This window comes from Schistocerca nitens, chromosome 5 (assembly GCF_023898315.1).
Source record: "Schistocerca nitens isolate TAMUIC-IGC-003100 chromosome 5, iqSchNite1.1, whole genome shotgun sequence".
NCBI classification, from domain to species: Eukaryota; Metazoa; Arthropoda; class Insecta; order Orthoptera; family Acrididae; genus Schistocerca; species Schistocerca nitens.
The window spans coordinates 701,416,765-701,488,853 of record NC_064618.1 but is presented as its reverse complement, the minus strand read 5'-3'; positions in this window follow the sequence as shown (position 1 = coordinate 701,488,853).

The following is a 72,089-nucleotide window of genomic DNA, read 5'->3' as shown; positions in this document are numbered from 1 at the left end:
GCGTTTTATTCTACTCATAAGTTTGGTGCAAATGTTTCAAATGGACGCCACTTCGGCGACTAGCCTTAGCAATCAATCGTTGTGAAGATGCTTCTTAAGCAAGGTTTCACTTTCTTTTGATTATGTTGTAAAATACGTACAGAATGTGCAGTGACATACTTTTCTGTCGGTGAAATTCGCCAGAATAAAATACGCCAGAATTTCGGTCAGGTACGTCCACCAATAAAAATTATATAATTAAATAAAAATCGTAGTTCGTTTCAGTGCTAGCTACTTCCACGCCCTTAGATTTTTGCGATTTCATCTTTCCTTTAGCCTTACATTACGGTGATCATGGAGTGCTAGGGTGCTTTAATCCCACTAGCTAGATCTTGGCCCTTATGACTTCGTGGAGGAGTCAATGTGGCCCGCGGACTAAAAAGTTTGGAGACTCCTGCTCTAGAGTGATGTACGGTATCTTTCGTAACGGCTGCGGTTTCCCACCGACTGGTCCAGATTAGCACGCTCCCCACATGCCTCCGCGAAGCGTTTCGTCAGAACCAGAATGAGAGGCCTGAACGTCTCCTTCCGGGTGACTGGTCCGTAGTGGGTGCGGGGGCAACGCCCGCAGCCGTGCAACCAGCAGCTCTCGTCTCGCCCACTGGCGCCTCGCTGACAAAAGCCAGCCGCCGTAACAGCTGCCTGCGCCGCCGCGTGGGCAACGGGAGGGGTGGGGGCGGCCAGTGGTGGGGAGTGGACCCTCCCCCCACAAGGGCCGCTTCGCTCCAGACCTCAGAGGACGTGCGACGGCGCCTGTCCTCTCTCTTATCGTACGCGGCGTCCGCCTTACGCAAGCGACACGCATCTGTATGCAGTCTTATCTGTCGCACTAGACGCTGCTCTACTTATGTCGTGACGGAAGCGGACTCTGTAATGCTCTCGAAGCGCTTTGCAATCTGTTGACAGAAAACGCTGCATTACAGATTTTTCGGGCTTTGAAGGATCTTCATCTTTGGTACGCGTCTCAAGAAAAGTTCATAGAATTTGTCGACCTGGATGAAGCGATCGACAATGTAAAATGGTGAAAGATGTTCGAAATTCTGAGAAAAATAGGGTTAAGCTACAGGGAAAAATGGGTAATACACAAACTGCAGAGGAAGAAAGGGATTTGAATATATCCAGTAAATAATTCAGTACGTAGCTTGCATTTCCTACTCTAAGACGAAGAGGTTGGCACTACTACTACTACTACTACGTGATCAAGCCCAGTGGACCGCACGCATCTACAAGTTTCCTCCTCCACTGTATTCTGTCCATTGCTGCTATCCGCCATTCGTCCACATCGATTGACACTTGGTTTAAATCTTCATGGAGTCCATCCCTCCAAAGCTTCTTGGGTCTCTCTGGCGGTCTCTTTCCTGTAGGTGTGAAATCCAGGAGTTTCCGAGGCCATCTGTGATCCTCCATCCAGGCCACATGGCCGGCCCACTGCATTCGTTCGGCTTTGACAGTTGCTGCTATGTTGGGCTGCTGGTATAGTTCCTCAAGCTCTTGGTTGTATCTGATCCTCCATTCCCATGTATCTGCACCCAGAACCGGACCGAAGATCTTCCGAAGCACTTTTCTCTCAAAAACAAGGAGCTTATGGAAGTCGTGTTTCCGGATACTCCATGTCTCACAGCCATATAGAACAACAGGCTAGATCAGGGTTTTGTACAGTCGAATCTTGAACTATTTGCAGAGATTTGGACCGAAGAGGTTGGCACGGGAGAGGAATTCGTGGCGCGTCGCATCAAACCAGTCAAAAGATCGACGACTCAAAAAATAAAAAAAGTCCCACCACATGTATCGACTGAATGCACTCCACTTTTCCCTGATCTGCTGAAAACCTAGTTCACTTTTTATGTCATCACCATTCCAAATCCTCTCCTTCCTCTCACCATCGTTGCAGAAAATTTCTTTGGAATATATAGGATGAACCCGAGCTCCTTTTATATAATTTCGGAGTATCGCCTCAGTTGCGCGACTGGATTCGTAATTTCCTGTCAGAAAGGTCACAGTTCATAGTAGTAGACGGAAAGTCATCGAATAAAACAGAAGTAATATCCGGCGTTCCCCAAGGAAGGGTTATAGGCCCTCTATTATTCCTGATCTGTATTAACGACGTAGAAGACAATCTGAGTAGCCGTATTAGATTGTTTGCAGATGATGCTGCCATTTACCGTCTTGTAAAGTCGCCAGATGATCAAAACACGACTTGCAAAATGATTTAGATAAGATATCTGTATGGTGCGAAAAGTGGCAATTGACCCTGAATAAGGAAAAGTGTGAAGTTATTCACATGAGCACTAAAAGAAATCAGCTAAATTTCCATTACGCGATAAGTCACACAAATCTGAAGGCTGTAAATTATACTAAATACTTAGGGATTGCATTTATAAATAACCTAAATTGGAACGATCACATAGATAATATTGTGGGTAGAGCAAACGGAAGACTGCGATGCATTGGCAGAACACTTAGAAGGTGCAACAGGTCTACTAAAGAGACTGCTTACTCCACGCTTGTCCGCCCTATTCTGGAGTATTGCTGTGCGGTGTGGGCTCCGCATCAGGTGGGACTGACGGATGACATCGAAAAAGTACAAAGAAGGGCAGCTCGTTTTGTATTATCGCGAAATAGGGGAAATAGTGTCACAGACATGATACGTGAATTGGAGTGGCAGTCGTTAAAACAAAGGCGTTTTTCTTTGGGACGGGATCTTCTCATGAAATTTCAATCACCAGTTTTCTCCTCCGATTGCGAAAACATTCTGTTGGCACCCACCTACATAGGGAGAAATGATCATCACGCTAAAATAAGAGAAATCAGGGCTCGCACAGAACAATTTTAGTGCTCGTTTTTCCCACGTGCCGTTCGAGAGTGGAACGGTAGAGAGACAGTTTGAAGGTGGTTCATTGAACCCTCTGCCAGGCACTTTATTGTGAATAGCAGAGTAATCAAGTAGATGTAGACATAGTTCCGACTCGAATGATACCAGCGTGTTGATTTTTGAAGGTTTCTAGATGACACATGTTAAGCACTTGTGTCTGTGTAGACTTATTTCGATGAACATGAATTGGGCTTGCCAGCTTTAACTCTGTCTGAACGTAATTAATACTTCGGGTCTGAGGTCGTATAAACGCGCCGTCATCCACACCATCCCTGTTCGCCCTAAGAAATGATAGTCATGTTGATGGTCTCGGTTCCTCCTAATCGACGGCTCGGGCTTTCTAATCTACATGACTTTCGCTAGAAATGAATTAAACTGAATCATTTGACGTGCCAAACGTACATCTTCCCAATACGCCGACTAGCGCTGGTACACAAATGTACGCCCGTCTGCTACCACAACCAGAATGCTGGAGCGCGAGCGTTTTGTAATAATCTTCAATTTTTTTTTTTTTGGTAAAACAAGTGGTATATTCTTTAACATACAACACTGATATCGCAGCTGAAAGCTGCTCCACTCACGTCTGTCCATCACTGCATAATTACAGAATTTTGTTGCCTGAGGACGTTTCAATGGGAAGATGCAAAGGATGTGTGTGATTTTAGCCATGTTTCAGAAAGGAAGTTCGTCAAAGTTTAGTTGTTGAAAGAGAAGGTTCAGTTCCCCGTAATTTGTGGATACGAAGTGGACATTACAAAGTGCAATATTTTGTCGTTAAACTCTTAATAAATCAATAAATATGTACTTGAAAAAAATCAAAAATGTTTCACTACTGTATACGTGTTGTGTTCAGTTTTTCCTATTATTGTCATGAGAACTGTAGGGTTTCCTAAGTTCTGTGCCAATTCAAGATGAGTCTCATAGACTATTATCTTTAGGTACTGTTTTTTCGAATATAGCATCTTAATTTCATTTAGTAGCCAATATCGTTCTGCAATAGATTTCGACTTTTGTGGCATTGTAGGGCTGTTTTTAACCTCTCAATTAATATAAATTGGAATTACATCGTTTTTTGTGGGTTTTGTTGAATTTTATATGTTGTACCGTCTTATGGAGTATCAGACTTATTTTCTTGAACCTGTTGTACATGTTGACAGGGAATGCTTGACACAGCTGTATTAACATAACACAGAAAAACCCGCAAGCGCCAAGACTCTGCAGCCAACCAAAGATACATAAAGATGGTAGGCCAATGAGAGTCGTTATTAACTTCATGAAAGTCCCAAATACCACACTGCCAAACATCTCCAAAAATTAATTACAAAACACTATAAAACTGAAAACAACAGAACAGCGATAAACACGTGAAACCTAATAGAACACATCCAGAACGTACAGGTACCACACACAGCATCACTGATTTCATTCGATATAGAAAATATGTATGCCTCCTTCCCTATCACAGAAGCAACAGAAATCATAGGACAAAATCTCACCTCCTACAGCAACCTTACCACAGAAGCAATACAAGAAATAACAAATATGCTCATACTGACAACCGAACAAAACTACTTTCAGTTGGAGAATGAATATTACCCACTAAGTGATGGACTGTCCATGGGATCCCCAATATCAGGAACATTAGCAAACATTTTCATCAGTCATCTAGAAAATGTGGTATTTGGAAAGATAACCACTAATTAAAGTTTTAAAATTGTATGTTGGTACAAATACGTGGATGACATTAATTGTCTGGTAGATGAGCCAAAATGAAACAATATATCAACTCCACTTGAAAATGAACAAAGCACATCAAAACTTAAAATCCAGACTTGAAAAATAAAAAGAAAATCAAATAAATTTCTTTGAGATAACAATAACAAAAGAAAATGGCAGACGCTTATTTAACATCTTTAGAAAACCACCAGGCACAAACACAATAATTCATTCCACATCTAATCATCCCCACAACCAGAAGCTTGAAGCATTAAGACATATGTTACATTGATTAATCAAGATCCCAGTAGCAGGAGGAACTATGAAAAAGAAACGAGTACAATCATAAGAATAGCTAGGAATAATGAATTTGACAAACTCAATCAAAAAATAAAAACACAAATACAAAACAAAACAACTCTTCGAGAACACAGGATAACTCACAAACTGCAAACTTACAAACACGCTCAACAAAGGCACACAATGACAATATCACACAGAAAAGAAGTAAATCGTACACTATGACTTACACACATAAATTAACACACAGAATGGTAAACATACTAGAGAGGCAGGGCTTCCAAATAACATATAAGTCTGGGCAAACCCTCCAGTCACATCTAAGCCAACCAACTACCAAAGGAATAAATACCAGGGATCAGGAATATATAAAATTGAATGTCAAAGTTGTGATGCAGTATACATAGGCATGATATGCAGCAATTTTAAAACACAGTACAAACAGCGTATCAGGTGTTGGAAGTACGAAACAAACTATTCCACATCTGCAGAACATTTCAAACACCATAACCACTGGTGTGGCGGTTGCACACTATAACCTCGTATACCAGTAACACAACCAGTTTGTAGTTGCAGCACTTCTTTATTGATTACACATGCACATGAATTCATCAGCAGTAATAATCAATTAATAACATTTGCATATCAAGGCCCCATCCACAATTAGTATTTACAATATTAACCGTCACTCTTGTGACAACGGCCCCTTTACCTGCCGGTAATAGATGAAATAGATAACCAAATGTTTACAATGTCGGCTATCGCCTTTCTCACTCAGTTTTACACTTACTGAAAAGGTAAAATTAATTTGATGCTATCTGACCTGAAGGGTACTGTTAATTGTTCTGTTTACACTTAGCATTCTACTACACTCAACGTCTGGAAGATTCTAGACTTTATGCAAGCTTAAGGCAAAACGTCAATCTGATAAACATGTGACAGACGCGAGCAAACGTTGCATGGGGGCTTAATTATTTAGAATGAAAATATTTTCAATTTTAGTAGCTGACTGTCCGATTACGAAGTCTCGTAACCGGTTCGCCCTGACTAGTATTACTCCGCAATCTGACTGCATAGAATAACAACAAAGAATGGAAGGAAATTTGCGTTAACACAATTAATTAATTAAGTCCCCAGCAACTATAAAAGCTACGAAACAAAAACTACGGAACAACAAAGCACAAGTGTAACTGTTCTGTGTGTGGAAGTGTGATTCAACGTACACATCTGGCACGGTTCTTCCTCAATAAGACAATGTATTTTAAATACCATTTACACTGAATTAATTAATTAAAAAAACTGAAATACTATAATTGCACATAGAAACCCGAATTACAGTCTAATACATGAACACAAGCCAGATGCTTTGTTGACTGAACCTGTGACCAAGAGGCATTGTTAGTTAGGAAATTTAAAAAAAATTTAAAAAAATGCTTTTTTCCTTCATATATATATTGACTAAAAATACACTCTGATCATTGCAACATCTCCATTCGAACAACATCTGCTGTCTAGCCCATCAAAACAACTGCACACGACATGGCCTCAAATAATGCAGCTATCAACATCCTCTCAGCAAAGCACTAACTACCACAACTTCTGAACAAGCACTGCCAGTGGAGGCGGCGGAATAAAACTCTTTGGCGCAGTCTCTGGCGCTGTGACTCAGTGTAGCCACCTTTCATATGCCCCTCCTCCACGGCTAGAATTTGATGGTATTTTTGCCAGCATTGGTGGTGAAAATACCACCAAATTCGTCCAAAAAAATACAGACAAAAATAAAAGATAATATTAATAAGTAAATATCACATAACTAGATAAATTTTGGCTTTGCACTGACCCTTCAATAACCTAATATATAAAATACAGTAAGGAATACAAATGCTTTCATACATGTGATGTTCCGTAATAGTTTACACAAGTGTCATTCAATGAATGGCACCAGCAATGACGAATAGGTGTAGGTAAGAGTCTCATAACATTTCATAAACAGTAAATACACAAAAAAATCAGTTTATACAAATATTCACATAAAATCCTTTCAATAGTGCAATAAACAAGTAGCACTCCTCAGAGTATTTCCTTTTTCCAACAGTAGCACCCAGCAATGGTCAACAGGTGCAAATAGCAGTCTCATAACATTTCATCATCAGTATTTAACAGCTCCAACAGTGGCACCCAGCAATGTTGAACAGGTGCAGACACCAACAAGTGACATTATTTCAATATAAGCAATTACATCAGTGGCACCCAGCAATGTTGAGCAGGTGCAGACACCAACAAGTGACATTATGTCAGTAGAAGCAGTTCCATCAGTGGCACCCAGCAATGTTAAACAGGTGCAGACAGCAACAGGTGACATTATTTCAGTAGAAGCAGTTCCATCAGTGGCACCCAGTAATGTTGACAGGTGCAGACACCAGCAAGTGACATTATTTCAATATAAGCAGTTCCATCAGTGGCACCCAGCAATGTTGAGCGGGTGCAGACACCAACAAGTGACATTATGTCAGTAGAAGCAGTTCCATCAGTGGCACCCAGCAATGTTAAACAGGTGCAGATAGCAACAAGTCACATTATTTCAGTAGAAGCAGTTCCATCAGTGGCACCCAGTAATGTTGACAGGTGCAGACACCAGCAAGTGACATTATTTCAATATAAGCAGTTCCATCAGTGGCACCCAGCAATGTTGAGCGGGTGCAGACACCAACAAGTGACATTATGTCAGTAGAAGCAGTTCCATCAGTGGCACCCAGCAATGTTAAACAGGTGCAGATAGCAACAAGTCACATTATTTCAGTAGAAGCAGTTCCATTAGTGGCACCCAGCAATGATGAACAAGTGCAAGTAACAGTCCATAATAATCACTATCACTAATTAGACAGCTCATCAGAGTTCATCAGCAGAAATTAAACATTTCCAAGTGGCACCCACCAATGTTGAACACGTCCAGTACACAGTCCATAATATTCACTATCACTAATTAGACAGTTCATCAGAGTTCATTAGCACAAATTAAACATTTCCAAGTGGCACCCACCAATGTTGAACAAGTGCACGTAAAAGTCCATAATATTCACTATCACTAATTAGACTGTTCATCAGAGTTCATCAGCAGAAATTAAACATCTCCTAGTGGCACCCATGATGTTGAACAAGTGCAGGTAACAGTCCATAATATTCACTATCACTAATCAGACAGTTCATCAGAGTTTATCAGCAGAAATTAAACATTTCTAAGTGGCACCCTGTGCCATCAGTGAAAAAGCAGTGCAGCCAAGCGATACATAATATACACAAGCAACAACCCTGTTCATTAATCAATCATTGTCAAAATCAGTTAATGTATGCAAGCACGTCGCTTAACAATTAAATTCATAGAACATGAAATTTAGCACAAAGTATGAATCACGTAATCGCGAGCAGCAAATTACGTCTAAAGTACGTACCTAAGTGGAAATATGTTACCTGAAAAATAAACTCAATTAATAGTTACCTGTTTAGTTTATTAGTTTCTTCTTCGAAATTACGTTCTTCCTGAAATTTTCTCCATAGCAATTCCTCTTAACGTCGCACACACACACAGAATTTACCTGAAGTTCTTAAATATTTTATACAACCGTATCCTGAAAAATACTGAACGTTAATAACATAATTTACCAAGTCATTATTGCTTTTTACTGAATTTCATCAGAGAAATTAGACTGTGTATTTGTTTACGGCTGTCAGTGCATTCGCACTGAGCGCTCGATCACCTGTAGGTACGCGTGACTTTGGGAGTAATTGTTGGCGGTCAATGACTGCCTTGTGCGCCGCGCAGACTTGACTGTTGCTTTGAGTATGTGCCGCCGCCGGAACACGGCGCGGTATCCTTGTACTCTCTGCGTGTTTACATGTAACTGTTAGTCTCTCAAAAGTATGTCATTCCACAAAAATTTTAACGTTCGATATGTGATGTATTCCCTTAGAGCGTCGAGATCTAAGAGTTTCTACTTCGACAATGTTGTCATGAATAATTTTGCGAACTCTATATGGACCGTTGTAAAGCAGAAAAAATTTGCGACACAAGCCTTTTCCTTTGTGAGACAAACGATGAGACTTAATTAACACCTTTTGACCAACTGACAATGTTTTTAAACGACCAGGACGTTTAGCTGATTTCTCTTTTCTAGCAGCCGCAGATGCAATATTTTGCAGAGCCAGGTTCCAAACTTCAGAATGCCGCAGTTTCCGTGTAGGCGGAAAAGCAACGATTTCAGATATGCGATTTGTCGGTGCTTTATTTTTTAATATCAATAGAGGCGGTAAAGAAGTTGAGTCATTAGGAAGTTCATTCAGAATGTTTTGAAAAATATGAAGATACTGATCCCAAGTTCTGTGATTCTGATGACAATAAAGACAGCACAATTTATTGATTTCCTTCATCCATCTCTCTGAAGCATTAGATTGAGGGTGAAAAAGTGAAATAAAAATTGGTTTCATCTTACGACGCCGTAGAGTACGAAGCCAAATTTTAGAGTGAAACTGTGATCCATTATCTGATATAACCTTATCAACATGACCCACTTCTTGAAGAAAATGGTTGATGAAAGCATTAGATACTGAACGAGCTGTTGCTTTGCGTAACGGTGTAAAACACACATATTTTGATGTCAATTCCACTGCTACAAAAATGTAATCAAAACCTTTAGTAGATCGAACCACTGGACCGAACAAATCAACTGCAACCATCTCCTTTAATTTCGCTGGAATGATAGGAAACAACGGTGCTCTGTGAGAAATAGTTGGCGGCTTAGCCTTTTGACATAATTTGCATTTGGCAAGAACAGATCGAATACGTTTTTCCATATTACTGAAGTAGAAATTTTCTCGTAATTTATGAAAGCATTTTCTGGGACCAAAGTGTGCATAACTGAAATGTGTATATCAAATTAATTTATTAACCCACTCATCAGGAATACAAACTAACCAAACAGAGTTACCGACCGATTTTCGTTTAAAAAGAATATCATTGCGAACTAAATAATACTGTCTAATCGCTACGCTTTTCTTTCTCCTCCACTTCTCCTTAATGTCCTTCCAGATTGGATCCTTATTTTGCTCCTTAGCGATGTCCTGGAGCGAAGAAGAAATAAAATTTTCAAACGCAACACCTTGAATATACATCAAACAATAATTGTTTTCCTTGCTTTCCTCCTCAGCACTTTGTTTCAAACCCATAGGTGCACGTGATAAAGCATCAGCAATAATATTTGAAGTACCCTGTATGTAAACAATACTAAAATCAAATTCCTGTAGATACAGCGCCCATCGTGACAATCTTCCATGTGTTAATTTTGTTGACATAAGAAATTCCAGAGCTCGACGAGCGGTGTAAACCTTAGTATGTCTGCCAAACAAAAATGCCCGAAATTTTATGAAAGCCCAAATAACAGCCAAGGCTTCAAGTTCCGTAATCGAATAATTCTTTTCTTATTTAGAGAGAACACGACTTCCAAATGCAATAGTTTTCTGTACTACAACGCCGTTTTCTTCTATCTCTTGAAATAAATGTGCACCTAGGCCTTTGTATGATGAGTCCGTCGCCAAACAAAAATCTTTAGATAAGTCCAGATTTGAAAGAAGTGGAGCAGCAACTAAAGCATCACGAAGTTGTTCAAATTCTGATTGAGCTTCCTCATCCCAACACCAATTAGAATTCTTTCCAGATAGTTCACATAAACGAGGTGTGGTCAAATCGTCCAATTTAACAAAGCGTCTAAGAAAATTACAGACACCAAGGAAACTACGAACATCACGTTTTGTAGTAGGAACAGCATAATTACGAATAGCGTCTAGTTTCTCTGGATCAGGAAGAATACCTTCTGTAGAAATAATATGACCAAGAAATTTCACCTGAGAACGACCAAATTCAGATTTTTCCAAGTTCACTGTAATGCCAACTGTTGCAAAAATACGTAATAATGAATCCAAAATTTTGTTATGCTCACTCCAAGAACGTTTAGCAATAAGAATATCGTCAACATATGAAGTAATATTGCCACGAAGATAAACAGGTAAAATTTCGTTTAAACTAGGAATGAATGCTGCTGAAGATACAGTAAGTCCAAACGGTAATTTCCGAAATTGCTTTTGGGTAAAATAGTCATATCCGGTGATTCTTTACTGACTCCTTTTCTTGATAGATTGATAGTTGAAGAGTTGTTTTTGTAGATACAAAGAATAGTAAATGTGTAGGCAGCGGTGCAGAAAACTAAAAGGGAAATAGCACCACCACAGCTCGGGGCCCTGTGCACGCTACGGCACATATTCACTTAGTGTAGCGAATCCCCTGAGGACATTTACATCTTCCGGCTAAAGCAATTTGTCTTATGGATTGTGGCAGCTTAATTAAACAAATGCGAATTAAATCAGTCGGGCTATAAGGGCTGGAAAGGAACTGATTCTTTCGAATCATGTCTTCAAAGTATTCTGCTGGCATGCGGAACTTAGACTGTTTAAAATTACACTGCATAATAAGACTGTGTTTGACTCTGTCTTGCGTATTTTCGGACCAATATGCTGATAGAAATGCATGATAAAAATCATTTAAATTATTACAATCTCTAATAAGTGCGCGCATCCGCGTCGCCGGTTCGTTTTCTAAATATCCACACATAAATTCCAGTTTGTGACTTAGTGGCCAATTTGGTGGAAGTGCGTACATAAATTGATCTAACCATGAACATGGATGTATGTCATTCTTAGAATTACGAAAGATCTTAAATTTCCGAACAGTTAAAAAGTGTTTATAGTTAAAGTTTTCGCCTCGTGGCGACAAAGACCTACCGCGTCTGTCCCAGTCCCAATGTCGATTATTCTCAAGTTCGCGCGCCTGGCGCTCTCTTGTTGCATCCCGTAAATAAAACAAATTATTTTCTTCAAAGCCTTCTGCTATCGGTGATTCCAAATTTCTTCCACCTTCTTTTCCTACGATTTCGCTTTCAATTTGTTTGACTTGCTTTCGTAACGCCTCAAATTCCCTTTTAACGCGTTCGTTAAATTTTCCCTGATTTTCAACATGTTTATTTATGTTCTGGTACTCTTCGGTTTCTACAAATGGCAATGGAGCTGTATCATCTGAATCTCTGTCCCCATGCAAACTAAGATTTGTCAATTTATCTGAAATCTCCTCAACTCTTTCCGATAAGTCACCTATTTTTTCTTTCTGTTTATTTACGTCTTCCGTAAGTGTCGCGACTCGGGTTTCAGTATTGACACAGTTAGTAGTTAACTGTTCATATTGTTGTGTTAGGTTATTTATTTTGTCATTTGGTACGGATTCCTCGATTCTCTAAAAATATTTCTTCCTTATCGTGTGCACGTTGTAAATTTAACTGTGAAAATGTTTGTACCATCACGCGATCTCTTTCTTCCTGTTCTCTATCCTGTTCCTTTTGTCTAATTTCTATTGAAATTAATCTATTATTGTGAGCATTCAAAATCGGTTGTACTTCTCTAATTTCTTTCTTTAATTCATCTTTCATATTTTTGAAACATGTCCCTATTCGTGAGTCTAACCGTGTTTCCATTGTTTCCATCTCAGTTTTAATTGTTCCTATTTGCGAGTCTAACCATGTTTCCATTCTTCCCATTTCAGTTTTAATTGTTCCTATTTGTGAGTCTAACCGTGTTGCCAAAGTTCCCATCTCTGTTTTAAATTCAGATCGTAACTGTGATCCCACTGTTTTTAATTCAGATCCCAAATTAAATATTGCACTCATCAACTGCTCCATATTAACTGGTTCGAAATTCTTTTCGCCCCTAACATTTCCCGCAAAACCAACTTCTTCCATCAAAGCTGTAAAGCTATCTGTGTCGTTAATCTCGTATTCTGAAAATATTTTGATTGTAAAAAGTTTTGAACTGGTTCCAGACATTTTCCCTGCTTATTAAATTATTTTCTACTTCATTATTCATCATCCTGTTCTCCTCTGTTGGCGAGTTCGCCATGTTAACATTTTCTTCATTCTCCCTATCCATCATTTTTGCCTTTTTCATCGATCGCGTAATCATTTACAAAACATACAAAACTCGTCACTACACGAAAATTACACACAATGACACTTTATCTCCAACAATATCATTCACACGAAATGCTTCCCGACAAACACGATTAACGAATAATTGAAATCTTCATAATTGCACAAAATTGTCAAACCCGTATACAAGACATCAAAAATTAAATTCTGCAAAACTACCATTAGAAGAATGACAAGACAACTACAAATGTTCAATTACCAAATCTACACATGCATTATAGACTACAATTACTAAACTACAAATCACTACAACAATACTACTGTCTGCTATTTTTACTATCAAAAGAATTCCAAGGGACGATCCGAAGCAGCGGTCGCCACGTGCATGGGGGCTTAATTATTTAGAATGAAAATATTTTTAATTTTAGTAGCTGACTGTCCGATTGACTAAAAATACACTCTGATCATTACAACATCTCCATTCGAACAACATCTGCTATCTAGCCCATCAAAACAACTGCACACGACATGGCCTACAAATAATACAGCTATCAACATCCTCTCAGCAAAGCACTAACTACCACAACTTCTGAACAAGTACTGCCAGTGGAGGCGGCGGAATAAAACTCTTTGGCGCAATCTCTGGCGCTGTGACTCAGTGTAGCCACCTTTCAACGTTAATCTATTACGATTTCACAAACACACGATCCAAAGGATGAACTTATACTCAGCTTCGGGCAGTAGGAAATCTTCTCCCTAAAAGAAGGCTCTCGTTGAATGGAATAGAGAAATCGCGTGTTAACGGGGTCCGGACGGCCCTGAGTTCAAATCCTGAGATTTCCGTCACACTGCAAGCTCGCGGGGCGAAGTTTGCTCGGGTCGACCACTACACACGTTTCTGAAAACAGGAAAACATGAGCGGCAAACACACAGTAGTATATACAAACACACACACACACATATATATATATATATATATATATATATATATATATATATATATATAGTGTGTGTGTGAGAGAGAGAGAGAGAGAGAGAGAGAGAAAAGCAATACCTTAATATAAACATATTACAAGTTAACCAATGAACAGAATGAAGGAGCTTAGTTTCCTTTGATCCAAAAAATACTAACATCTAGATACTACGTGAAAAGATATGTCAGTCAATACCCGATGACTTAAGGTCCACCTTGCAAGATAATCTGTCTTTGCTGAATGCCTGACACCACATAAATCAAAAGTGCAGTACCTAACGTGACAATGAACCTTCAGATAGGTATTTGAAACTGCAATAGAAAACTAATGTCCCTCCAATAGGTCTCTAATGCAATAAGACGGCCCCTTTGGCCACAGACCAAAATACACACGCCCTCTATCCGACCATAATACCATAATACACAATGTGACCTATATTTATCATGGCCACTTGCCTTCCATATAGACAAGAAATTATTAAGGAACAACAACTACCACTAATTCGTAAAACCAGAAAATTCTAAGTCTATAACTAAACTAAGAAATTACGTTCAAGTGAACCAGCTACCTTCAGCGTGACACTAAGCACCAAATCCAAACTTACAAATACGAGGCACTGTTTCAGCCACTTTGGTAACCTAATTTTTTGGCCGTTCCAGAACATAACTCGCCACGCTACCACTGCAGTGAATGTTTTGCTGGCCACTAGCACGAGCAACTGCAACAGTCAACAGTCCTTAAGTACACAATAATATTCACTATATATAGAAGGAGGAACTCACTACGAAAGCTTGGCGATTATTTTTTTCTTCTTCATGTGAAATTCGCACGCCATCCATCCACATAGCTCTCGAGGTATTAGCAAATCCTGGTCGCCACTGGCCAGCCGCGTCAATACAACTTCGACACTTTCCGGCAACGGCCCATGCTTCTTCGTTGCTCCAACACAACTGGTCCTCACGGCATACGGCCGTGCCACGTGACATGGTGTCGCCAACTCACAACTGTAAGACGTGTATATTTCTATTGTCAAACCACAATTTATGAAACATGTTTATATTTTATTAATAGGATTAAGTAGGAATAATTAATATTTGTCATGTTGGAAATAATTATGGTAGCAGGGAATGTCTGCACCAAAGTATTGTTGGCGGGAGAGACGCACATTGATATAATTTTAAAAAGGGCGGGAGGGACCGCTTGTGGTTACATTTTAAGAAAAGAGCGGGAAAGACCACGCATTGATACATTTTGTAATGGTAGCAGGGATTGTCTGCACCAGAAAGCATTCTTGGCAGGAGAGACCGCACTTTAGCGTTCGTAGAAGTCAGTAGTAAGCGAGATGTGAAGCGGGTTGGTAGTAGGTCTGAAGCGAGAGGTTGAGAGGAGCAGTGTGCCTGCCAGCCACCAGCTATGATTTACAAGAGATTATAAACGGATGTACAGAGACATCAACTAATTATTATCATAAGAGGAACTAATATTATTGATTTATTTTCTTTGCGAAACTCAAGAGTACTGAAGGTATGTTTATGCAATGCTAGTTGTAAGATTACTGTAAAAAGTAAGTCCCATTTGAACGTTTGTAAAAATATTTGATTACCAACAGTAAGTATTTGAAGCGTTTCCAGAATATAATTAATTTTTGCCAGCAATGTTGCATTACTGATTGTAATCCATCGCAAAAACCATCAATGTAAAACTTTGCAAAAATTTTATTGTTGTCAAGAATAAGTGTAACTATGAATTACGTAACTTCAGTCAAATTAATTAAAGAATAACGTCACCTTTGCTATTGAAGAATAACGTCAGCTTTCGTAATAAATACAGCCACTTAGTATGACAGCCCACCAGCAGTTAATAGAGTATAGCAAACCAGAGTAAGTATATTCATGTCGCAGATCGATGTAGCAGTCAGATGGCGATCCAGTAACAGTAAAAAACGTGTAAGTAGGCTGTTTAGGTTTTCTTATTGGTAACCCCACGTAGCGCTCTGTATGAAAATCACTGGCTGTGCTGTGTGCAGTCTGTGGCTAGTTTGCATTGTTGTCTGCCACTGTAGTGTTGGGCAGCTAGATGTTAACAGTGCGTAGCGATCCACAGTTGGAGGTGAGCCGCCAGCAGTGGTGGATGTGGAAAGTGAGAAGGCGGATTTTTGAGAGCGGATGATCTGGATGTGTGTCCATCAGAAACAGTACATTTGTAAGAATGGATGTCACGAACTGCTATATATATTATGACTTTTGAACACTATTAAGGTGAATACATTGTTTTTCTTCTATCAAAATCTTTCATTTGCTAACTATGCCTATCAGTAGTTAGTGCCTTCAGTAGTTTGAATCTTTTATTTAGCTGGCAGTAGTGCTGCTCGCTGTATAGCAGTAGCTTGAGTAACAAAGATTTTTTGTGAGGTAAGTGATTTGTGAAACATATAGGTTAATGTTAGTCAGGGCCATTCTTTTGTAGGGATTTTTGAAAGTCAGAATGCATTGCGCCAAAAATATTGTGTGTCAGTTTAACCACAATCATGTATAATTTTTCTAAGGGGACGTTTCATATGGCGACCCTGCCAGGATACCTCACTGGAATCTTCTGATTTTTTTCTTGTAGTTTGCGTAATTAGTGTAGCTTTCGTTTATTGCTAGTGTGTAATTGTAGAGAGAATCTCCTTTGTAGTTGCAGTCTTTCATTGTTGTACAGTAAAACAGTTCTGTAATGCATGTAGATTTGCACCAAGTATTTCGCAGCTGCGCTTCCAATTAACTAGATATTTTCAGTGCTAAGTTAATATGTTCTCTTATTTTTGCTCTTCAAATTGTGCTTTTCTGTGTTATCGTGTGAAAAACTGTGACAATAATGGCGTGTGAAAAACGTAACACTAGGTTCCAAAGTAAACTGAGAAATAATAGTGACGACGAGCGTAACTTATCAGCACCACCGTGTAATGAATTAACAGACATTCAAAGTAGTAATTTGGTAATTGTGCATAGGGAAATGGAGCGGGCGGCAAATAATGATGTAGACAAAGTAGTGAACAGGGAAGCATTATCGATCGATCAGTCAGCAACAGCTCGCCCCAGGAATCCGAAATGACAGAACATAATTTTGCAAATAATGTAGACTCAGGTTTCGCGTCCTCACCGTTTTCTCAAATGAGTCAAGGCACATTTTCTGCTTGTGAAAATGTGAATGTTGCCGGTGAAAATGCACTGCCAAAAAGCATAGAGAAGCAGATTCCAGACACTAATACATTATTATTGCAATTAATGCAACAAATGGAACAAAATCAGAGACAAACACAGCAAAAGCTTCAAAAGTTAGACACAATGAAACAAAATCAGAGACAAACACAGCAAAAGCTTCAAATGGAACAAAATCTTCGGAAGTTAGACACCACGCTTGAACAAACACGTGAAGATTTAACTACTGAGTTACATAACATTGAATGAAATTTCAAAAAGTCAGTAATGACGTAAAAACACAAATTTGTTAGCATTTTCAACCTATTTTTTCGCGGCATGAAAATGCATTACAGAATCACGAAGCAGCCATAAAAGAACTGCAAACTATTCTTCATGAAAATCATGGGACCTTGCAAGCTAAAATTGACTCAGTTGCATCTACCGATTCGGTTACGCAACTTGCAAAAACTCAGGAAAACTTAAAGGACACAGTAGATACTCTGAAAATTGGTTCAGAAAGACACATGGAGGAAATTAGTTCATTATCAGAGAAAGTAGTTGAACTTTTGGATCAGCTAAATAATTTATCTACGAAGGTAGATGATAATCTGAATGACAGAAAACCGGTAGTCTTTAATGACACAGAAGAGTGCGAACAAATTAGGAAATTCGAACAAAATCAGAATCAAATTAATACGCAACACCAAAGAGAAATCCGGGAAGTACAAGATCAGCTGACACAGGTAATACAAGAATTACGTATTTTAGAGGACACTCGCGCATTTACGCATTTCAGAGGACACTCGCCCTCCAACATGGGAAGAGGGGCATAGAAATACGGAACAGCCACAAAATAATAACACGGGGTACTTCGGAAATTATAAAAGAAATTGGCAAGGTACACCGAATTTTGAGATGGGACCGCCGAAACGAAGTAACAATGACCGATATGCGACTCGCCGACATGATGACTTTGACTATAAGCTGTTTATTACTACACGTAAATTCAAAACATTTAAGAATTCCGGCAACGACATTGATCCACAAGCGTGGCTTCATCAATTCTCTCATTGTTTTCCTCCCAACTGGTCATTAAAGCGCAGATTAGAATTTATGTGTGGCTATTTAGAGAATGAACCAGCTGTAAGAATGCGATCGGTCATTCACGATTGCCACAGTGAAGGAGAATTTTATCATGCCTTCCTCTCAACATATTGGTCTCAAGCCACACAAGACCGAGTAAAACATAGCATCATAATGATGAAACATTTCGAACAATCTGAATTCTCCAGTCTTGTGAAATATTTTGAAGACATGTTGCACAAGAATCAGTACCTGTCAAACCCATACAGCCCCTCAGAACTCATCCGCATTTGCTTAATCAAATTACCTGAACATTTACGACATATTATTTTGGCAGGACGTTGCAAAGACGACATTGAAGTTTTTCAGGGACTCTTACAAGAATTAGAAATTTATACTGACAATCGCGGAACGCGAAAACAGGAACACAACAATTACAAGTCACATCCGTCGCAATTCCGTGATGAAAGAAATAATAACTGGACACGACAAGGCTATTCTCACAACACAAATCGTGACCAAAACAGACACCACCCATATGACAACCGTTGGCAGAGTAGTAATAATTACAGGGAAAGATCACCTCTCCGTGGTAGTGACTATCACAGAGACAATCAGAGAAACAGACAATATGGGAACCAAAATAATTATTATCAAGGGAGACAGAATAACTTTAGACGCAACGGTCCAGCGTGCAGTTACGATTGAGGGAGAAATTGTCCACCACGTGACCGACAAGAAAGAAACTATGGAATCTACCGACATGACGACAGACGATATGATCGTAACGACAGACCTGAATTGCATCAGAACTGGCGGGATTCAAACAGGGCAGGACCCTCTCGACAAGGTGAATTTGTAGAAGTTAGGTCTCCAAATCCCAATAATGACGCGCGCCAACAAAGAGACAATAGGCAATGACTCATACCGCTGGCAGCCACAAAACATACTTATGAAACTGGCGACGCAGCTGCCGTAGCTAGTAATTACGTAAAATGGAAGACATTAGGGACATCTTACTCCAGGAACATGACGTAAAACATAACAACATTGCATATCCTGTGATTCACATTACAGTAAATGACGTAAAATTTACGGCAGTACTTGACTCTGGCAGTCCCATTTCAGAAATTAGTGAAACAGCCTTTAGCAAATGCAACAAATTGAACGATTGCCCCAAACTTCCGTTACGTAAGATTAAATTACAAGGTGCAATCTTTGGAAAAAGTGTAGATGTACGCCAACAAATCAACTTAGAATTCTTTTGTCAAAGCCACAGCTTCTCTATGAACTTTCTTATTGTTCCATTATTGTCGACGGAAATTATATTGGGAGTAAACGTTTTGAATGAATACAAAGCAATCTTAAACTTTCATGATGCTTAAATAAGTTTAGAGAAAGAAGGAAAGTCAATAGCTTTGAAATTTGAAGATTGGCTCTCAAACTATGACGAAGAAATTAATCGGCCTTACCTCCTGTTAGACAACAGTTCGGAATTTTCGACGGAACTTGACACTAACAATCACTCTGCAAGTACTGACAGGGATGATATCGACGGCGCATTTGATACTAATGAGTTAATTCATAATAAAATTCAAACAATTGAGAATTGTAATGACACTGATAGGCAAGACGTTTTTGAGATTTTACAAGCACATTCCACAGTTTTTACTCACGAAACAGGAACAATCAAGGGATTTCAATACCAATTTCGTGTTCGTGAGCATACTAAATTTTGTGTTAGACCATACGTAATTCCGGCACATTATAGGGATCGTGTTAGAATAGAAATACAACCTATGCTTGACGAGGGCATTATTGAGCCTGCAGTAAGCTCATACAACAATCCATTACATGTTGTTGAGAAGAAAAATGGATCGATCAGGCTTGTCTTAGATTCGAGACAAATCAATACTATCATCATTCCTGAAACAGACAGGCCGCAAACGATGGAAGAACTTCTTCAAAATTTTAATGGTGTAAAAGTGTTGTCTTCTATTGATCTCAGATCCAGCTTTTATCAGATCGAACTTCATCCAGAATGTAGAAAATACACAGCTTTCCTTTGTTACGGCGTTTGTTATCAATTTCGGAAACTTCCTTTTGGTTTGAACATTTCTTTGGCAGCGTTCATTCGCGTGCTAAATTCCATATTACCTGAGTTCTTAAAACGTCACATCACCTTATATGTGGACAATATCTGATAGCAGAAGCCACATTGGAACAACATAATCGCATCCTCAACAGCGTGTTACATATTTTTGCAGAATCTGGAATTACAGTTAACTTGGAAAAGTCTGAATTCGGTAGGACAAAGGTGAAGTTTTTGGGACATATTATTGCTTCTGAAGGCATTCAGCCGGATCCTGAAAAGTTAGAAGCAATCAAAGCCATTCCAGTTCCATCCACAAAAAAACAAGTCCGCAGTTTTCTAGGTCTCGTAAATTTTTACCGTCGTTTTCTGAATATGCAAATTCTAGTTACACGAAAACTTTGTTCTCTCACTGGAAGAAATACTATTTGGAACTGGGACGAACAAGCACAGTTGGAATTCAATTCTTTGAAAGAATCGCTACTTAACGCGACAATACTAGCTCATCCAGATCTGTCACAAGATTTCTGCCTTAGCACGGATTCTTCTACAGTCGGTCTTGGTGCCCATTTATTTCAAGAAGCCACAGAAAATGACACTACTGTTCAGAAAACCATTGCTTTTGCTAGCCGAGTGCTAACAAAAACTGAAAAAAATTATTCCGTTACTGAATTAGAAGCTTTAGCTATCGTTTGGGCATTTAACAAATTCCGTTTCTTTCTTTCTGGTAAGCACGTAAAAGTATACAGTGATCATCGTGCATTACAATTTCTTATGTCTTCAAAATTAAATAATGACAGGTTAAAACTTTGGGCATTGTTTCTGCAAGAATTCCACTTCACAATAGTCTACATTTCCGGCAAGGAGAATATTGTTGCGGACGCACTGTCACGCGCACCGGCTGGGCTAGAGAAAAGTAACACAGAAGGCAACCTCGAGAAAAATTTCAGTATTCATTACATTCAGAAAGTCGCCTTTGTAAAATTCATCACCACAGCTTTAAAGGACATTGCTCATGAACAAGATAAAGATCCGATTTGGAAAGACATCAAAAGTAAATGGCATGAAAGGACACACACTCAGATTCGGCATTATTATCTGGTTAGAAACAAAATACTCTTCAAACGCCGCACGGTTGATGACAAGCTATGGGTACTTTGGATTCCAGACGATTTTGTTAATAAGCTCATTTGGTACATTCATTTCAGCTACGCACATTTTGGTCCACCAAAGTGTTATCATATTCTTCGAACGACTTGTTATTTTAACAATATGGAAAAGAGAATTCGAAGTCTTGTCTATCTGTAAACTTTGTCAAAAGGCGAAACCATCTATTATCTCTCATCATGCTCCATTATTTCCTATCATTCGTACTAAATTAAAATAATTTGCTGCTGTTGATCTCTTGGGACCCCTTGTCAGAACATCGAATGGATTTTTGTACGTTCTAGTCGCTGTTGAACTTACTTCAAAATTTGTTTCTTTCACTCTGTTAGGTAAAGCCACTGGACGGTCTGTATCCAACGCCTTTGTTAAAAATTTCTTACGTGAAGTTGGCCACGTTGATAAAGTCATTGCAGATAACGGACCGCAATTCAGATCTGCTGTTTGGTCACGCATGCTTCGGAATCAGAAAATCAAACCTGTTTTTATTTCATTGCACTCACCACACTGTAACCCATCTGAACGGATTATGAAAGAAATCAATAAGCTTTGCAGACTTTACTGTCACAGAAAGCATCAGCATTGGGACAGATATTTACACTTATTTCAAAATGTGCTGAATGAAGTGCCTCATGACTCCACTGCTTTACCACCTACTCTTGTACTGAAGAATGAAGAACCACCAAACAGAATCAGAGAGCTTGTACCTTTCCCGAATACATGTAAACTTCGACACAAAGACATAATTGATTTGGCTATTAAAAATATAAAATCTGCAGCAGACAAAAGGAGAAAACTACACGGTAAAGCAAATGCAGAGAAATTATATATTGGTCAGAAAGTTCTCATTAAAGCTCATTCATTGTCACTTGAGTCACAAATTCTTTCTAGATCACAATGGACCTTACAGTATCCGATGTATACCACATGATAATTGCGTTGAAGTTGAAACTGTGCGTACTAGGAAGAGTAAAGGTTTACACAACATTTCACATGTAAAACAGTTTATTGAAAGGTAATCTGCTTTTTAACTTTGTCTTTGCCATAAAACTTTTCACTTCACATTTCTAGTATGCTTTGTCAGACTTGGAAACTGTTACCACGCAACAATGTTTGAAGTTAAATATCCAGTCAAGAACCAGGAGAACCTATTTAAACAGAAATTACGAATGCATTGTTATAGTGAACAGACGACACAGCGTTATTGTGTGTGTACATTCTTGCTTGTTAGTTGCACGATTACGTAACGACTATAAGGCTCACATACTTAGAATATGTACCGGTACTGCTAATGAGATTTTAATGCAGCATTTTTGTTTACTTGAAAATACATTCTGGATTTAAAGTACTTTCTGAGAGGTACCAGATGACACAGTGGTTAGTTTATTTGACCGCTACACGATTATGTCACGACGCTACTAATATGTGACACAATGTATATTGTTGCTTTTGCGGTGTATCTGTTTTATATCTGCACAGTTTTTCTGTATTATTCTGGAAAGTAAAACATGTTTTAGTAGTAACTTTTGTGGTATAGCTACAATGAGACAGCCTTTTTCGTAGCACAACAATACGTTACATTATAGTACTTTCTTGATCACGGTAAGGTACGTAATAACTACGATATCTATACGCAAAGCATTTCACTTTCGTTTATGACGAGGTAACTACATTGACTTCAGCAGAACTTTGCTTACAGAGGACGATAACTACGACACTTCCACAGAATTATCTTACAGCAAGACGCACATTTAGCGCTACAGGACAAGCATTTGAGTGATTAATTTTGTACTTAAAACATTCATTTTTAAAGATTTTTGAATTACAAAGAAAGTTTTCCGTGATACATTTCATTTCATTGCTGTAATCTGTAACACCTGAGGGTATAATTACATTAATCCTCAAGGGGGTAAACGCTTACTTTGTGTACCATGTGTGTGGCAAACACAAGGAGCCCTAGCTAATATGGTATTAGCTTATACAATTTTACACATCGGTACCATATTCCTCTAAAACAGAATTACACAGCTATCTGATTATTTGACAGAGAAACAAACATCTTTTTACTACATCAGTGACACATGTTTACACAATTACACAGTTGGATAACTTCACACTTATGAAACTGTATTTTGTATGTACATTGTGAATTCTTCTTATCTTTTCAGAACCATTGTGATACTATGAGAGCTTTGAATGATGTATTTGGTATGAGATCATGATTTTTAAAGTATGTTTGAGGTTGATGACACTATTGAAATGAGCAGAGAATATTTTTTAGGGTTTGAAATTATTGCAGAAAGTTACGACGTTTTTGAGATTTGGCTGAGTTTTTATGATGTTATTATTACGATGACAATGTGTATTATGCTGTTGAGGTATGCTTATGATCAATAAGCTGATGCTATATGAGGAATTTGATTATGCTACGTATTTATTATGATGAAATATTGAAGAAGTGTCGACGAATATGTATATGTGTAATAAGGTAAGTAATAATGAGTATTGGTTAGGGGCTCTGACTTGTGAAAAAGGATGTTGGAAACCAAGAATCGTACTTTAAGAGTTATGAAATTGTGTAAATGCGTAAATGTATCACAATGCTGGGGAAAATTTTTTCTACACTGTTATATTCATACGATTTTGTTTCTACACATTTCTACCGTAATTTTTCGACCTGTGAATTTTTATTGGTATCAAACTGTCAGTGTAGCAGAGACTGCTGTCGTAAATGTTTCGTTAAGGAAGGTCAGTGACCTTGACGTAATGTGTAATGGGCGCCCAGCTGAGCGATGGTCACCTGAAAAAAGAAAGAAAGCCATTAGGAAGAGAAGAAAAAGAGGCCATTATCCTCGCTATTGACATTTATTTGTAGAAACATATGATTATACTGTGGAGCACGTAACTTGTGCTACTTATTGAAATGCTTATGAACTGATGGGAAATATTCTTACATCTGCACACCTGATTATGACAAGTGTCTTTCTACGAGAATTCAGAGAATTTCTACTAAATTATGAAATGCCACATGACTACTGAATGATATTTTTATGCTTTGTACATAGTTGCTTATTTCGTTTGATATCTGGTTTCCAGCTGTGTTGTAGCATTGGTTATATAAAATAAAATTAAATGCATTTGCTAATGTGAACACTTCCTGTCAACAGATCTATGAAATAATAATTTTATGATCCACATTCTTCGAAAACGGAGCACTTGGAAAGGAAAGAACAACAAGAAGGGACTAATAACAGTAACTGCATATATAATTTTCTTTTCAAGTACTTGGTAATTTTTTGTAGAGTAAGTTTTTGTGGTGCACCACTTTAATTACATAGACATTAAGATGTGAATATACATTTCCCTTATATGCATTGTTGTCTTTAGTGTACTATTTTTTCTGCTTGTGGGTTTGTCATGTTTAGACATAAGTTATTACATTTACTGCTGCTTGCTTTGCCAATTTGCATTTTTTTTTTTGTCATTGCTGTTTGTGTTAATTGTTTTGTGATGCTGCATTGCCTTGTCCCTTAGTTTATGCATCTGAGCTCAGTAGATTTAAGTTAGCTTAAGATGGGGTAGGCTATATGAAAGAATGACTTGTGATGAATTGGAAGAAATGCATTGGGAAGCTATAAGAAAATGGTTTGGCCAAAAAAGTATTTTGAAATAGGATATGAACAAAAAAGTAGGGTTTAGGGACAACAGGTTTAGGTAGGATTTTCTTGGAAATAAATGATGAGGTAAGATGATGGAAAGTAAATAGTGAGGTAAGAAATATGTGAACATATAAACACAGAAAGCATGCTTGGATTGGATTTTTTTGGTGGAAACAAATGTTGAAATAAGACGAAAGATCTATGGAATGAAGTTTCGGGTTGGACTGCAGTACCATATGTTACACTGAAAACGAAACCTGTCTTTCCTTTTGTATTATTCCGCTATGTGTTTATGTACCCTTGTGTATTTGTGTTTTTCCTGTCTTTATGTGTTTAGCTGATAAGAGTTATGTTGTAGAATTTTTCTAATACTATGTTATTTACTTTGTAAAGGTGTTTAGACATTATTTATCTGTTCTGTTTTGTTGCTCATGTCTGAAGCTGATGTTTCAAAAGTTATTCTGATCTTTTATGTATTTACGTATGTCATAATTCCTGTAACACTGATGTATATATTATTTCGATTCTTTTGTAAAGCCTGTATTACTACAAATGTTATCTCTATTATTATGTTTTTAATGATGTTTTCTGTATCTTTGTAATTTTATTCTCATGTTATAAAATTGTAATGGACACCAGTTCAGCAAATTAAGTAACTTGTAAGCATTCATTTCACTGCACATATTTCTGTTGGCCATAGTATATGCACAATATGTAAAAAAAAGAGGACTGTTAGTGTTTGGACATGTGTTAATAATTCAGCAAGGGACCAATTAACAGCATTGCTGGTTCTAAGGACAATTCCAAAAACTTTGTGAGTGCACAAGTGGTGGTTTATGGACTTGATATATTCTCCGCAAGACTCTTCGATGGTGATTGTGCACCTGCACAGCTGCAACAGATGGCTGCTGGCCATCTCTACAAGGACTACAGTGGGTCTGCATCTTTGATGGCTCACCAATACCATAATCTCCACCAGGACTACAGTGGGTCTGCTCTGTGATGACCTACCTACCAGTATTCTTCAGAACTTCGACTGACTCTGCTGTGGGTTTGCTCTGTTGTGGCCCATTACCTGTCTGCATGTCAAGAGTCAGCACTGTCTTTCCGTTGGAAGGACAACACTACTTCTTCAAGACTGCATGGAAATCCACTACTTCTGTGTACAATTTCTTTTACTAATGAGACTACGTGAAAAAAACTGTAATTACTATTATGATGATGGATCAGGACTGTCTTTATGGACAGTGAGAAAATTTTAGCTTTTGACCAACATTGTATCAATAAGAGTGTGCACATGATTTCTTTGTTACTGTAATTGTGAAAAAATTTTAACACATATGTATTGGTCAGTGCCCAAAACAATTTGTAAAATTTTTTGTGGAGAGCATGGGGGCTATGTAAGTAGGCTGTTTAGGTTTTCTTATTGGTAACCCCATGTAGCGCTCTGTATGAAAATCACTGGCTGTGCTGTGTGCAGTCTGTGGCTAGTTTGCATTTTTGTCTGCCATAGTAGTGTTGGGCAGCTGGATGTTAACAGTGCGTAGCATTGTGCAGTTGGAGGTGAGCCACCAGCAGTGGTGGATGTGGGAAGTGAGATGGCGGATTTTTGAGAGCGGATGACCTGGATGTGTGTCCATCAGAAACAGTACATGTGTAAGAATGGATGTCATAAACTGCTATATACACTATTAAGGTAAATACATTGTTTGTCTTCTATCAAAATCTTTCATTTGCTAACTATGCCTATAGTAGTTAGTGCCTTCAGTAGTTTGAATCTTTTATTTAGCTGGCAGTAGTGACGCTCGCTGTATTGCAGTAGTTCGAGTAACAAAGATTTTTTGTGAGGTAAGTGATTTGTGAAACGTATAGGTTAATGTTAGTCAGGGCCATTCTTTTTTATGGATTTCTCAAAGTCAGATTGTGTTGCGCCAAAAATATTGTGTGTCAGTTTAAGCACAGTCATGTATAATTTTTCTAAGGGGACGTTTCAAAGGTAAGGAACAGTTTTGGGTTATTGCAGATAACGACTGAGGGCCACGACCACGACGCATTCTATGTTTCGTCGAAATAATCAGAAAATCACTTTTAATAAGTAGCAATTAAATTTGTATGCGAAGATTGAGAAAGAGAATAAATTCCAAAGGGAAGATTTCATTGGTTATTACTAAGCAAGAGATAGAAATCCTAAGGAAAGGTTTCATAGATTATTGTAGAAGGGAAGGTTGCATAAAAAAAAGAGATATAGAGGAGACGGGAAGGTTTCACAACGACAACATCGAAAGCACCTCTCGTCACAGACTGACTCGGCTCATGCGCGGACCCACTCTCTTCTCAACTTGCGCATGTGCGTCACCATAAATAGCCTGCCTCAAAGACGCAAAGAGAACAAGGCACAGGAACAACGATCAAAGATGGAAGTAAGAATCGATATCTCCTGGCGCCAGAAACCCACCGGCTCAGTCACCATCCTACAAACATGGTACAAGAAATGAAAATAATGAGAATAAACAACCATGACAAATACCGTATAGAAATGCAAGAAAACTTCCACAACCAGAAAGCCATCGCTGGATACAAACATGAGATAAATGAGCAATTATACATCAGTAGAGGCTCCCTACTACACCTAGTAAAAGATATGATAAGATAAAAATCGCCCATCTCACTCAAGCAGCCAAAAGGAAAAATACATCTCACTCTCTCTCTCTCTCTCCCTCTCTCTCTCCCTCTCTCTCTCTCTCTCTCTCTCTCTCTCACTCACTCACTCTCTCCCTTCACCTTCTGGACAGACGCAAAAAAGCTCACCAAAAGAAATTCTATTTCACCTATTTCACACCAAAACACACACACACATGCATACACAAACAGATCACAGATGCTTCAAAAATTACACTCGAAAGTTGGAAATAACATTCGATCTTTGACAATAACATCCGACAGTCGGCAACACAGACCAAAACATTGTATCAAAACAAGTGTTCAGTTCCTACTGCTGTGAAATGTAGAAAACAAAAACACAAAGTGGCAATTATAAGAAGAGAAAAAGCACCAAAAATGGAACAGAAAAAATAATATGTAGAAAATCATTCACGCGACCTGTAAGTACAATTTAAAATATTCGTACATCATAGCAAAAACCAACCATCAGAACTGTTTATAACCTTTAGATACTGTAAGGTGGCAAGAACTATGCCCCTTACATGAAGTCATTAAAGATCACCTAACTCACATTGAGCAAACAGTAGGGCTGAACAAAAATGACTGACAAGGCACAATGCATCTTGTAGAGGGTATAGTATGGACGTATTGGAATAATTAATGTCAGGTGATTGTTTTAAAGTATTTCACAAGACATGAAAACTTTGTGGAAACGTGTCGATTTACTGGAGGCTAGCTTACCCCAGGGAAGTATTCGAGGGAAGCGACGATAGGCAGCTTACGGCGGCTCAAACTCTTGAGAAAGTGGTAACGGGGTGCGGCCTCCAGCTGCCTTCAGATGGTTGGTTGGTTGGTTGTTGGGATGTTTAAGGGGGACTAAACAGCTAAGGTCATCAGTCCCCCAGCCTTCAGATGAGTGACAGTGACGGGGAGGTGGTTGACCCCATGCTGGTGTACTGGGAAGCAGACGGAGAACTTGTACACCTGTTGAAAAATGTCCGTCGTCCTGTTTTCAGTGAAACATGCGAGAAAGCCGCGCAAAGCTATGGTGGAGCGGTCAACAGAGGTCAAAATATGCTTGTTCATGACTATAGCAACTTCACACTGAATTCACGGTCGACAGAGTCTGAAGTAAATCAGGTGAAGAGCGACAGAATGAAATACGCCGGCCTCCAATGGGAACGTAGGACCAAGGAATTTGAAGTACTCTCCTGGGAGTCAGAATTCCGGAAAATTTGGTGTTTGTGCAGACGCTAACCTTGATGGGTGGCATGGGAGAAGCTAAATAGCAGAAGTTGAGAGGAAGGGAAATTTTTGTGGAAATTTGTTCACTTCCCAGGACAGGCATTGATCAGCACTGGGAAGCGACGCACAATTAACGCGACTTGTGCTGCAATTGGCGTAAGTGAGTTTGTTGGAGGGGAAACCGAGGCAAAGAGCAGACTGTGAGAAGTCTCCGTAGTGGTCTTCCGTTCCCAGCTTGCCTAGTGTGTGGACGTGGCGTTCTTTACTCAGCTTGCCTGAGAAAGAGTGAGCATCTCTGCAGTTTAGGACTTAGCAAATGGAACGATTGAGCTTGGGAAGTTTTGGTTCAGCTATGTACTGAGCAAGATAGCTAGGGGTGAATAGATGCGTGCAGCCTTGCAGCACCATGAGGTCGGTCGACGTCCACACAACGACGACGCTCCGCCACGCTTTATTCGGTGATATTGCGCCCGTTCCGGCCACTGATTAATTTGTTGGATCACGTCGGCAAAGTTTTCACAAGATTTTCATGGGCCATGTATTGTAGAATTCTTCTCGCACTTCCCATTACGCCTGGGTCAATCAATAGGAATTACTTTTGAGTTATCGCGCTTTACTCCATGCAAACGCAATTTATTACCACTGACTGGTAGGAGAGTCATGTAATGTGATGATTGAAGGTCGTGAGTTAAAATACGAGGTGCATTCAAGTTCTAAGGCCTCCGATTTTTTTTCTAATTAACTACTCACCCGAAATCGATGAAACTGGCGTTACTTCTCGACGTAATCGCCCTGCAGACGTACACATTTTTCACAACGCTGACGCCATGATTCCATGGCAGCGGCGAAGACTTCTTTAGGAGTCTGTTTTGACCACTGGAAAACCGCTGAGGCAATAGCAGCACGGCTGGTGAATGTGCGGCCATGGAGAGTGTCTTTCATTGTTGGAAGAAGCCAAAAGTCACTAGGAGCCAGGTCAGGTGAGTAGGGAGCGTGAGGAATCACTTCAAAGTTGTTATCACGAAGAAACTGTTGCGTAACGTTAGCTCGATGTGCGGGTGCGTGTTCTTGGTGAAACAGCACACGCACAGCCCTTCCCGGACGTTTTTGTTGCAGTGCAGGAAGGAATTTGTTCTTCAAAACATTTTCGTAGGATGCACCTGTTACCGTAGTGCCCTTTGGAACGCAATGGGTAAGGATTACGCCCTCGCTGTCCCAGAACATGGACACCATCATTTTTTCAGCACTGGCGGTTACCCGAAATTTTTTTGGTGGCAGTGAATCTGTGTGCTTCCATTGAGCTGACTGGCACTTTGTTTCTGGATTGAAAAATGGCATCCACGTCTCATCCATTGTCACAACCAACGAAAAGAAAGTCCCATTCATGTTGTCATTGCGTGTCAACATTGCTTGGCAACATGCCACACGGGCAGCCATGTGGTCGTCCGTCAGCATTCGTGGCGTCCACCTGGATGACACTTTTCGCATTTTCAGGTCGTCATGCAGGATTGTGTGCACAGAACCCACAGAAATACCAACTCTGGAGGCGATCTGTTCAACAGTCATTCGGCGATCCCCCAAAACAATTCTCTCCACTTTCTCGATCATGTCGTCAGACCGGCTTTTGCGAGCCCGAGGTTGTTTCGGTTTGTTGTCACACGATGTTCTGCCTTCATTAAACTGTCGCACCCACGAACGCACTTTCGACACATCCATAACTCCATCACCACATGTCTCCTTCAATTGTCGATGAATTTCAATTGGTTTCACACCACGCTAATTCAGAAAACGAATGATTGCACGCTGTTCAAGTAAGGAACACGACGCTATTTTAAGTATTTAAAACAGTTCTCATTCTCGCCGCTGGCGGTAAAATTCCATCTGCCGTACGGTGCTGCCATCTCTGGGACGTACTGACAATGAACGCGGCCTCATTTTAAAACAATGCGCATGTTTCTATCTCTTTCCAGTCCGGAGAAAAAAAATCGGAGGCCTTAGGACTTGAATGCACCTTGTAAATTTGTGATAATCAACTGCATCTGTTTTCAATCAAGTAGTTGAAATCCCAAGTCACTTTCTTAATTAATTTTACGTTCAACATTTGCATCTGGTGTTTAATAGCTGAATATAACATCAATGTGCACCCCATCTTAGTTAAAAGTGATCAATTCTGAATCAATTAATGTCAACACAGCCGCCGCAGTTCAATCAGGAGCCACAGGGTCTTATTACTTTCTTTGCGTTATCAGATATTGCGGCAGTTTTGCACTCTCTGTTGATCTGTTAGTCAATTACCTGGGGTGAACACACGCAAAAACCAGATAAGTGACGGGTGGGGTGTTACAATACATTGCCCCAAAATGTAAGCTAAATAGTAAAAATATGTACTACATATTCCAGGCCACTGAAGATGCCTTTCAGAGAATAAAGGCAAAATGCGTATGGCATGAAAATTGTGTTTCATTCAGTTGCTGTTAGACGGTCCAGAAAGTAAAAATTATCAATATACCGTAATCTGTTAGATCATTTTGTTTATTAGGATGAATTTTGAAAGTCTCGCAGTCTCTCTCCACAGGTGGTACACGAGCTTCGAAATGTCCATTTGCGTTCGTGGAGCATAAAACGTCAGCGATCCACTGCTAGTAAAATAAAAGCTTAAGAGTATTAGCAGTTCATTAAAAATCGCAAAAGAAAGTGAGGTTAATTAGTCAAAACACTGTTAAGGTCGGATGTTCATAAGAATTGCTGGTAACATGTAATGAATTAAAGTATATATAAACGTGAACAAACGTAAATGCCTAAATGATACAACAACCGCTTCTACTTTCCGTGATTTCATCTCTTGGATACGCCCACACCGATACATAAACGCGTATTTTACACCAACAGTACAGTATTTTAGAATTTACTTGCACGTACAACTAGTTTATTTACATCAAAATGTGGTTTAGGTCGCATCTCAGATGCTGTAGACCAAACAAATAATTGAAGAACCCAACTTACCTCTCTATCTGCCGGCCGTTGTGGCCGAGCGGTTCTAGGCGCTTCAGTCCGGAACCGCGCTGCTGCTACGGTCGCAGGTTCGAATCCTGCCTCGGGCATGGATGTGTGTGCTGTCCTTAGGTTAGTTGGGTTTAGGTAGTTCGAAGTCAAGAGGACTGATGATCTCAGATGTTAAGTCCCATAGTGCTCAGAGCCATTTGATCCATTTTTTTTTTACCTCTCTATCTGTCTGTAATTATCCAAACAATGACGATAACTTCCGGTGTGTGTGTCGTGAACGGAGGAGCGAGCAGAAATTCTCTCTATAAATACGCAAAGGAGTCCCATCTCCGAAGTGTTGCTAACTTCGTGTAGTACCTGCATATACCAGCACTGCCGCTTTGGTATGATGTGAATTCGCGTCGCACAGTATTAAGGACTTAGCTGAAGAGCAAGCAGTGGTTGTGGAGGGGGAAACGACCTTTCCAGGTTGTACAGGATTAATAATGTCCAATTTCCCAGTTAGCAGTGCATTGTAACTTGTGATTCACGCTGGCTCTGTTGACGTGAGTTTCTCATGTTATTTATCTTAGTTACCAATTACGGCATTCTGTGTATTTTATTATATGTGGTGGAAATTAAACATTCCCGAGCGTGTCTGAGCACTTCACTGTGAAACAGGCTGTTGGCGCTGCTGTTCGCTCTTCAGTTTACAGGCTAGACCGATAATAACAGCGCCGACGTGAGCTTCCGGAAAGCTTGTTGGAGGCCGCTTGCCAAAGTTTGTCACTACGTGCGGCGAAGGACATTTCTGGGAAGCAAAATCGCTCAAGACTGCCATAATTTCGCGCCCATCGGCATTCTTAATTGCGATCGCTGAAGAAGGGTGAAAAAGTTCTCGGTGGAATTCGGATTGCGTGTGGGACTGTCTACCGAAAACCCAGGTTCGTATATCTGAAAAGGAGAAGATTAATTAAGAACTTTTTTACAATGGTTTTCATTTTTTCTCGAATCTAACAGAACAAGACTTGTGCTACTGATGGATTCGCATGGCGCATATATTTCTCCACAAGAGCTTGAACGTACTAGTCACAATGATGTCTATTTACTTACATTCCCTTCTCACACTAAGCATGTGCTCCAATATCTGGACGTCGGCATTTACAAGGGGCCTAAGAGTGATAGGAGAGATGAACAGCACGATTATATGCCAAAAAAGCCAACAGAGAAAAAAATAAAAGAAACTTCCACATCCTCTTCAAGCTGACTTTTGTAAAAGCTTTGTCTGAGGAAAAAAATAAAAATTGCCTTCAGGTCTTGTGGAAATACCCTAAGATCGGAACGCCTTTCCCCGAGAAAATCTGGCTCCATCCGAGCTCATTGAGCGTCCTGATCGCAAGTATGCCTACCAGTTTATGATGCAAGTAAATCATCAAATGGGAGTTCGCAGGCGGATCCTATTGGAGTGCCACAAACTCCAGCAACCACGTTATCTCCAGTTGATAGCATACTAAGAACACCAGGAGGACATCTTCGAAGGAAGATCACAAGAGCAACGACTGATGAATGAAAGGCTAGGTTCATAAATGGATATGAACCAAGAACTCTGGCACTGAGCAGTCTACGAAGTAGCCAAGGAAAAGGAAGCACTGTTTGGGATACAGCTGGACCTTCTAGAACGAGGAAACGATAGAAATGTTAAAAAACAATTCCAATGATAATGAGTTGTGACAATGTGGAGGCCAATATTCAACATAGGAACGAGAGAAGAATGGGAAGAAATGAGTGTAATGCTCATTTTACCTGAATCCCTACCGTGAACTCTACCAAAGCCAATCTGCAGTGGGATATGTTTACAAATGCGATTTTTGTAGCTTCACCAATGAGTGAGGTAACTTTGTTCGGACAGGAATACTGTTTCAGTATGTGCTGTTAAATTTATGGCACTTAGTTCTTTATTTTAGTAACTGTGAACTTTGATCCTGAGAAACTTATTTGATATGCAAAATGTTATTTATCGAATCATTGGATTAATCGCCAAATTAGGTAAATTTACACTTCTAATTCAAGCAGCACCTCAGTTTTCATCACGAGGCTAAGTGCTCACCGTTCCCTTCCTCCCATCAAGGAAAAATCCCCGGGGAGGGGGGCGGGCGGGGAAGGTGGGTTAATGAAACCCTGCAAAGAAATTTTATTACAATCATTATCATTTTCACATACATCAGTTACTAAAATCTCTGAAAAGTTGGAGATTAAAGTAGTGTGAAAACTAAGAGTCTTTAAAATGGCAAGGAATTCTAGAAAATTTGGAGCTGTTTTACGCTAATACCTCTCCCGCGCGTGCCTGAGTTTTAGTCCATGTTGACTGGTCTGCAGCCTGATTGGTAGCAGGAAACGTTCCAGCAGGGTGAAACCTGACGGTACCTCCAGCCAACAACAAATCGCACGCAGTTTCTAGATACACGCTAACGACGTAGAACACAGCCACAGCCCAGACCAGCAACCAGAGCTCAACCACCGCCAGCAGACGCGGTTAACAATATACCTGCACAGCAACTCCGGCAGCAGCAAGACGTTTCCGCACCGAACTTGCACGACTCAGCAGTCGGATATGGGACACTGACCAAATCTCAGGAAGCTACCGCGGTTTGCTCCACTACCTCGCGACTTGCGGACCTCGGTCATTGGCACACCGTCCGAAACTCTTCCGCATGGCGAAGAAATGCGACTGCTTTGTCCCGCGCTTGGCCAGCGCCTGACAGTGTATTTAACCCAATGATCCGGAACAGCTGGGCAATATTGAGGCGCCCAGTTTGTGACGGGCGCAGCCACGGAGTCGACAACAAAGCCGTCGGCACACGGACCGTGCATCCGAACGTTGAGCTTTGGGCGAGCCGAGTTTCTGACGTCATAGCGTGGAATAGCACGTTCGGGAGTCTTTCAATATCTGGCTTGTCAGATATTCTGAGCGTGCGTCTGAGCGTTGACCAATGAGATGGCACAACGCCACCTACGTCACATGCACACCGTCTCCCTTCAGTACAGAGTTGTGAGGCGCCATATTGGCATTCATTTCGAGCCTATATGTATATATGCCGTTTCTGAGCACCATAAAATTGAGAATCACTGGAAAAGTCGTTGTTAACTGTGTGATTCGTTCCAATAAAATAATGAGAAACATCATATTCGTGGTAAAAGAATTATTGTAATTTATTTCAGAGTAGGGTATCTGAAGGCAACGACACTCTGTAGATCCACCCAAAACGCATTGTTCTTGGTACAATTTCTTATAATTAAATTTCAATTAGTAACATAGCTAGGGTTAAGGTTTTTAGCAAGTGGTAACATACTATGATTTAATGCAATGGGTATGTTGTTGGTTTAGCGTAGTGAGTAGCGTCACTTCTCCTGTGTTGAGTTGTTTGATGGAGGGGTGGTTCACGTCTTCACACTTCCAAGTTTTTTTTTCCTAACATTCGCGTTTTTGAAACTTCCTCGCAGATTAGAACTGTGTGCCACACCGAGACTCGAACTCGGGACGTTTGCCTTTCGCGGGCAAGTGCTCTACCAACTGAGCTACCCAAGCACGACTCACGTCCCGTCCTCACAGCTTTACTTCAGCCAGTATCTCGTCTCCTACCTTCCTCTACCTTGGTAGAGCACTTGCCCGCGAAAGGCAAAGGTCCCGAGTTCGAGTCTCGGGCACACAGTTTTAATCTGCCAGGAAGTTTCATATCCGCGCACACTACGCTGCAGAGTGAAAATCTCATTCTGGATTCGCGCTTTTATTAGGTTCTGATACTTTATTATTAGTTTAATACAAGTATATACTATAATATTTGATGTTATGTAAATATAGGTTCACTTTTTTTGAGGGATGACTTTGTTCGATTGGCTTAATCTACAGGACTGTTTGCGCTACTTGTATAAAGATATTTTGCTCCTTTTTCTTTTACGCTTCGTAATTCACAGGTTGCAAAGATTCTGCTACTGGGTAGGAACAGTGATCAAGTAAGACTGACGTTGGTGTTTTACTAAAATGTGGGAATGATGAAATAATGTTTACCTTATGCGGAGAAGTATTGCAAATTTTTAGCGCACTGTTTGTAATGGAACTTTTATAACCCTGTGTCCTTACTGATTGGACATGGTACTTTCCTTTTCGTGGACGATGGAGGAAATGTGCGTTTTAACAGAGCTAACGTGGGAATTTTACGCGCACCCGTTGAGTAAACAGTGTGATTTATGAACTAGAAACATCCCTCAACTGCCGCTGGAGTGCGTGGCGATCGCGTATACCACGTTGGGGCCCACGTACCGTATGCACAAATCGCATCGTTCCTGAGCGTTCAGCAGCATGTTAAACTTGGCACGCTCATCGTTAACGTTCGAGAGCACGGTCCGTGTGCCGACGGCTTTACGATGCAGCCGCCCTCACCCCTGCCGTACTGGGAACTGTTCACCGCTGCCCGTCCGCTCGTCCCTGGAAGCCAACATTCCGTTGTTATCTCTACGAGACCGCTCGCCGACGCGGATGCCGCCGTCTCACCGCCGGCGCAAGAAAGGAAGAATGCCAGCTCCGTGCTGCTAATTTCCGTCGTCGCCTCACGTAGCGTCGCAGCCAACGATGCAGGGTTTCAACATGTGTCGATAAAAATATATCTACATCTACATACATACTCCGCAATCCACCATACGGTGCGTGGCAGAGGGTGCCTCGTACCACAACTAGCATCTTCTCTCTCTGTTCGAAACAGAACGAGGGAAAAATGAATGCCTATATGCCTCTGTACGAGCCCTAATCTCTCTTATCTTATCTTTGTGGTCTTTCCACGAAATGTAAGTTGACAGCACTAAAATTGTACTGCAGTCAGCCTCAAATGCTGGTTCTCTAAATTTCCTCAGTAGCGATTCACGAAAAGAACGCCCCCTTTCCTCTAGAGACTCCTATACGAGTTCCTGAAGCATTTTCCGTAATACTCGCGTGATGACCAAACCTACCAGTAACAAATCTAGCAGCCCGCCTCTGAATTGCTTCTATGTCCTCCCTCAATCCGACCTGATAGGGATCCCAAACGCTCTAGCAGTACTCGAGAATAGGTTGCACCAGCGTTCTATAAGCGGTCTCCTTTACAGATGAATCACATCTTCCCAAAATTCCACCAATGAACCGAAGACGACCATCCACCTTCCCCACAACTGCCATTACATGCTTGTCCCACTTCATATCGCTCTGCAATGTTACACCCAAATATTTAATCGCCGTGACTGTGTCAAGCGCTACAATAATAATGGAGAATTCAAACATTACACGATTCTTTTTCCTATTCATCTGCATTATTTTACATTTATCTATATTTAGAGTTAGCTGCCATTCTTTACACCAATCACAAATCCTGTCCAAGTCATCTTCTATCCTCCTACAGACACTCAACGACGACACCTTCCCGTACACCACAGCATCATCAGCAAACAGCCGCACATTGCTATCCACCCTATCCAAAATATCATTTATGTAGACAGAAAACAACAGCGGACCTACCACACTTCCCTGGGGCACTCCAGATGATACCCTCACCTCCGATGAACACTCACCATCGAGGACAACACTGGGTTCTATTACTTAAGAAGTCTTCGAGCCTCTCACATATTTGGGAACCAATCCCATGTGCTCGTACCTTAGTTAGGAGTCTGCAGTGGGGCACCGAGTCAAACGCTTTCCGGAAGTCAAGGAATATGGCATCCGTCTGATACCCTTCATCCGTGGTTCGCAAGATATCATGTGAAAAAAGGGCGAGTTGCGTTTCCCAGGAGCGATGCTTTCTAAAGCCGTGCTGATGCATGGACAGAAACTTCTCTGTCTCAAGGAAATTCATTATATTCGAACTGAGAATATGTTCGAGAATCCTGCAACAAACCGATGTTACGGATATTGGTCTGTAATATTGAGGATTCGTCCTTCTACCCTTCTTATATACAGGCGTCACCTGCGCTTTTTTCCAGTCGCTCGGGACTTTACGTTGGGAAAGAGATTCGCGATAAATGCAAGGTAAGTAAGGAGCCAATGCAGTAGAGTACTCTCTGAAAAACCGAATTGGAATCCCATCAGGACCTGGCGATTTATTTATTTTCAACCCATTCAGCTGCTTCACTACCCTAGGGATGTCTATCACTATGTCCTCCATACGGGAATCTGTACGAGACTCAAACGGCGGTATGTTTGTACGATCCCCCTGCGTGAAAGATTTCTCAAATGCTAAATTTAAAAATTCAGCTTTCGTTTTGCTGTCTTCCGTTGCCAAGCCAGACTGATCAGTGAGTGACTGGATGGAAGCCTTCGACCCGCTTACCGATTTTACGTACGACCAGAATTTCCTTGGATTTTCAGCAAGATCTTTTGCTAAGGTATGACGGTGGTAGTGGTTGTGTCAAGATTGCAAATATTCTTTCCTGATTACCTCTTACCGAGGAAATTCCAGATTAATCTAAAATTTTCAATGTGCGACACTCATTCATACGGTCATATTTTTTTGTAGAGCTAAGTCGCCGTAGTTAAATAAAAGCCAAAAGTGAAAATCATCTCCCTGGGTGGCTCCGCATACTGTCACATCACCGGGAGCCCGAGCTATGACGTAAGAAGACGCTGCTGTTTGCTACGGGACGGCAGCTCCGAGTTTGGTTCAAAAATGGTTCAACTGGCTGTGAGTACTATGGGACTTAGAACTTAGAACTACTTAAACCTAACTAACCTAAGGACATCACACACATCCATGCCCGAGGCAGGATTCGAAACCGCGACCGTAGCGGCCACGCGGTTCCAAACTTTAGCGCCTAGAACCGCTCGGCCACCCCGGCCGGCTCCGAGTTTGGGGCTGTGATTCTATCGATTCAGCTCACAGCGTGTCACGAACGCAAGTCAGCACGTACGTCCAGGGCAACGTGTGCCCATGCGCGTACACACTCAGCCAACAAAGGCCAACGAACGACAGAGTCTGGGTTCGACCGATCGTTGGTCGCCATGTATTGGCGTTCAACATCTCATCCACACCAAACGAAGCGCTTGGGGCCGAGGGATTCGGTCGTGTGGAATCGCAGTTGGCTCTGATCACTTGCCGACGCTGCTCCCCTTTGGTTATTGTAATAAAGTAGCGTTTTAATTAGATTCCACGGGGATGACGATTTATCAGTTGTCGCACGTGCAGCGTTTATTTTACTGCAAAAAGCTGGTAGTCAGAAAAAGAAGAGGAAATGAAGAGGGTAGAAGGCCTCTTGTTCAAAGGGTACGGTGTAGTATGGTTGTAAGAGATTAATGTCTCACCTTAAAGCTCAACTCGAATATGGGCTATTTCATAATTTTTTTCCGCAATGAAAGCTACAGATTTCTAATTGTTATTGAATTGTGTAGGACCTAAAATTTCCAAAAGACAGACACCTATCTTAGGAGAGCTGCACCAGCAGGGGTAAGTTAACAGTCACTCCCAGATCGTTTGTTTCTCTTTGCCGTTCACTGGCCGTTCACTGGCCACCCTCCAAGCGTTTAATCTTATCAGTTTGTTTTATAATCGCAGTTAGTAGGGACCCATAAACATTCCCGTTCACTATAAAACTCTATCAGCTTTAATACTCTCTCTATATGCTACTCCATATGCCAGTATTTTTGAACAATGATTACACACACCATTAGGAGTAAAACAGTCAGCGAGGAAGACAGCGACTGTTGAAATTAAGTTTCTCACGACAGCCACAAGTCGCACTCAGTATGTTTTATTGATTGGTTTCTCTCTTTAATTTCATAACCAACAGCTGTACTTTAAACTATACATTACAGGGTTTCTGATGATTCTTTTATTAAATTAGAGAGCGAAACCAGTCAGTAGGACACACTAAGTACGACTTACGGCTCTCCTGAAAAACTCAAATACATATCTGTTCTAGAGACACAACAAATCACAACTGGACCAACGAACAGGCAATTCGACGTCGGAGCTAGAAGAGGGGTCCCAACACCAAACAACCGCCAACGCTTTGATGTTACCGTCAGAAGACCGAACCGCAATCGGCCGGCGGAGTGGCCGTGCGGTTCTAGGCGCTACAGTCTGGAACCGAGAGCGACCGCTACGGTCGCATGTTCGAATCCTGCATCGGGCATGGATGTGTGTGATGTCCTTAGGTTAGTTAGGTTTAATTAGTTCTAAGTTCTAGGGGACTGATGACCTCAGATGTTAAGTCCCATAGTGCTCAGAGCCATTTGAACCATTTGAGTAAAGAGCGCAGAGCAAAGAGCGCGTATGTGTCTGTGGCGCTACTGCAATTCAGTAGTTTTGGTTTACTCGAACAGAGAAACAGGAGGTATGAACATAGAATTTCATTGTTAGCTTGTAACCAAAGGGACGTAAAACTGATAGGATATCGAGATATCAGTAAAAGCTCTTCGAACGATCTAAAGAAATGCTGATCTAATTTGTAAATGAGGAAAAAAATATATAAATCTGGTTATACTGTTGCATTTACGTCCAAAATTTTCAGTTTAATTAAATAACTTCCCTATGCTTTTTTTATGTCATTTCTGGAGAATGGAATTGTTTGTGTGCTCATGGCCTTGTAATTTGTGCTTGCAGTCTTGGAAATTTTTGATGAATATTTCCACTTTTTAAATGCAAGATACAATCTACGTATCGCTGGCTGGTAGTTCGTAAAAATAACGTACGTTGTACTACGCACGATAACTTCATCCACTCAAGCATTTCCAGGCCGTCATACGTGACTTCAGTTTTTTCTGTGTAAGAAGGCCGTCATACGTGACTTCAGTTTTTTCTGTGTAAGAGAATAGAGATGACTATTTTTAGCAAAGTCGACTCCAAGTGCGGACACAGAGATTGGTGGGTCATGAATCATAAAATATCTGGCAGGTAGCAGATCAAGTTTTAAATCTAGCTTAAAATCCTTTCTTTTGGACAACTCCTTCTACTCCATGGACGAGTTTCTGTTGTAGAAATGGTAAAAAAAGATTGTACCTCCAAATGTAGTTGCATGTGTAGAACTAAAAAGTTCTGTAATGTTAATATTAGAACTATTCGTATGTGTATTTATCTTGTAATCTGACTTGTTCCACATCATATCGATAAAATAATCGGGAAAATAATCTATGGAACATGACATAACTAAAACTAAACTAAACTAAAACTAAACCCCCCGCCTCCCTTAAGGAAATTTTATTGTAGGCATTTATAATTATAGAGGATAACGCCCAAAACTGGACCCATACTTTGTTTTGGATTTTTAAAAGATAGAAAATAGTAAAAATTTATGTTTCAAAGGCATGTAATATGTCACTTATAGTGTTGTACATCGTTTACACTTTACCCTTACAAAACATAATTGAAATTTATTACAAAAAATCCTTACACTTAATGAATTTGTAAAAAATTTAAAGTAGGAAACTGACTTCAGCTGCCACTAATTTTCTTAAATTGATTCACTAATGGTTCCGAAGCTTGAAGCTTCATATTCAGGTGACACCAAAAAATGATGGGAACATATCTAGTGGCACCTGAAGAACAAAACGTTAAACTTCGAAAACGGCCGTGGAATATATTAAGAAAATTACTGGCAACTGAAGCGTATTTTTATTCTGTAAATGAATTTCTCATCGGCGAATGTTCACCGGATCAAATATTTTATCTCAACGTTTTTCTTTGCTGTACCCATGAGACCTGCTATAGGATGCTTGAGTAGTCCTTCTTTCTGACAATTGGGTTTTGCGGTTTAAGAAAGAAATTATTCTATTTTTTATAGCCGTTTCATCTCCGAAACGATGTTGATTGTTATTTCTTTACTTCTTTATTACGTTTGTTTGTTCGGCTATCTTCCGCAGTAGCTGTTACTATCTGGTACTATTGGTTGTCTGTCTTGAGCTGACTGCAATTCAAATAAAAAGGATTTCACAAGACCCGTTTCGCTTTTATTTAAAAACCATCTTCCGTGGTTATTCTGCAAGTTGTATACATACGTTAGTACATTTTTGGTTCTTTTAGGGTAAAAATAGCGTTTAGTTTTTAAAGTTGGTGTGCAAGTTACTTACGGTGTTTCTTTACATATTCTGCTCCTTCCCTCCTTGCTAGCAGCGACTGACGTCGAAAGACTTCGATTCACATTTGCACTTGCCACTTTTTGCATTGTCCAGTATTTCTTGTGCTGCATTCTTTATGCTTCACTTTTGTAAAATAACGAGAAAGAGAAAAGAACAAACACACATCTGTCATCAACATGAGGTCCAAAAACACTAACAAATAACAAAATACAAGAATAGGAACAACAGAAAGTGTGAAACAAACAGAACGTAAAAGATAGTACACAATGACATACAACCACAAATACACGGAATATCCAGTATTTTCAAAAAACAAGGCATAAAAATAGCCCACCAAACCAAAAATTCTATTCAGAAATGTTTCCCAAAAACAACAGGAAAAACTGATCTATATCGGAAATCAGGAATATACCAACCGGAAACAACATAGGTATATATGATGGAAGAGTCATAGGTCAAACCAGAAGGACATTTGACACCAGATACAACGACCATGTAAGAGCGTGGAAGTATACGACAAATTATTCAACTTTTGCTGAACACTAACACCAACACCAACGTAAAATTACAGCCAGAGAAACAGACATGGACATCGTAAGGATAAAAAACAAAAAAAAGCACCTCCTCACCTTACAAGAAAACTATTACATCCAAACAAGCATAACAGAAAAGAAACAAATCATAAGTGATCAGACTAACTTGGGAAACCACACTATCTTTAAACCGGTTGACCACTTAATATAACATTAAATATACGCATATAATCACAGGCTCCATTACCACTACTATCTCCTCCCAGATTCTGTCTTTTAATCACTGTCCAAGCCCATCCCCACTAAACCCCCCACCCTCGCCCAGAAAAGAAAAGAAAAAAATTGTCAACCCACACCCACTCCTCTTACATCTCTTCCTAACATAGAAGACAATTTCACAAATTTTCACTAACTCGGACACACACAAGAAAAGAAAAAAACCTGGTTTCACAGGTTGGCAGCACTTACGTGAACGAAAACAAACGAACGGACAAACACTGTTACTGTATTTATGAGAAACAGTTTGCAAAGTGAGGTGTAAATAATGTGGCGCAAGAAATACTGCAGAATGGCAAAAGTTGCCAACCGCAAATGTGAATCGAAGTCCTTCGGCGTCAACCACTGCTAGCAACTAACTTGCACGCCATCTTTATAAACAAAACGCTGTTTTTAACCTAAAACAACCAAAAATGTACAAACGTATGTACCCAGTTTGCAGAATAGCCACAGAAGTTGCTTTATAATTAAAAGCGAAACGGGTCTGCTGTAATCCTTTTTAATTAAATTGCAGTCAGCTCAAGACGGATAACCAACTGTAACAGCTTTAATTTTTTGATGGACTCCACCCTCTTTGATCAGTCTTCCCCATTATACTCTTAGGACCTGGAAGAGAATGTCAAGGGAGTAAGAATGTGTACCAATACACACAGGCTTTAAACGTGAAGAAATGAAGGGCCCAGTTTAAGCAATTGAAGGGGTCCAATTTATGTAACTACGCCCTCATTTTGTTAACCCAATAAATTTTAATCAAACATCCAAGTGAATAGGTTCAATCACATACATTAACCTTAAACATCATCATTTAACAACACATTTAGGTTGAAATTTTAACTGCTAACAGCTACGATAAATAACAAAGAATGCAGGACAATGTAAAAGCTTTTCCCATTGTCAGAACAAGTAACGCGAACTGATAAGCAGCAAGTGAAGCGGCCGACTTGCGCATTATCACTACAGAATGGTGGAAGCCCAGACTACTATTTTTACCTGATCCCACAAGAGTTCAGAAGAATGCACAGCGAAGACAACAGGGTGGCCGCTCTGTGAGTTGGGGGGAGGTGGGGTGGTGGGGAGTCCACTTTAGGGCACTTTCTGCTACATATATCGGTTTCTAATATTTCTCCGGTAACTTTTGGAGAATGAACCAGCATGAAAACTATCTTCTAAACGACAACGAATTCTGGAGACTATCAAGCAACACAGAATATTTCTCAGTACTTGCCCCAGTGGCAACCCATGTGGATGAGTTTTAGGCCTTACTGGCAGCGTAAAACATTCGAGGCAGGTAAAGACGTCAGTTCACAAGCTGTCTGATCCTGCAGCCAACGACAAAGCCTATGCGTTTCCGAAGTCCACCAACAGAACGAGGAGAGCAAGAGAAGATCCTCCGCTAAGAACCGCTGTGGAACGTAGGCGAAAACGATAGAAAGAAAAGTCATTCCCCTGTTACACAGTCACATAGCCATTGTGTAATCTGCATTTTCAATCGTTATGTTTGCTAATGAAACACTAACGATGGTTAGCGCAGAAACGCGTACGTTTCATATGTATTCATTACCAGCGATGGTGAGGCATGACAGAATCCTGACCAGAGAGTTATTTATCGTTGCTAGTCTGCGCTTGACCGCGCGAGAGTTGAGTTGCGAGTGGTACTCTGTCTGTAGTAGAAGTCGGATACAGTTGTGTGTGGGGAGTCGGCATGCTTCCGCGGTGTGCTCTGCCCACGAGTCTGGTCAGGATTGTGGTGGACGATGTGTATTATTGTAGAAGGTAATGAAGCAGCATTGCGCTCAGCTAATAACGTATGTTAATTGTAATTAATTTGTTCAAAATGATGCCCCAATAATAACTTTTTATAAAGTAACTCATTTAAAGAAAAAGATTCATTTCAAGCTAAATAATATTTCCTATGCATTCCCTCGAAGAATCAAAATTAAATATAAGCCAGCATTGCACGAAGCTATGCCGAAAAATAAGAGCAGATATAGATGCAGTTTTACTGAGGTAAGAATTTTGGATTAATTATTTCACAGGGCCGTAGGTCAGCGCTGCTGTCCTTATAAAATTTGTCAGGTTTAATTATTGCTGTTGAGTTGTTACATTTAGTTCATAGTTCATTATTTAATTAATGTTATTGCGGGTTTGTGATCAATCTTCATCCCTTAACGATATTTTGTGGGGAGTTTACATTTGCGCAATTTTTATTCATTACTTTTGCAAGGAGGTTACGCTTGGCACATTTTCATTATCATGGACTTTTATTTATAATTTCTTGCGGGGAGGTTACACTTGGCGACATCCGGACCAGGATCGTATTTCTTTGTGAATCTTCTGATAAGTAGTCAGATATCAGCTCTTATTTACTTAATATAATTAGCATTTGGCGCAACGCTTTTACTAACTTTGTCACTTTCTTCCATAGATCATCGGCAATTTGTTGCTCTTTGCTGTAATAGTGTTTGTTGGATTTTGTATTGTCTTTGTTTCATTATTGAATAATTTTGATTTGTGTTAAAATGCCGCGAAAAACTGTTAACAGTACATCGCGATGTATAATGGGTGAAATAGCTGAGTCAAATAATATAACCGGTAGTACTTGCGACACGCATTGTAATAATGACAGTTCCCCATTTGCGGACAATCAGTGGGTACCGACCACTAATGTTGATTTTGATACTAGTGATGAACAGACGAATTCAATTGTGTCCTCTGTTAATTTGACGACAATTGATCACGAGGGGCGTTCTGTTGCAATGAGCGCTGCCCAGCTTAACACAACCGGTTTGCAAGATTTACGCAATGAACAGACAAATTTCTCTAGTGAAACCAAACAGTGCAATCAGAATGCGTCGGATTTATTTAATTCCGAGATAGTGACTAACAGTGCACATCCGATTAACAAACATTTTCAAGAATCACAGAATGTCCAAATGGATACACAAAACGTGACAATTGCAGGTACGCCATTAAACACCACAGAGAATAGAGTAGGTAATATTGGCTTGAATCAAATTATGGCACTATTGCTACAACAATTTGATGACAAATTCAAACAACTTAATGAAAATAGTGAACATCTCAAACAACAACTTAGTGAAAAAATAGACAACAATTCCAAACAACACAGTGAAGATTTTAAACAACAACTTAATGAAAATTCCAAACAACAGAATGAAATACAAGACGACAATCACAAACAACTTAGTGAAAATCTTAAACAACAGCTTAATGAAAAACTAGACAACTCTTCCAAACAGTTGAATGAAAAATTAGACAACAATTCCAGACACCTTAGTGAACAGATTAGAGCCGTTGCCGCGCAGTGTCATGATAATAAGGAACAATTACGTGAGGAAATTGAGACTTGTGCTAGGAAAAGTAGTGAGGAAATTAGATCTGTTGCTCAAGAATTAAGGGATATGCAAACAGCTGCAACAGAATCACTTAGAAACGAAATTAGTGCAGTCGGTAAACAATGCTCTGAGAAAGCAACACAGTTACGCGACGAGCTTAAATTAATGACAGCAGAATTTTCGCGCACACTGGATGCAAAAGTAGACGCGAAATTCGACCAACGGAACACTCAAATTGACGAACGTTTTAATCTTCACCTACAAAACAGTGATACGCGTTTCCGTAAATTTATACAGGATCAGAATAAAGTAAAACGACAAGTCATGGAAACAATCACCGCACAGAGGCTGGAAGATAAACGTAAATTGTTTGCGAAGGCTAAAACATACGTAGACAACAATATTGCTACAGTGTCAGACGAAATTAATACAATCAAACAGTTGAACACAGAACTGCGTGATGAAATTTCCGATCTAAAATCAAAAACGGACACACACACAGCGGACTTTCAGACAGTGACAGACAGACTCGAACAATTAGAACTAACACAGGATTCCGATGTCATTAAAGCCGACGTTAAAAAATTGAACGAAACCACACGTCAAATACAAAAACAGATTAATGCCTCTGACACTAAAACCGATGATCAGGTAAAAATACTGACTAAAAAATATGATGAATTGGCCAGTCGTATTGACGCTATTGAAAGTAATAATGACAGCAAATCAGACAATACTGCACCGATTTTGTTTAACCAAACACCTGAATTCCAAAATTTACAGCAGACAATCAATGAGATCGATTCGTCTAATAACACATTACGTAGAAAATTGTCAAGTTTACAGCAAGAAGTAACAGAGATGAAAAATATTTCAACGTTTAACACGTCACAAGGTACGGCACATTCCGAACATTTCTCACAATCACACAGCCAGTATAACTTAGGTAATCTAAAGAGAGTACGTGAATTAGATTCCGAACAGTCACAGTCAAACAGATTCCCATACAATCCTGAACCTGTTCCGTCATACAGAGACGATAATTTTGATTACAAACATTTTCTATCAGTGAGAAAATTTAACGTATTTAAACATGACAGAACACAGATCCACCCCTTGGATAGGATACAACAATTTAGCTTTGCGTTTCCACCAACTTGGTCTGTAACGCAGAAACACGCATTGAACTGGATACGTCAATTTACTTTTGTACTTTCACCGCCATTACCTATAATGCAGAAACTAGAATTAGCAAACATACAGCAATTTGCTTCTGAATTTTCACCGGCATTGCCTGTAACGCAAAAGCTAAAAAGTATTTGCAGCGCATAATAGACCTCAGGGGATTCATTGCGCTTTAATGAATATGTGCCGTGTTTCACTTCTCGTCTCTTTTTTCTATTCTGTTTTTGTTTTAGTTGTTTTTATTATTATTATTATTCGCGTAACAACTCATATATTAAATGAAATATGTTACTATGAAAAGAGCCGCGAAGTACCTTTTAGTGATGCTGTGCTATGCCTTTCTTTAGATCATTAATTTTCAACAAAACAAAATGTATTATGTTCCAATTGTTCTGTATCTGGCTTTCTATTAAGCAGTTATAGTACGCAATGATTGTTCAACATCATAATTCTGCAGTGGATTTTTGTTAATAGTAAAACAACAATAAGTACCACGGCTAACACGAGAACATGAGACTATTATCGGAGAAAAAAAGATGTTTTTACTGTAAGGTTGCCAGACCAGAACTACGCACAGCAAGATTTCTTTTATATGATGAAAATTAAATTATCTTTTTGCACTATTATTAATATATTATCAGCAGCCCGTGTCAACCTGTAAAACACATCATAAAATCTGCTGCTCTGCTCTGCAAGTCCGAAAGCTGAAAGAAATAATTTTTTACTTCACTATTACCTGACCGCTTCTTTGCGGTATGATAGATTTCATTTACTGCAATTTAAATGAACCGCGGCAGCGGCTGGCTCGTTCGTAGCGCCGCTCTGCACCACGAATAATATTTAAACAACTGAAAATGTCTTAAAGGGATGGGATAAAACACCAGGCAAGCTTGACAGAAATTATAATGCAAGGTTTCACTAAATAACTCTATTCAAAACAGTTAAATATCTTAATTATTACACACCTTTTTAACATCTCGCTTAATGGCGTCCCTCTTACAAACTTGACAAAAGAATGCTACGCTAGCATACAATATCATGTCACAGGCTATCCTTCTCACGTAACTCCAAGAGGAAGACAGAGAAATTAATGTTCGTTCTGTATTATTTATACTAGGCACACATTCTCATCTTTGTTTGATATTTATCGTCTGTGGCGGTTTCAGTACTCGCCGACACAGATATTATCTAAAATAAATAAAAAAAATACATAATTTTATACAATAACAAAATATGATACACAATGTTTTCTCTTTATTACATAATATGTCTTTTGCTAAGAGACGTTACAATGCCCCCTGGCAGCATTTGACTAACGTTAAGACTGTTCGTTTTGTCAGCTTATTTGGAATATTCACTATTCACTTGTTTGCTATTTTGCACTACCGTTTTAACACACTCTTTATGGTTTTCTCACACTTTGCGAGGTGACCGTAAACCTAGTCCCAGGGTCATTACAATTTTTTGGCTCCCCCATTCGGGCTATGTGCGGTCAGAAAACCTGGGAAAACTGCGCCGGAGCCATGGTCATCTCGCCTGGTTTGTCTTAAAACACAGTTCGATTGTTCATCAAAAAAGGTTGGAATTTATCCAATGTTCACAGATAACAAAGGTTATTTATGACAAAATGTTAAACTTTTAGTCTCCTTGTTAAAAATGTACCTACTACACTCTTTCACATTTGTGTTCTGTGTCACACTGAAAGTCAATCATTAAACAGTTTTACAGTAGTGTAATGGATTGTCTCTACACTTACTCACGACAAATGTTCTACCATGGTATGGCATTCGTGTCAGTTTGCTTCACTAATATGACGAAAACACACAACATATATCATCGAACAAGTGAATGTTTTGAGTTTATACACAGTAAATTAAAGAAAAAAAATGTTTGTCCCATAATCTCGTGTCCAATAAATCGTTTTCATATTAGTACATTCACAGCGTAGTTGGTAAAGTTCGGTTGAATGTCAACAATGTTGTGCGGAGCGGGCGGCGCGAAGCAATTGTTGCGTAGCGTCGTCTAGAAAGCGGCGTGCCAACGACCGCTGGGGTCGACGACCTGCTCGCCGTAACAGCGACGGCGTGCTGGGGTGGCGCCTGAGCAGTCGCGAACCGCGCCGAACCATTCACCAATGTCGGCGTGTTGCAGTGGTTTCCCGCGACCGGCTGGCTGGCGGCACGGCACCCGTCTCTGCTTCTCCGCATGGCTCCCCGTCACAACGCATGAAACAAATATTGCACAACAGTGTACTGTCTTTAAGGATACAAATTATTAGCTGTGCAAGAAAATGCAACTTGGTTAAAAGCGTTTATTGTTCAGTAAGCCGTCGTTTCACTGGTATGCACAGGATGTTTTGGCGTGATAACAGGTTTCTTGTGGCTTCACAAGTCAATCGCATTGTGACACTGGTATTCAGGGTTCGTCACACATACTTTGTACTACACACTTTCATTTGTTCTCACGGTCGATACGCTGCCAGAGCGTCTCTCAACACGCGAAAATGTTTCGGTTCACACACACTAAATGTTTCCGTCGAGCGATGTTTGTTTGAATCAACGCCGAACGGATCACTAACTACCGGTTTTACACACAGTAAATTTATTGTTCGTTGAGCACTGCACTATGACAGTTAGTCACTCAACACTCGACTTATACCGATGTCTATATTGGTGCAGATACAACAGTCATTTTCTGTCCCTACTACGCACAATATTCCGTCCTTTCCTAGATTGTTTATGCACACAGTTTATTTTTAATGCATATCAACTGTTCTCAGCATAATCACTCTCATCTACATTGAGTCCATTGTGTTTACCATGTCATTACACACTTTTAATACTATTACTAGGCATATATAGCTTTTTTGTAATTATTTAATGGTGTGTGATTTTTGGTACATAGTTTTCTTTTCCTTTTCTCAGTGTAGCTTGCCAGGTTATCACCCATCTAGCAAACAGATTTTACCATGTGCATGGCAGCTGGACTTGGGCATATTGCTCAATAAATACTTCATTTAGTACTAGTATTATTTTTTTTAATGATCTGTCCTACAGGACTACAGTGTAGTTTCCGCGTTGATTGACTTGATTCGCGTATCGCGTAATTAATATTCAAGGAAGTGTACCAAGTACACGGGCTTCAACTGAAGCATCGATACATACAAAGCGTCGGTTACACGGAACGGGTTTGTTTTTGATTTAATTCTGCTCCAGTGTCGTGCTCAGATCACTATTGGTAGTAAACGTTACATCACATAATTGTTTCGTACTGCAAAGTCAATTTTTGGCCAGTAGAGACTCTCTCTCAGGGTTCCTTAATTCTAACACAATTACATCTGTTACTATATGAGATTTCATCATTAATTGTACTTACTTACTACAAATGAAAAATGATTCAAGAAATTAATCATTATTTTATCAACAAAAGGATTATTCATTGCTTGATGAGCATATAGTATTTTAATGACACTAATTGTCTGTAAACAAAGTCTTCCATTTGCATGTTATTGCTCAGTTTACTGATTCTACTTTCACGCTATGCTTACTTATTTATGTTTTACTTCCTCAACAGTCAACTCCTGCACGGCCTTAGGTATCGACTCATAATTCTGTTTCATACAGATTTTACTATCCCACTCTATGTTTCAAATCTCTTTAGCCACTACTTCCCTCCTTGACCAAGGGATGGAGTAAGATGCGCGACAGTATGTTTTGTGGGGCATGACCTCTATGTGATAGTGGTACCCCTTGACTATTCCTGGTCGGTCGGTAAATACCATGGTATATTCCGATAGCAGCTGCGTCAACTGTTGCTTTTGTATGTTGCTTAAACTTTCAGATTCCTGTACTTTGGTTTGAAATGCATCAACATTTGTTTCAAAATTTCTATCTTCTATATTCGGATAATAGAGATCCGTCACAGGTGAATAATCATCGAGGTGTAGTACCCAGGGGTTCCTACATTTGATATTAATTCGGTTGCAACATGGCACAAGTACCTCCTTCGATTTCATCATAGACAACTCAATCCTGCTACCTTTATTAACTATGCTTAGTTTTCCCGAGGAGAGGTCGATCACTGCGTCCCTCTCACGGAGAAAATCTACTCCCAGAATGCAGGCCACCTTTAACCCTTTAACAGTGAGGAACGAGCTCACTATGGCTTCGCCCTCCTTATAAATCTCCACCTGCACCTGGTACTTAACTAATTGGCTCTGTGCACTTATAGCTCCAGACACCTTGCAATTATTAACCGGGGAAGTCGGTATGCTACGTCCTTTCCCCAGCGCTTTAAACAATTCTGTACTCATTACACTCACTGCGGCACCTGTGTCGATGATTATATTCACGGCAACATCATTGATTTTCGCTTCTATTATGGCTTGCACATTCTCGTTGCTATCTTTCTTACATTCATGCGGTTCGGTCAGTAGATCTTTATCCATACTGATACCGTCGTTGTATCGCAGCACATGTACTCCAGGGATATTATTGTCATTCGTGTTGCTCTCACTCCACCCCTTGGCCAGCGATGGAGAGCATATCGAGGCCGATTCTAGATTGTTGGATGGCTTGCTTGCGAGGTACTTGGACGGCTATTGTCCGCGACCTCTACTATGTGTACGTTTTGATTTGTAGGCCGCCACGACTGCGCAATAGGCGCGTTTTGCAGTGGTGGTCTGTTGTTTTCGTATCGGTCATTGCCCTGCCGTTCTGGGCTTGGTCGCTGATTCTGATTCCAATTGCGATTACTGTCACTGTAATTGCTATGCCACTGACCTCGCGCATTTTTCCAGCAGTTGGTCCCTGGCAGTCCGGAATCGTACCGGTCGTCAAATCGACGCTTTTTATTATGGGACGGCTGCCCATACCCGTTCTGACTTCTCCCATTATTGCAATTTTGCGAGTGCTCTTGCCGCTTGTTACCACCCCCACCATTTCCATGGTTGTGGTTTTGTGCACTATTATTTCTGTCATGTTTACACCCTGATCCATTATTCCGCGAGTGATCACACGCTGCTTTTGCGTCTTCCTGGATTAAATCTATTGAATCTAGAACAGACAGGAAATGTTCCATGTCGCTCTCTGGTACGTGTATTAATTTCTCTTTGATATGAATGGGTAAATGTGATTTTAGGAGTCTTATTATGTCTCTTGGTGAGATAGGCTCATCCCAGTAGCGCGTTTTATTTATATACTTCTCGAAATACCGTCTCAGATTCCCAAGACGGGGTGAGTACGGTTCGGGATTGTATACTTCTTTTCTTAGCCGCTCTTGTATACAAGGCGACCAGTATTTCGACAAAAACGCCCTTTCGAATTGTTCATACGTCATGCAGCTGTCTGCTACTTCCGCAGCCCACAACGCTGCATCACCCTGAATGTATGACATTACGTATTGAATTTTCAGTGCTTCGTTCCACACACTAGGCAAGATATTTTTAAAGCTTTTTATGAATACTACTGGGTGTACTGACTTCCGTTCAGCAGTAAACGTTTGAAACTGCCTATTTTTTATCAAACTTTCTTCAACCAATATTTTTGGACTATACTGGTTTGCTCCTGGGACATAGGCTGTGTGCTCCGAACAGAAGCTACAGCTCTTCGCATTATCGCCTAACGATTCACCATTGTTGCGTCGCGTATAAGTTTGTGCGTTGCCAAAAACATTGGCTGTTGGCGACACAGTTTCATGTTCAAAATGTTTGCTGCTCTGGGCTAAACCCTTTTCCAAGTCGGATATCCGTTTGTTAATATTCACTTACCACTGCGGAATATCCTCACTGAGTATTTGTTTGATGGTTTGCACGTCGTTCTGTACCTGACTATTTACTGCGGTACTGAACGATTCGGAATCCCTATCTTCCATGGCTGCTTGTACCTTAGAATTAATATTTTTGTCGATCTCACTCTCCTTCGCTTCTAGCCATGAGTTGAATTCGGTTTCAATTTTAGTCGCTTGTTCGTTCCACTTCTGCTCTACAAGCTGTGTGGAATTTATTTCTAGCTTTTCTAATCGGTTGGCTAAGACACCTATCTCGTCTACGATGTTAGTGTTTGCTACTTGCAGGTTGTTGACCTGTACAGTCAACTCCTGCACGGCCTTAGGTATCGACTCATAATTCTGTTTCATACACGCAATGTCTTTTTTCATAATTTCTAACGATTGCACAAGTTGCTGGCCTCGCTCAGCTAGCTGGCGATCGCGCTCAGCTAGCTGTTGCGCAAATTTTGACTGGTAATCCAGCACGCGCTCTAATATCGCCTGAAGTGAATACCCACCAGGCAGATTACCACTCTCTGGTTCCTGCTTTTCTGGGGGTGGTGCAATTTCTTTATCTACATCTCCTTGAGCACTGGTGGGCGGTGGCACCACTTCCTGTGCCCCTGCCCCCACATTTTCACATGGTATATCCTCAAAGAGAGTACTTGTACTGCTTAAAGTACCCGTTTCTACATTTCCTGCACTAACTAATGGCTGTTCCTCAGTATCCATATTGCTCGGACGTTGACTACGCAATTTAACCATATTCATAAATTACCTACTCAAACACAAGATCTGACAGTCTTGCCACTTGCACACAAAATATGTTAATTTGTCTACAATACACTGTACACTAAAAATTACTATCTACATTCAACTTTGCCCTGTTATAAACACTAACATCAAACTACGCACACCACTAGCGATATGAGATCACTACACTGGAGTTAAGCTTCTACAAACAGGACAACTACACTGTAGTCTTACCTTTAGTTTATCTGACTTCGGGGTTCGGCTGCCCCCGGATTATGTAGTCGTTACAGTTTCTCAGTACTATCAGGATCGTTTCCTCTGACTCGCTTGCAGTAGTGCGCTTTTTCATGAAAGAATTTTTTGTACATTCATTAATACATGGCATTAATCATGATACACATGCATACATTTATCACTAAATACATACATATATATAACAATAGACACTGAAAGAAAATACATAAAACATTCTTATTTCCGTGGCCACTGCAAATTCGGGCCCCGCGTTTTTGGGCGACAGTTTCACTTCGCGTGAAAAGTTGCTATTCCTTCACACGCGGACTTCCCACGCAACGTCTCTCGTCACTCGGGTGGTCCGGTGACAGGCGGGTTTTGCTGAAAGGGTTAAGCCGACGCATGTGAGGGAGTCGAGTGGATGCTTTCCAGACGCCGACATTGTCAAAAGAGCGAGGGCGACACGCCCACAGGGGCCTGACAGAGCGGCTGGGCTAGAGATTCCGTTACTTCGCAGAAACTTAGTGAAAACACTTCCTGGCGGGCTACCAGTGAGGCGTGGGAATGATTTGTGTTCCCAGGCAGTCTTGGCGGGCAAATTCCCACGTTTTCTGCAAAATCATAACTTTCGTTTAATTGTAACTGTTTGACAAAGTTACTGAAGTTTCGACTTCAACGTAACTTTCCGAGTACAGTTGCCAATTGAGCGTTCTGCATACAACCGGCCTATGTTGTCCGTCTTGAGCAGTTTTGGCTAAAGTTGACTGTATCGGAGTTACTGTGTGACTTCGCTTGATAAAATGAATCACTGCACCATCAGTGATTGTGTGGTGGGCCTTCTTCGTCTCCCTCAGAGGCGCATTTGTATTGATAGGAAGTCTTTAGTCTGGAACAACCAGACCAGGATAATTTGTTTCGGGCTATACTCGCGACATTATCATCACCACGACGGGACGTCGAAGGAACCAGCCATCGCTTCCGGTACGCCAGATTGTGTCCTTGCAGTTGAGAAGACAGCTTGGTAATGTATGTCCGCAGCATCGGCAGATTAGGGAATTTGCACTGTGATAATCAGAGCTCAGCGCTTGTTCCCGTCTTTTCTTACGTTGTTCTGTCTTGGGTGTTCATCGTCTAAGTTCTCACTGCTGTAACAGCAATTAATGTTGGGTTGGCTGGGTGTTTCTCTTAAGATCTGAGTTGCAATGGAATTGTTTCCACATACCACTTGATCATAAACGTCACAAGCTAGTTTACGGACAACTTCACCTTCACAGCATTTATTTGAGTATCCAACCTGACGTATTGTTAATGTTTCATGTGTTGTGTTTATTATTTTGAGATTAGTCATAATAAATCAAATTGTTATTTTGGACAGAACTTTCATTCTGTTAATCGGTAGAGCTACCCCTTCATTTCTCACCACGTTAATGAAACTTATTTATCACATTAATTTCTATGAAATTAAATTATTGCAGGTGCCAAACGCTTTTCTACTCCACTTGCAGCGTCTATTAGAGTCAGTTCGCGTTTCTTCTTAATCCATGTGCAACAGCAAAAGTCGGAGTTAGAAAATGGGGGGCTTAGAGAAGCATTTCCATGTGAAGACTCTAGAAGAATGTAGTGTTAGATACACTGCTAGCCCCGGCACCTCGCATGTTATTCGAAAGTTGAAACGACGGATAACCGAGGCTCTTTGTCGAATCACAGTCCAGCTGGCCTTTCACACGCTATGCAAAGGATTAACTAAGTAATTGAAAGCATTGAAAGTTGCAAAAGACGTTTCATCCTGTTGTCCGTCAAAAGCAACAAAGAATATGGATGGTTTAAATTCAGTAAAATGCCAGACTGCCAGACAAACTTAACGGCAATTTTGGTGTGGCTCTTATTTTTGACACCAGATTCACAAAAGAAAAGAATCCGTGCTATAAGAGAAAAGACTTTTCGTAACTTTTTGGATTTTACACGCCACACTGCATCCATCATTTTGATAACTGTAATATTTATATCAGATTCGTAATTAGCATAATCTGAAATCACAATATACTAATTTTCGAAAACATAACCACATTTCATTCAGCATCCGTCCACCATATATGTCGGCTGTTTTTTTTTTAAATTCAAATCTCCATTTTACCAATCCCTGTCCAAGTCATCCTATATTTTGAATTTTGGCCATGTTTCCGAAATTCAGACCGATTTTGCTCCATCGCTAACGTCGCACCACAGCTATTTTATGCTGTTGGTAGCATGCGTAACGAATTGACCGTGTTCTGCCAATCTACACTGAGGAGGTGTCACAGCGAAGAACGCCGTCTGTGATCACTCTTGCAGTGCTTCAAAATCTCGTGAACAGTCTCATCAGGTGAACAGAATGGCGTAAATACATTGCATTGGCAGGACCACCACGAGTACATCAGTCTCATTCACTGTCATTCGCCGGAAGTGATACACAGAATAGGATTTCGTCTCCCGATAGCGCACCGAGCGTTATTGTGTTGTTTTTCATTAGTACCTTCAGCGCGAAGCTGTAACTTCATTACCACCGCACCCACTAACGAACCGAGAAATGACGACTAACTAATGTACGTAACCCATGGTAGTAAGCCGCGAACTAGCTATTCAACTACACTGACGGAAAGAGACCGACACCAAGAAAAAATTAATGCAGAGTAATGAAAATTCTGAAATACATTTCTATAGGTAACATATTGAAACCTTCCCATCTCCTCTATATCTCTTTTGTTACGCAACCTTCCCTTCCACAATAACCTATGAAACCTTCCCTTAGGATTTCTATCGCTTGCTTAATAATAACAAATGAATTATTCCCTTTGAAATTAATTATCTTTCTCAATAATAATAAGTACAATCTTCGCATACAAATTTAAATGCTGCTTATTAAAAGTGATTTACTGATTATTTCGACGAAATATAGAATATGTCGTCGTCGTGGCCCTCAGACTTTACCTGCAATAACCCAAAACTATTCCTTACCTTTTTTACTGTTACTGGATCATCATCTGATTGCTACATCGATCTGCGACATGAATATACTTACTCTGTTTTACTATACTTTGTTAGCTGTTGGTGGGCTGTCATATTAAGTGGCTGTATTTATTACCAAAGCTGGCGTTATTCTTTAATTAATTTGACTGAAGATGTAATTCATAGTTAAACTTTTTCTTGACAGCAATAAAATTTTGCAAAGTTTTACGTTGATGGTTTTGGGATGGATTATAATCAGTAATGCAGTATTGCTGGCAAAAATTAATTATATTCCGAAAAGATTCTTCAAATATTTACTGTTAGTAATGAAATGATTTTACAAACGTTCAAATGGGACTTACTTTTTACAATAATCTTACAACTAGCATTGCGCAAACATACCTTCAGTAGTCTTGAGTTTCTCAAAAAAAAAAAAAAAAACAATAATATTAGTTCCTCTTACGATAATAGTTAGCTGATGTCTCTGTACATCCGTTTATAATCTCTTGTAAATCATAGCTGGTGGCTGGCAGACACACCGCTCCTCTCAACCTCTCGCTTCTGACCTGCTACAAACTCGCTTCACATCTCGCTTACTACTGACTTCCTACGAACGCAAAAGTGCGGTCTCTCCCGCCAACAATGCTTTCTGGTGCAGACAATCCCTGCTACCATTACAAAATGTATCAATGCGTGGTCTTTCCCGCTCTTTTCTTAAAATGTAACCACAAGCGGTCCCTCCCGCCCTTTTTAAAATTATATCAATGTGCGTCTCTCCCGCCAACAATACTTTGGTGCTGACATTCCCTGCTACCACAATTATTTTCAAAATGACAAATATTAATTATTCCTACTTAATCCTATTAATAAAATATAAACATCTTTCATAAACTGTGGTTTGACAATAGACAATTGAAATATACACGTCTTACACTATTTAAGTTATTAACGATAAGCGGTGTAAACGCCAAAATGTAGAAGGCAGACATGAAAACGTGCATGTTTTGTGTCGTACACGTGGTCGATTTCAACTCGTCGGATCGAGTGCCGTGCCTGTTGCACTTGGTCGGTCATTTCAGGGACGGTTAATGCTAGTTGTGGACGAAGCTGGAGTTGTACGATGATGTCCCATACGTGCTCGGCTTATCGAGGAAGCCAAAGTAACATGCCGACACTCTGTAGAGCGTAGTGGGTTACAACAGTGGTCTGTGCGCGACCGTTATACTGTAGGAAAACATCTCCTAGAATATTGTTCATGAATAGCAGCACAACAGGTCGAATTACCAGACTGACCTACATATTTATAGTCAGGGTGACTGGGATAACCACGAGAGTGCTCATGCTGTGTATCTAGCACACAACAGGTTGGTTGCAGGCGCTCACTTAGCCCCCTGTCACTGTCTCCTGTCACTAGATTTCAGCAGGAAACACGACAGACCGCCATTAGTTGGCATGTTGTAAATTGTCTGTACTGATTTGTCCTAGTTTAGGTAAGTTGTCATGTAGCACAGAATATCTATGGGGCGGTTCAATGATGCATGAACAGTGCATAATGAAACCTGGAGAAAGTTGAATATCAAACGATATCCTTATTCGTATGCATGAGATTTGTTTTTCTTGTGACTGGTGGTCACAACGGTGAAAATAAAGTAACATGGAATCCCTGACAAAATTTTTTCGGACATGCACAGGACACACGTTGCACAGCGCCCATAAGATTTGCGCTGTGTTTACACAGTATTGTATAACTGAAGAAAAAGTAGAATAACAAGATCTGACGATATAAATAGCTTGTAGTAGTGTAGACATGTATGTCTAATCGTTGCGTAATAGTAGCAGTAGTAATAATAGTAATAGTAGTAGTAGAGCACATGCCCGCGAAAGGTAAAACTCCAGAGTTCGCGTCCGGTCTGGAACACAGTTTTAATTCGCCAGGAATTTTCATGTCAGCGCACACTCCGCTGCAAAGCGAAAATTCATTCTGTAAATAATCCCCCAAGCTGTGGCTAAGCCGAATCTCCGCAGTATCCTTTGATCCAGGAGTGTTAGTCTTGCAAGGTTCGCAGGAGCCTTCCAGGAAGTTTCAATAGTAATAGAAGTTTATTCATCCGTAAATTATTTTTGCAACGGTACTGGATATGTCATGGTATTACAATCAAACAACACAAATATAAAAACATAATTCGTATGTAGGCATTTACATACTCATAGGTCTAAACTGACAATGATTCGGGAGGTGGTCAGCCGTTGCCTTGTAGTGATAACAGTCCCAGCAGTTGCCTGAAGTAATCTAGGGAAACCTCAGAACACCTAAATGAGGATGGCCGATTGGTAATCGGAGCCTCCATCTGCCCGAATAAAAGGCTAGTCTGTTCAAACAAGTGAAAACACATTCTGTTTATCCCTAGTGTACAAATACTGTTTAGTATAGAAATTATTTAATAATGTACAAGGTTAGAGCTACACAGTTTATTTCTCACTTCCACTCATTGCACACACACTATACACACCATCAGCTGACATTAGGGCCATAGCGACAGTAGAATGAAGGCTTTCACGACCGGGTGACATGGCTGTTGATATACTTTCCGGGATGTGAGGTCGTGGTCCAAGAACTTTTCTGCTCCTTACGTTTCGTCCAGTCGGCAAGACTCAGCGGAGCAGCGCCTCTGAGGAAGTCCAGCGCAGTTCTGGACGAAACGTAAGGAGCAGAAAAGTTCTTGGACCACGACCTCACATCCCGGAAAGTATATCAACAGCCATAGTGACAGTGTTTGATATGTCATTTTGCGGGCCGCAACTTTCCGTTTGCTAGCCTGAAAAAACCAAAGCTTCCCTCCATAATGGGTGAGATGGAGAACTCAGAAAGAGGAAAAGGTGCTGGAGTAGTACATTGCAGGTCTTTGGGAACTAGGTTTTCCAGAAAAGAAAGGAAGATGTTACTGTGCTCAAGTGTCGTGTGAAGCTTTATACAGGGTGTTTCAAAAATGACCGGTATATTTGAAACGGCAATAAAAACTAAACGAGCAGCGATAGAAATACACCGTTTGTTGCAATATGCTTGGGACAACAGTACATTTTCAGGCGGACAAACTTTCGAAATTACAGTAGTTACAATTTTCAACAACAGATGGCGCTGCAAGTGATGTGAAAGATATAGAAGACAACGCAGTCTGTGGGTGCGCCATTCTGTACGTCGTCTTTCTGCTGTAAGCGTGTGCTGTTCACAACGTGCAAGTGTGCTGTAGACAACATGGTTTATTCCTTAGAACAGAGGATTTTTCTGGTGTTGGAATTCCACCGCCTAGAACACAGTGTTGTTGCAACAAGACGAAGTTTTCAACGGAGGTGTGATGTAACCAAAGGACCGAAAAGCGATACAATAAAGGATCTGTTTGAAAACTTTCAACGGACTGGGAACGTGACGGATGAACGTGCTGGAAAGGTAGGGCGACCGCGTACGGCAACCACAGAGGGCAACGCGCAGCTAGTGCAGCAGGTGATCCAACAGCGGCCTCGGGTTTCCGTTCGCCGTGTTGCAGCTGCGGTCCAAATGACGCCAACGTCCACGTATCGTCTCATGCGCCAGAGTTTACACCTCTATCCATACAAAATTCAAACGCAGCAACCCCTCAGCGCCGCTACCATTGCTGCACGAGAGACATTCGCTAACGATATAGTGCACAGGATTGATGACGGCGATATGCATGTGGGCAGCATTTGGTTTACTGACGAAGCTTATTTTTACCTGGACGGCTTCGTCAATAAACAGAATTGGCACATATGGGGAACCGAAAAGCCCCATGTTGCAGTCCCATCGTCCCTGCATCCTCAAAAAGTACTGGTCTGGGCCGCCACTTCTTCCAAAGGAATCATTGGCCCATTTTTCAGATTCGAAACGATTACTGCATCACGCTATCTGGACATTCTTCGTGATTTTGTGGCGGTACAAACTGCCTTAGACGACACTGCGAACACCTCGTGGTTTATGCAAGATGGTGCCCGGCCACATCGCACGGCCGACGTCTTTAATTTCCTGAATGAATATTTCGATGATCGTGTGATTGCTTTTGGCTATCCGAAACATACAGGAGGGGGCGTGGATTGGCCTCCCTATTCGCCAGACATGAACCCCTGTGACTTCTTTCTGTGGGGACACTTGAAAGACCAGGTGTACCGCCAGAATCCAGAAACAATTGAACAGCTGAAGCAGTACATCTCATCTGCATGTGAAGCCATTCCGCCAGACACGTTGTCAAAGGTTTCGAGTAATTTCATTCAGAGACTACGCCATATTATTGCTACGCATGGTGGATATGTGGAAAATATCGTACTATAGTGTTTCCCAGACCGCAGCGCCATCAGTTGTTGAAAATTGTAACTACTGTAATTTCGAAAGTTTGTCTGCCTGAAAATGTACTGTTGTCCCAAGCATATTGCAACAAACGGTGTATTTCTATCGCTGCTCGTTTAGTTTTTATTGCCGTTTCAAATATATCGGTCATTTTTGAAACACCCTGTAAGTATTTCACTGTGTTAAGTCTTTCACGAATTCGGTTATGTAAGTAATTCTTTACTGTGTAGAATGTGTTGCTTAACAGGTACTTTTTAACTGTATTTTTCAATAACTTTGTTTTATTAATCTCTGTAATCACCTTGGGCACATTATTATACAGTTTCATTCTTAGTTTTTTTACGTTTATTCTTTTCCCCAGCGTTTACCCCGGTAACCGAGAAATCTTTCTTGTAAAATTTACTAATTTCATTTCATTATATAACTTTGTGACCCGATGGCCTTCCTGAAGACACAGTCTTCAAGGTAACCTGTGGGAGGGAAGTCGTATGCACCATCAATCCGTGTGTCGTGCAAACGCAGTGCTGGGTGTAGTCGTATTTTAACTAAAGGGTACCGTGTTCTCTGTGGCGGAATTTTGGGACCAGTCTAACATTCGTCTAAATGAGGGTAGGAAACCGCCTACAAACGATACCCACCCTGGCCGGTGTTATCAGCCCCTGGTCGCCAATATGCCGCATGGATTTGGTCTGGATCTGGCTCAGCGTCTCGTCTCGTAAGTTATCTCAATCCGCGTTGCATTGTACGAGCAGGTGAGTTTTATGTTGATTTTTGGTATATGTTGAAAGTCTCTATGCTCAAATATCCTGCTAGGGTAAGCCAAATGAAAATTGCACCTGGGAACATCGATATAACTAGATTCTTCTTTGTAGGAACCATCCGTGTAATGAACCTGTCAGTGCAGTGCGTGTAATAATCAAACAATAGGAATATACGCTTTAAGACAAAAAGTAGTGGTTCCATCCGAATGTGATGTAAATCCGTAGATGTGCTGCACATGTACGGACAAACAAATGCTTGCAATTGCAGAAAATTTGGATGATTTATTCAAGAGAAAGAGCTTGACAAACATTAAGTAAGCAAATAACAGGTTGGTCCACCTCTGGCCCTTATGCGAGCAGTTATTCGGCTTGGCATTGATTGACGCAGTCCTACTGATGGATACTGTCCCAGAATCTGTCCACCTGGCGCTTTAATTTGTCAGAATCCCGAGACGGTTGGGTAGCTCTGCCCATAATGCTCTAAACGTTCTCAGGTGGGGAGAGACCCGGCGACCTTTGTGGACAAGGTAGAGTTTGGCAAGCACGAAGAGCGAGCACGAAGACAAGCTGTAGAAACTCTCGCCGCGTGCAGGTGGGCATCATCTTGCTGAAATGTAAGTCCAGGGTGGCTTGCCGTGAAGGGCAACGAAACGGATAGTAGAATATCGTTGACGTATCGCTGGGCTGTAATGGTGCCGCGGACGACAACCAAAGGGGTCCTGATATGGAAAGAAATGGCACCCCTGACCATCAGTCCCGATTGTCCGGCGGTGTGGCGAGCGACAGTCAGATTGGCATCCAACCGCTTCCAGGGCGTCTTCAGAGACGTCTTAGGCCTGGGATCTTATTGATTAGCATACAATTGCCTTCAGTGACGAGTCCCGTTTCTAACTGAGCCCCAATGACCGGCAGCGTCGCACGATCTCATCCCAATTGAGAACGTTTAAAGAATTATGGGCAGAGCCCTCCAACCACCTCGGTCTATGGACGATCTAAAGCGTCAATTGGACAGAACTTGGTTCTATATTCTTCAGGAGGACAACCAATAACTGTATCAATGAATGCCAAGTCGAATATCTGTTTTTAAAGAGGCCACAGGAGGTCAACGATCAATTTGTGAAACTCTTTCTGTTGAATAAGTCATCCAGTTTTTCTAAAATTTTAATCATTTGTTTGCTTGTACATGAGCATCACATCTACGGATTTCCGTTCCATTCTCTACATCTACATCTGCACATATACTCCCTCCTGTTCCAATCGCAAAAAGAGCGAGGGGAAAACGACTGTCTGTACACCTCTGTATGAATCCTAATTTCTCGTTTCTTGTCTTCGTGGTCCTTACGCGCGAAGTATGTGGGCGGCAGTAGAATCGTTCGGCGGTCAGCTTCAAATGCAGGTTCTCAAAATTTTTTAAAAAGTCTTTCTCGAAAAGAACGTCTCCTTCCCTCCAAGGATTCCCATTTGAGTTGCTGAAGCATCTCCGTAACACTTACGTGTTGTTCGAACTTACCGGCGACAAATCTTGCAGACCGCCTCTGAACTGTTTCGATGTCTTACTTCAGTCAGACCTGGTGCGGATCCCAAACACTCGAGTAGTAGTCAAGAACAGGTCGCACCAGCGTCCTATATGCGGTCTCCTCTACAAGTGAACCACTCTTTCCTAAAATTCTCCCAATAAATCGAAGTCGACCATTTGCCTTTCCTACCATGGTTTTCACATGCTCGTTTCGCCTCATATCGCTTTACAGCGTTACGACCAGGTATTTAAACGATTTAACTGTGTCAAGCTGGACACTATTAATACCGTATCCGAACATTACAAGTTTGTTCTTCCTATTCATCCGTATTAACTTACATTTTTCCACATTCAGGGCCAGCTGCCATTCATCTTTTTCTTTTTTTTTTTTTTCTTTATTGAATTTCAATTCCCCCCGAAGGGGGCGGGCCGGCAGCAGCTTAGTATGCCGCTCTTCAGCCGACAGATTTTGTGACAAAGATCAAGAGTACAAATAAATAAAAAACAGGCGATAAAATCGGAGACTTAGAGAGTAACAAGGCGAAAAGAAATCGTGGAACTTAAAACAACAACAGAGGGATGAAGATGCTAAGAAAAATACATACGAAGCAGACAGGGAAAACAATAGACAATTAAAAAACACGGCGACAGTCTGGATTCTGTTCGCAAAAGACATAAAATTCACACCGAGCGACAGCATGGTTTCTGTTCGCAACACGAGAAAGACAAACAACACTGAATAGTCACTGGAACACTGCACTAAAAAGTCGGCAAATGTGACACCACAGTCAAGAGCAGTTGGGGGGAGACGGGACAGAAGATGGGAAAACAAAAAAGGGGGGAAAGGAGAGTAAAAGCGAAGGGGGGAACCGGGAAAGGAGCTGATGGAGGATGAGGACCCGGAAGAGGGGTGGAGGGCAGACGCGACAGGGAGTGGGGGAGGCAGAGGAGGGGAATACAAAAGGACTGGGGGGGAGAAGGGAGGTAGGGAGAGGGTTAGTGGGGAGAAAAGAGGACGGAAGGGGGGGGAAGAGGGAGCCCAGGGAAATGACAGAGGAAAGGAGGGGGAGTGAGGATCAGAGTTGATAGGAAGGATAAATGGAGGGAGAGAGGGCATCATCCGGGAGGGGGAGTTGACGGAAGCCACCTTGGGAAAGGAGATGGAGGGTGTAGAGATGGAGGGTAGGGGGGACACAACGGTGAAGACGTGGCAGGGGGCGGGGATGGGAGAGGAGAGGAGCAACCAGGGGGTGAGGGGGTTCAAGACGGCGGGAGGTGTAGAGGATGCGGATATGTTCGAGGAATAGGAGCAGATGGGGGAAGCCATTCATCACACTAACTGAAAATTTAGTCTCAGTCGTCATGCATCTCCCTGCAGTCACTCAACTTCGACACCTTACCGTACACCACGGCAACATTAGCAAACAACCGCAGACTGCTGCCCACTCTGTCCGCCAAATCATTTATGTACACAGGGTTGTCCAGTGATCGTGACCGGGCCAAATATCTCACGAAATATGCGTCAAACGAAAAAACTACAAAGAACGAAACATGTCTAGCTTGAATTGGGGAAACCAGATGGCGGTATGGTTGGCCCGCTAGATGGCGCAGACACTGGACTCACTGTCTTCGACTTGTTTGTGGGGGTGAAAATTATCTGTGTCCGAAATACTTCGCAGTTTCTACCACGAGACATTTGGGGTAGAAAGTTCATTTAAAAATGGTATCATAAGTACAGCATCGCATGTTGTAGGCTTACGAAAACATGGAACAAGTAAGAAGTTGGGTAAACGGAAATTATTCATACCTGGAGATGATTTATTTTAATTTCACTACATTTAGTTGGAAACATTTTACAAATAAGTCTGACATAAAAGAGAAGTCTAGTCACTGACAGAGCTGTTTATGCATAAATTATCAAAATTATCTTTGATGTGAATAACGGTAAATATAATCACGCGGTGCAGTTAAAATCACCACTGTTTTGAATAGATCTATACAATGAGGCCGATAACTCTTTTCTTATAACCCTCGTCTTTAGATTGTTAAATTTGTGCATATTTTGTGTGTTCGTTGCCGATAAATGATTTCCATACCTAAGAACCGACTGACACATGAACAGTGCATAACCAAAAGACACTGGCTGTTGCGCACCAATGACACGACTCTGAGGGCATGACAGGCTGAAGGCGTCCTGTTTGCAGTTGCCTCCATGTGCTCACAGCACTTCAAATGACAATCAATATTCATTCCTAGTATTTAATATGTTCTATAGCCTATAGAGGTACTACCTACATTTAATTTAACGGTGTCGTTTTTCCTCTTTTGTGGCATTTATTTTCTTCATGATTTACGTAACTTTATTGCAAATTGGTTAAGGTAAACTTATTTGAGAGTTTCATTTGCTTTCTCTGCAAGATGTTCTCTTGTTTTCTCAGAGGCTTTGCCGGCCGAAGTGGCCGTGCGGTTAAAGGCGCTGCAGTCTGGAACCGCAAGACCGCTACGGTCGCAGGTTCGAATCCTGCCTCGGGCATGGATGTTTGTGATGTCCTTAGGTTAGTTAGGTTTAACTAGTTCTAAGCTCTAGGGGACTAATGACCTCAGCAGTTGAGTCCCATAGTGCTCAGAGCCACTTGAACCATTTTTCTCAGAGGCTTTAATACTGTAATCACGAGCAAAGGGGATTCTTACCTCTTGATTAAAGCTATTTGAAAAAGTTATTTACTTACTTCAGGAACAATCTTGGTCCTAATATGCTGCCCTGAGAAACTCCTGAGCGAATGGCTCTTGGTTCTGATAAGTGATTCATAACATTTGAGGTTTGTGTTATCTCTCCTGTATGTTTCCTGACTGAAACTACTCGTTAGTTACGCTTCTTATTCCTAATGAATATGGTTGTGACATACTCATCTTCCACAAGAGCATCAAGAGCTACTTTTCTGAATTCTACTATGCTTGATTCTGTGCTTCCGTCACTTCGGAATTCAAACGGTGGTTTACTTGGAAGGATGTATTCATACAGGTAATTCATTAATTTGTTCATAAAAATTAATTTTATTACTTCCCTTCCATTTTCTCCCACACATATTTGTTACTTCCCCCCTCCCCCCTCTTTTATTCTGTAGTTCATATGAAAAAAAAACTGAAAACGTTATCCTTCATATTGTCCTGTTAGATAACGGTAGCAGACAGTGAATACAATGGAAAATACCTTGACCTTCCAGTCCAAATTTTTACCAAGTATTTAGCCTTTGAAAAAGTTCCTGGAAGTAGAAAGTATTCTACAAGAAAGATCACAAACAGAACTTTCTTAAAAATAGTAAGTGAGAACAACTCAAGCTGCAACTGACAGAGAATTTGAGGGGCTACGGAGACTTGTTTCTACATTCGTTAATGGTCTGCGGACTTAATGCGAGAACATTAGAGTCCTTACACTAAAACTGCCGGAAGAAAACAACGTTCCTCGCGGAAAACCCTGCGAATAAAAATTTTATGGTCGTAATTTGGCAACAACGCCAAATATACGATACTGACCCTCTAATAAATTAAACGTAACGACCGAAGTGATAAAATAAAAGTGTGTGTGTATTGTGTACGGCGGCAAATGAACGACGTGTTCCGGTCTATTTCGTGCATTAGCGTAGCAGGAAATGCTTGACAACTACATGTCGTAAGTAACATGCATTGCTCGCTATATATTTATAGACGTCGTTATATGACACTAAAACTGTCCTCGGTTCATACTCTTAAGCACCACGTAACTGTCGTTATTTCATTTCTTTTTAATAGTATGTCATACAGTGCCATGATTAAATACTGTTTTATCTTATATTTAGTAAGCTGAACGTTCGATATTTTTGTTGGTTAGAAAACATTTGAAAAATGTTTAAACCTTTTATTCATATATTCCTTACTGACAGTTTAAGATTTTCCTTGTGCGTTAACATCAGAGCCTTTGTAACCAGTTCTGGCCGCTCGTAATTATTGTAGTGAATTTACAGCATGTAGATAAAACAGTCCACCAATCTGTGTCTTACCGTAAATCAGTGACACGTATCGATGTTAAAATAGCATTATTTGTTTTCACCATACATCATATAATAATGGTGAATCAAAAACGTCTCACGCCTGAAAATAAAAATCTTACTAAATACTTGAATATCAGTCATGATCGCAGAAAGTACTACTAGAAAATCCAGTCTCAAAATGATATTACAGTCTACAGATATTTGAATGTGAAAGAACAAAGGAACATGTAATATGACACAAACGTGGGATTGCAATATGAAGTAGCGTAGGAAGTTCCGACACTGATGGGTTACGTGCGTGGTTCCATATTCTATGCGAAGACTTTGTTCTTATTTTTGATTTTTTTGATGACAGGAAAAGTCTAAAACGCGTCGATAAATAACTTCTGAACAGCAAGGCGAATAGTTATTTGAGCAACTTGTTCAGCAGCGGATAAAGATTGAAAAAAAAGTACACAAAGGCCGTCAGTATCTATATTAGAGGAGATATTTGTAAAATAAAAAGCAAAGCTACATACCTATACACCAAAGCTGGAAACAGTACGTGATAATGCGCTCATCTACAAAGCGTGTCAAATATTAAAATTTTGCTGAAGCTCTTGCGACAGCAGGGAACTGAAGTAAAACAAAATACTCTACTGGCCAATAAAATTCCTACAACACGAAGATGACGTGCTACAGACGCGAAATTTAACCGACAGAAAGAAGATGCTGTGATATGCAAACAATTACCTTTTCAGAGCATTCACACACGGTCGGCGCCGGTGAGGCATCTACAACGTGCTGACATGAGGAAAGTTTCCAACCGATTTCTCATACACAAACAGCAGTTGACCGGCGTTGTCTGGTGAAACGTTGTGATACCTCGTGTAAGGAGGAGAAATGCGTACCATCACGTTTCCGGCTTAGATAAAGGTCGGATTGTAGCCTATCGCAATTGCGGGTTATCGTATCGCGACATTGCTGCTCGCATTGGTCGAGATCCAATTACTGTTAGCAGAATATGGAATCGGTGGGTTCAGGACGGTAATACGGAACGCCGTGCTGGATCCCAACGGCCTCGTATCACTAGCAGTCGAAATAACAGGCTTCTTATCCGCATGGCTGTAACGGATCGTGCAGCCACGTTTCGATCCCTGGGTCAACAGATGGGGACCTCTGCAAGACAACAACCATGTGCACGAACAGTTCGACGACGTTTGCAGCAGCATGGACTATCAGCTCGGAGACAATGGCTGCGGTTACCCTTGACGCTGCATCACAGACAGGAGCGCCTGCGATAGTGTACTCAACAACGAACCTGGGTGCACGAATGACAAAACGTAATTTTTGTCGGATGAATCCAGGTTTTGTTTACAGCATCATGATGGTTGCATCTGTGTTTGGCGATATCGCGGTGAACGCACATTGGAAGCGTGTAGTCGTCATCGCCATACTGGCGTATCACCCGGCGTGATGGTATGAGGTGCCATTGGTTACACCTCACGGTCACCTCTTGTTCGCATTGACGGCACTTTGAACAGTGGACGTTACATTTCAGATGTGTTACGACCCGTGGCTCTACCCTTCATTCGCCGGCCGAAGTGGTCGAGTGGTTCTAGGCGCTCAGTCTGGAACCGCGCGACCGCTACGGTCGCAGGTTCGAATCCTGCTTCGGGCATGGGTGTGTGTGATGTCCTTAGTTTACTTAGGTTTACGTAGTTGTAAGTTCTAGGGGACTGATGACCACGGCATTTAAGTCCCATAGTGCTTAGAGCCAATCTACCCTTCATTCGATCCCTGCGAAACCCTACATTTCAGCAGGATAATGCACGACCTCATGTGGCAAGTCCTCCTGTACGGACCTTTCTGGATACAGAAAATGTTCGACTGCTGCCCTGCCCAGCACATTCTCCAGATCTCTCACCAATTGAAAACGTCTGGTCAATGGTGGCCGAGCAATTGGCTCGTCACAATACACCTGTCACTACACTTGATGAACTGTGGTATCGTGTTGAAGCTGCATGGGCAGCTGTACCTGTATACGCCATCTAAGCTCTGTTTGACTCAATGCCCAGGCGTATCAAGGCTGTTATTACGGCCAGAGGTGGTTGTTCTGGGTACTGATTTCTCAGAATCTATGCACCTAAATTGCGTGAAAATGTAATCACATGTCAGTTCTAGTATAATATATTTGTCCAATGAATACCCGTTTATCATCTGCATTTCTTCTTAGTGCAGCAATTTTAATTGCCAGTAGTTTAATTAAAGTCTTGAGTTGCAAGCAAACGATCATGGTAGGCTATTATGAATCAGGTAAAGAACATTCGTAAATGTCTCCGACGGAATGTGAGAAGCCACAATCAAACTCTGATGAGAGAAACAATAATAACAGCGTGAGAAAACAAAACCCGAATCATATATTGCGTAGACATTATGGTTTATCACTTAAGTCGACGAATGCCACAGTATGTATCAAAATAGAGAAAACTGTATAATTTTGTTTTTCTTTTTTCGAATGTTGTACAGTTCAAGGGATGAATCCGGAACACAGGAAGTAAGTAAGAAAAACAATCACGTTTCGTAATTAGCGTTAGGTGGGCGGTATAAAGTAACCCGAGGTATAAAGAATGCCAGAGCACCTGGATATGATGGTATTCAAGCAGAAATAATGGAGCTGGTGTCAAATAATACCAGAGGGGTGTTTGCCAAGAACGAAGCCTTGAAAACTGGAATAATGGTGTACATGTTGTACTTCACAGAGAGATTAGGCATAAATCATATGTATGAAAATCACGACTCTAATAACAAAAGCTTGGTTAAAGCAAATTGGACCACTAGCTACTAGTAACCGAAATTACAGAAAGCGACAAATAGTATGAATTATTTTCCTTAGGACAAATAGATTTAGAGAAAGCTTTTGAACAAATTACACTCCTGGAAATGGAAAAAAGAACACATTGACACCGGTGTATCAGACCCACCATACTTGCTCCGGACACTGCGAGAGGGCTGTACAAGCAATGATCACACGCACGGCACAGCGGACACACCAGGAACCGCGGTGTTGGCAGTCGAATGGCGCTAGCTGCGCAGCATTTGTGCACCGCCGCCGTCAGTGTCAGCCAGTTTGCCGTGACATACGGAGCTCCATCGCAGTCTTTAACACTGGTAGCATGCCGCGACAGCGTGGACGTGAACCGTATGTGCAGTTGACGGACTTTGAGCGAGGGCGTATAGTGGGCATGCGGGAGGCCGGGTGGACGTACCGCCGAATTGCTCAACACGTGGGGCGTGAGGTCTCCACAGTACATCGATGTTGTCGCCAGTGGTCGGCGGAAGGTGCACGTGCCCGTCGACCTGGGACCGGACCGCACCGACGCACGGATGCACGCCAAGACCGTAGGATCCTACGCAGTGCCGTAGGGGACCGCACCGCCACTTCCCAGCAAATTAGGGACACTGTTGCTCCTGGGGTATCGGCGAGGACCATTCGCAACCGTCTCCATGAAGCTGGGCTACGGTCCCGCACACCGTTAGGCCGTCTTCCGCTCACGCCCCAACATCGTGCAGCCCGCCTCCAGTGGTGTCGCGACAGGCGTGAATGGAGGGACGAATGGAGACGTGTCGTCTTCAGCGATGAGAGTCGCTTCTGCCTTGGTGCCAATGATGATCGTATGCGTGTTTGGCGCCGTGCAGGTGAGCGCCACAATCAGGACTGCATACGACCGAGGCACACAGGGCCAACACCCGGCATCATGGTGTGGGGAGCGATCTCCTACACTGGCCGTATACCACTGGTGACCGTCGAGGGGACACTGAATAGTGCACGGTACATCCAAACCGTCATCGAACCCATCGTTCTACCATTCCTAGACCGGCAAGGGAACTTGCTGTTCCAACAGGTCAATGCACGTCCGCATGTATCCCGTGCCACCCAACGTGCTCTTGAAGGTGTAAGTCAACTACCCTGGCCAGCAAGATCTCCGGATCTGTCCCCCATTGAGCATGTTTGGGACTGAATGAAGCGTCGTCTCAAGCGGTCTGCACGTCCGGCACGAACGCTGGTCCAACTGAGGCGCCAGGTGGAAATGGCATGGCAAGCCGTTCCACAGGACTACATCCAGCATCTCTACGATCGTCTCCATGGGAGAATAGCAGCCTGCATTGCTGCGAAAGGTGGATATACACTGTACTAGTGCCGACATTGTGCATGCTCTGTTGCCTGTGTCTATGTGCCTGTGGTTCTGTCAGTGTGATCATGTGATGTATCTGACCCCAGG